Source organism: Anoplolepis gracilipes, chromosome 10 (assembly GCF_047496725.1).
Source record: "Anoplolepis gracilipes chromosome 10, ASM4749672v1, whole genome shotgun sequence".
NCBI lineage: Eukaryota > Metazoa > Arthropoda > Insecta > Hymenoptera > Formicidae > Anoplolepis > Anoplolepis gracilipes.
The window spans coordinates 9,966,902-10,038,990 of NC_132979.1; the positions used below are offsets into that span (position 1 = coordinate 9,966,902).

The following is a 72,089-nucleotide window of genomic DNA, read 5'->3' on the forward strand; positions in this document are numbered from 1 at the left end:
GGTGCTGAGTGCGAGGCGAGATGAAGTTCCAGTAGTGAGGGCGGAGGAGGTTCCCATTTCGGCGGCGAGAAACGCTGGACCGGCGACGGATAGAGGAAATTCTTCTTCGACCGGATCTTCCCAAGGTCAATCCAGGCAGAATGGGCTACTACCTGGAAACATGATTAATTGGCTAACAATTCAAATTCCGGAATTCGGAGGAATCGAAGACGAAAATGTCATTATCTGGATCAAGAGGGTAGAGAAGGTGTCAATAATCCATGGCGCTACTGATGGGGTGACACTTCCGGCAGCTTTCAGTCGACTGGTGAAATCGGTTCGACGGTGGTATGAGGTCCAGACAGGAGCAGCAGTGGAGGGAGTCCTGGATAGGACTTCGCCAGGAGCTGACGGAGAATGTTCGAGAGGTTCCATTCTACAAAGCCATGCAGAAGGTCGAGGCCAGGAAGTGGATCCAAGGCAAGGAAACTTTGGACCAATACGCCATTGAAAAAGAGGCGTTAATGCATCGCCTCGACTTATCAACCAAGGACACCATCAATCTGGTGATCGGCAGGATCACCCAGAGCTCCCTGAGGGCGGTGGCGCTCTCCATAAAGGTTGAGACTTTGGAGGGGTTCCTGGAAACTATGAGGCGAGTAACTGAAGGAGTTTCAGATACGGAGAAGAAGCGTCTCGTCACAAATGGTACGAGCGCGGGAACGGCAAAGGATGTATGCAGAAATTGTGGCAAATAGGGGCACACACACCAGGAATGCAGAGGAGAGACGTCCTGTTTCTACTGCAAGGAGAAAGGACATCGTTGGTACGACTGCCCCGTCCTCAGGAAGAAAAGCTCGTAGAGGACGCCTTCAGCAGCATCTACGGCGGCAGCGGCGAGCGTCTCCGCAGAGTCGTCGTCCTTGAGCACAGTGGCGGCTGTTAACGAAGTAGAGCCTAAATGAGAGATAACAAATCCGTTCGTTAAAATAGATAATTTAGACGGAAGACAAGAAAATGCGATTTAATTGCGTTAATCGATAGAGACCCGGTATCATTTGTTAAATTTAGCGTGTGCAGGGAGTTTTTGAAGCCGTTTAATTATAAACTAGTACCGGCCGAAAGAAAACTAAAAAATTTGAGCGATAGGTCGCTAAACATAATAAGCATTATGATAGTTGAAGTCGCGTTGAATTGCATGAAAAATTTAAAGTTTTCCGTTAATTTGTATATATTAAAAGAAAATAATTTTGAAAGTGACCTGATACTTGGTCGCGATTTTTTAAATAAAGAAAAACTTACTTTGGTATATAAACCGGCGGGTGAAGGTGAGAAGGTCAACTTGTTTACATGTTTGCCGTATTGTATTGAAAATAATCTAACAAACAACCTGGAACAAATAATAGAGACGGTTAAAATTGATTAAATAAATAATAATATTATATAAAATATTATATAAAACAATAAAAAGGTCAAAAAACAACTTTAAGAATTATTATTTGAAATAGAAATTAAAAATATTTTGCCGGTGGAAAATGAGTATACCAGTACAGGTTCATCTTCGAGATCCTTCCATATATGCATATGCACCACGACGTTTTGCGTATATTGAGGGCGTCGAGATTCGAAAAATCGTCGATGATTTGTTACAACAGGGAATAATTCAGCCAAGCATTTCTCCTTATTGCGCGAGGGTAGTCCCTGTAAAAAAGAAAAATAGTCTGTGTAGATTTGCGACCGTTAAATAGTAGAATTGAGAAGCAGAAATACCCTTTTCCTTTAATTGAAGATTGCTTGTTGCAATTAGGTAATATGAGAATATTTTACACGTTATTTGACTTAAAAAATAGCTTTCATCAGATTAAAGTTCATAGCGATTCAACCAAATATTTTTCATTCGCGACGCCCGATGGGCAATATAAATACAAGTACTTACTCTTTGGCTATTCAGAAGCACCAGCCGAATTTCAAAAAAAGCTGAAACAGATTTTCAACCCATTGATACGGCAGAATAAAATTATAGTCTACATGGACGATGTTTTAATTCCCACAGAAACAGTCGAGCAAAATTTTGAAATTTTAAGAGAAGTACTCACTATTTTGAAACAGTATAAATTCAAATTAAACTATCATAAATGTCAATTCTTGAAAAGTACGGTAGAGTTTTTAGGATATACAATTTCAGAAAACGGGATAACTCTAAGTCAAAGACACACAGAAGCAATCAAAAATTTTAAACAACCGAGAAATATATTGGAAATTCAGTGATTTTTAGGCTTGACGAATTATTTCAGAAAGTTCATTAAAGATTACACGCTGAAAGCCAGACCATTGCAAAGTTTGTTAAAGAAAACAGTGGAGTTCAGTTTTGATAAAAATTGTATAGAAGCGTTATTCGAATTGTTAAAAAAGGAACTTACCACTGCCCCAGTGCTTAAGTTGTATAATCCGGCGGCGGAAACGGAACTGCACACCGACGCGTGTAGTTTAGGCCTCGGAGCGATACTTTTGCAGAAACAGAAGGATAATAAATGGGCTCCCGTGACGTATTTTAATCAGACTACGAATGAGGCTAAAACAAAGTATCATTCGTTCGAATTAGAAATGTTGACGATTGTAAAAGCGGTAGAGCGATTTCATTTATATTTGTATGGAATACAGTTCAAAATTGTTACTGATTGTAATGCATTAATGCATGCAGTAAATCGTGCGAATTTAAATCCAAGAATAGCAAGGTGAACACTCACCCTGCAGAATTACCATTTTAGTATTGCTCATCGTGTTAAAGCATTTAATTTATCTCTATTGTCATGTTCAAGCGATTGCTTGTGAGCTATTTATATTTTTGTTTTCTTATTTTTGAATATAGATACAAGGGCATGTTTGCTTGGATTTTAACGTCGATATTGTTCGAAAAATCGTTCGTTTGTCACAGTTTGTCTGAGGCTTCCGTAATATCAACATATATTTATAGAACGACTTGTAACGACTTGTAATTTTGCCAGTTTTTGAGTAATATATACTGTTAATTATCTTGCATCCAGAATAACTTATTAGTTTCCTTAACATATTTTTTGGTCTTTCGAGCCGGATGCAAGAGATCGATAGGAATTATATAAAGACAACAACGAAATAAAATCTTTTGAAAACATAACAGTAGTTGACCTCAGACGAATCGGCATTTTATAATAACGGTCATTTCGAGTGTCTTTCGTGCTACACGTGAAAAGCAATAAAACAAACAATTTTAGTTAACGTTCGCGCTGTAAGCTTAATATACTATCAATAAATACGAATATTTGGTGATTCTTGGTGGAATAAGTGCAACTATTGCGATAGTGCGATGCTGTTTGTGCCGGCGGAAGGAACCGGAAAGTCGGCCGGTTCAGCATTCGGCGTCGGTCAAATAATTAGCGGTGGTCAAATACCCGGTCGCGATATCGCGCGTTTAAAATCGGCGAAACTAAAACGATCGCAAATAAAAGGTCAATCAACGAGATTGCTTAGGTATATCAACGAGGCGATAGTAGAAGACGTGTCAGTGTTTGAACTTCGACAACGAATGCAAAAATTTGCGGAAATATGGGATCAGTTTAACGTGATTCAAGAAGAAATAAAAGAAATAGAAGTGGATGCAGCTGATAAACACGAAGAGGAACGGCAAGAGTTTGAAGATAAATACTTCGAGATATCTTCGCAACTTGAAGCAATGATAAATGAGAAGACGACCGCGACCGGAGAAGGTAGCACGATCGGAAGTAGCAGACAAACCAACCAACGGAGGTCAAACGCCTATTAGTCATATAAACAACAACGATCATTTAAAATTGCCGAGAGTCAATTTGCCAATATTCTCGGGCGCGATCGAAGAATGGTTCACGTTTCGGAACATGTTCTTAATGATAGACAAAAACGAATCGCTGTCTACTACACAAAAGATGCAGTATTTAATGTCTTCTTTGGAAGGCGAAGCAAGAGACATTGTCAGTTCGTTGGAAGCATCGGAAGAAAGTTACGAAGAAGCATGGACATTGCTCAAAAAAAGATACGATGACCCTAAATTAATAATTCAGAAGCACATTAAAGCGTTGTTTGATTTGCCAAGTTTAATTAAGCAGGATCACGCGGCGTTGCATCAGCTGTTGGACGGGGCGTTAAAACATTTAAGGGCGTTAAGGGCATTGAAGAGACCGACGGATCAGTGGGACGACATCATCGTGCATTTGATCGCGTCAAGAATCGACCACAAGACGAACGAGGCTTGGCAGATCGCGTCGAAGGAAGAGAAGAATCCCACATTTAAGCAGTTTTTTTACTTTTTGTCACGTCATTGCAGAGCATTGGAGGCGGCGTTCTGCCGTCGACCTCGGGATTGCAGCGGACAAGAGTCAAATAGCAGCGAGTTACGGGCGCGTATATTTCGGCATCCGACAATTTGTGTGCTTATTGTGGGGCGAAGGGTCACGCTATTTACAAGTGCAGTGATTATTTGCAGCTACAGGTTAAAGATAGAGTGAAGGAAGCGAAGTCGCGCGGTCTCTGTCTGAACTGTTTGGGAAGCACGTCGCATCGAGTGGCGCGTTGCGGGTCGGGATCGTGCCGGCGGTGTCGCAAACGACACAATACGTTGTTGCATTCGGGTGCATCGGTGCACAAACCGTTGAATCGACGAGCGAAAGAGAGGCGGTTCCGATGACGGGGACGAGTCATGCCTTACTCGTTCAGAGCCGGCGAGTGATGCTCGCTACGGCAGTCGCCAAGATTTTAGACGTTCAGGGCAACGAGAGACAGTATCGGGCATTGTTGGATAGTGGATCACAATCGTGTTTTATCACAAGTAGATATGCCGAAGCATTGGGTCTGAAGTTGTGCGCAACATCTCGGTCTGCGGGCTGGGAGCAATTTCTGCGCAGATCAACAATTATGTGGAAATAACTTTGCGATCAGGAATCAACGATTTTGAAGTTCAATTGAATTGTTTGGTGATCGAAAGAATTACGCAGCATAAAACGATCAGCAGGATTGACGTGGAATGTTTGCAGATTCCGAGCGGTATACAGTTAGCGGATCCCGATTTACGCAAGGTCGACGGCGTAGATCTGTTGTTGGAGGCCGAGATATTCTTTGAGCTCCTGTGCATAGGAAGGATCAGAATTTCAAGGAATCAGCCTATATGGCAGAAGACGGTTTTCGAGTGGATCGTGTCGGGCGGTTGCGCGGTCAACGGGCGCCAGCGCCGCAATGAAGTGTGTCATTTGACAGCGGACGAACGGTTGGGTGCGAGTATCGCGCGATTTTGGCAAGTGGAACATGACGAGCGTCAGGTCACGAGGTCACCAGTGGAACGTTATTGTGAGAGACATTTTGCGCGAACATACGAGCGCGACGCGGATGGCCGATTCGTCGTGGCATTCCCGGTGAAAAGTGAAGGGCTGCGGAAGCTGGACGAATCAAGGGAGATCGCCATCCAATGTTTCAAAAATCTAGAGAGAAAATTGCAAAAGAAGCCAGAGTTAAAAGTCGAGTATGCTAAATTCATTAATGAGTATTTGAATTTGCAGCACATGAGAGAGATTAAGCAGGACGACCCGGCATGGAATGTTAAGCCGCAATACTATATGCCTCATCACTGCATATTGAAAGAATCGAGCAACACGACAAAATTGAGAGTGGTATTTGATGCTTCGAGCAAGAGCAGCACAGGAACGTCTCTTAATGACATATTGATGGTCGGCCCTATATTGCAGCAAGATTTATTCACGATATTGGTGCGGTTCAGAAAATTCAGGTACGCGTTGACAGCGGATATTGCAAAAATGTATAGGCAGGTTCTAGTACGTGGCGATCAAACCTCTCTTCAACGCATCGTTTGGCACAGCAAACCTGACGAGGAAATAAAGACATATGAGCTGTTGACCTTGACATACGGGACTTCTCCGGCGTCATTCTTGGCCACTAAGGTGATAGAGCAACTGGCGGCATTGGAGGAGGACCAGTTTCCGGTAAGCGCAGGAATTGCAATAGCACGCAAGGATTTCTACATGGACGATCTGTTGACTGGGTCGGACTTTATGGATGGAGCATTGATGATCAGGGATCAGACGGCGGCGCTGTTGTCGAGAGGTGGATTTGTGCTGCGGGAATGGTCATCCAATAATGTGGAGTTGTTGCGGAACTTGCCTGGAGAATCCATAAGCAATAGCTTGAGAGAATTAGATGGATACGATTGTTCCAAGACGTTGGGGATCAAATGGAACCACGCAACCGATCAATTCCGTTACTCAATCAAAATGGAGGCTCATGCATCAACCACTAAGAGGACAGTCCTGTCAAGCATAGCTCAGATATTTGATCCACTCGGGCTGTTGGCGCCGGTCATCCTAAATGCCAAACTGTTGATACAGAAATTATGGAGATTGCGATTGGGTTGGGATGAGAGACTGCCCACGGAGATCGTCAACAAATGGCTCAGGTATGCCAGAGAAATGAAACAGTTGGACGGATTTAATATACAGTGCAAAATCAACGGAGATGGACCGAGCGCGGATTTTCAGCTGCATGGATTTTGTGATGCTAGTGAGCGGGCGTACGGAGCTTGTATCTTTATGAGAACAAGCGATAGCATGAGCACAGTGCAGACAAGTTTAATTTGTTCTAGATCAAGAGTCGCTCCGCTCAAGACGTTGTCGGTTCCGAGACTCGAGTTATGTGGGGCTCAGTTGCTGGCGCGACTCATGCAAAAGGTGAAGACCTCATTAGAAATGAGCATTAGCAAGGTATATTACTGGACGGACTCTTCTATAGTGCTACACTGGATTAGAGCGACGAACAAAATGTTGTCGGTATTCGTTGCACACAGAGTCGGAGACATTCAAGAGCTGACATCAGTAGAACATTGGTGTCATGTAAAATCAGAGGACAACGCGGCGGATATCCTGTTGAGAGGATGCAATCCCGAAGATCTGCAGGATTCGACCTTATGGTGGAACGGACCTGCATGGCTGCGAGAGCGAGAGGACATGCAGTACGATCGTGAGCTCGAGAACATCGAGGACTGGCAAGACGTAAATTCTCAACATGTCGCTTTGTTGGTTGTCGAGAAAAAAATCGATAATGAGATAATAATGAAATTCTCTAATTTACAGAAATTAATAAGAGTGATCGGAACCTGTAGGAAATTTGCACGTCTATGCAAGGGTCAACGAGAGCCAAAGGATTCGGAGACGTTATCAACGGAGGAGCTGGAGCAAACAAGAAGATGCATCGTTAAAATAGAGCAGGCACGAGTGTACGAGAGAGAGCTGAGTGCTTTGCGCAAGGGCGAAATAATACCGAGGAACAGCGATTTAAGGCACCTCAGTCCTTGGTTGGACGAAGGTGGGCTGCTTCGCGTGGGAAGACTGAGGAATGCAGAGATACAGTACGAAATTAAGCACCCGTGGATACTGCCGTCCTATTCACGATTGACGGAGCTGATAATTGAGCACGAGCACAAAAAAAATTTACTGGAGCAGACGCTACGCTGGCCGCTATTCGACAACGATATTGGCCTGTCAGAGCTCGTGGCACGGTCCGCAAGTTGCTGCGTGGTTGTGTTGTATGTTTCAGAGCCAGACCTCGTCTTTCGCAGCAGGTGATGGGAGATCTGTCTAGCTCGAGGGTGACACCGGCTCGACCATCTAGCAGGGTCGGCGTGGATTTCTGTGGGCCAATTTACATCAGAGAAAGCGAGCGGAGGAACGCGAAGCGTATTAAGTCATATGTCGCGATATTCGTGTATATGACCGTTAAAGCCGTGCATTTGGAAGTAGTTTCAGACATGTCTACTAACGCGTTTCTCGGAGCATTCAAGCGGTTTATTAGTCGAAGAGGCAGACCCGCCGACGTATATTCCAATAACGGTACTAATTTCGTGGGCGCGAATCGCGAGTTGGAAGAGCTAAAAAAGTTATTTGCGTCGGAAGTAGCGAAAAATAAAATAATCGATAACACGGCATTAAAAGGAATGAGATGGCATTTTATATCGGCTCACGCACCACATTTCGGCGGATTGTGGGACTTGACCGTAAAATCTTTCAAAAGGCATTTTTATAAAATAACAGCGCAAACGTATACGACATTGGAAGAAACAATCACGTTAGTAAATCAGGTAGAGGCGATTTTAAATTCAAGGCCTTTGACAGCGATATCATCAGATTCTAACGATTTCAGTTATTTGACACCGGGACACTTTCTTATAGGCGCGAGTTTGACCGCTTATCCAGAGCCTAGTTTAAACCATTTAAAAATTAACCGACTGTCGAGATGGCAAATGTTAGAGCAAATGAGGCAGCATTTTTGGAGGCGTTGGTCTGTAGAGTATTTATCTAACTTACAAGTTCGTAATAAATGGACAATAAACAGCGAACCGTCAATCAAGGTCGGACAGTTAGTTGTTTGCAAAGAAGAAGGTTTACCGCCATTAAAATGAGCCTTAGGTAGAATACGAGAGATATGTCCGGGAAGCGATAATATTGTGCGAGTCGTAATTGTTCAGACCGCCTCTGGGTGTTACAAAAGACCTGCGGCTAAAATATGTGTCTTGCCAATAAAAATTAGATGATATTGTGATTTTATTCTTGTAATATATTTATTGTATTTTGTATGCAATGTAGATTTAACGATTTAGAAGAAAGTTGACAAGCACGGCTAGTCAAGGCGCGCGGCATGTTAAAGCATTTAATTTATCTGTATTGTCATGCTCAAGCGATTGCTTGTGAGCTATTTATATTTTTGTTTTCTTATTTTTGAATATAGATACAAGAGCATGTTTGCCTGGATTTTAACGTCGATACTGTTCGAAAAATCGTTCGTTTGTCACAGTTTGTCTGAGGCTTCCGTAACATCAACATATATTTATAGAATGACTTGTAACGACTTGTAATTTTGCCAGTTTTTGAGTAATATATACTGTTAATTATCTTGCATCCAGAACAACTTATTAGTTTCCTTAACACATCGAGCAGGGAAACAGATGTGCCACGTAGATGCACTGAGTCGCAGCGTAGCGTATGTAAATGCCCTCCCATTGGAAAGACAGCTGGAATTTAGACAGCTGGCAGATCCCAGAATACTAGAAATAAGTAGGAAATTAGAGTTTGCGGACAACGATAAATTTCAGCTAATAGAAGGATTAGTCTATAAGAAAATTGATAGCGAAGTAAAATTTGTTGTACCTGACTCTATGATTATAACTTTACTGCGTGTGCATTACGATGAGATGGCCCATTGCGGGGCAGAAAAAACACTGAAAGGTATAAGTCAAAATTATCGGTTTCCGCACATGAGAAGGAGAATTTATGAGTATATCGAGAATTGTTTTACGTGCCTAATGTCGAATAATTCACCAAATCGGTTAAAAAGAGAAACGTATTTATATCCGTTGCCTAAAACGCCTTTGGAAACTTTACACATAGATCATTTCGGACCGCTTCAGGAATCTGAAGATAAATATAAGCACATATTAATAGTTGTAGATGCTTATACTCGGTTTACGTGGCTATTTCCGACTAAGTTAACGGGATCAAAAGAAGTGATAAAACATTTAAAATCGATAATAAATACCTTTGGAAAACCTCTAAATATAGTATCCGATAGAAGAACGGCTTTTACATCCAAAGAATTTGAAGAATTTGTTAACCTTAATGGAATTCACCATAGGCAGGTGGCAGTCGCTGCACCTTGGGCAAATGATATTGCAGAAAAGGCTAATAGGTTTCGGAGAAGTTCGTTAATTAAGACAATAGATTCTCCTTCAGAGTGGAAAGAGTACTTAGGAAAGTTACAGTATGTAATTAATAAAACACCATTCAGCGATAAATTGTACACCATCTAAATTGCTACTAGGATATGAGCAGCGGGCTCATGATGATTCTTTGTTTGCGCAGTTTACACAATCCTTGACCAATGTGGATAAAAATCTAGAAAAAGAAAGAGAAACAAATAAAGATTCAGCGGAGAATGCGACCAACTTATTGCGTCATAACAAACAATACAAAGATAAGCATAGTAAGAGTCCGACAAAGTATAAAGAAGGAGACTATGTATTGATAAGAAATAGAATAGTTAAACAAGGCGTTAACTCGAAATTAAAACCGAATTATAAAGGGCCTTACCTTATAACCAAAAGTCTCGGAAATGACAGATATGTTGTCCGTGATATACCTGGTCATAATCAGGACGCGAAACCAATGACCACGGTATTGTCGTCCGACAAAATTAAGTACTGGATCAAGCTCTTAAATTAGATATCAAATTAGATATAAGATTAAATGTAAATTAGTAAGTAAGATTGTATAAAATTAGTAAAGTAAGTGTTGTAGATAAGAATACGCCATAACCACATACCTGTAACAGCAGTCACGAGTGATACAGCAAAATGCGGTAAACTGACCACACACCGCACCATTTGGAAAATTCCGCAAAAACTTCGAGACGAAGTTATAGGCCAGGAGGGCCGAGATGTAAGGTACCAAATAGCGACGTCATACGCGTCATTTTACGTAGTAGCGGCGCGCGCAACCGAAACCATGAGCGCATGCCTTATTTCAAATATACCGGATAAGCTTAAAAAAAGGGGAAAAGCGAGAGTATAAAAATATAGGATCGATCGAGATCAAGTAATGTTCAAGTATGTTTAGATGTATTTGAATTTGCTTCGCCGCGACAATGGCACTAAATGAGTGTACATATATTGCAGTGACGTCTGCAAACATTGCTAATTTGGTTTTAAGAAATTCAGGTATATTATTTAAATAAATGTTAAATAATATAGATCCAAGAACAGAGCCTTGCGGTACTCCTGCCTTAATAATGTTTACGTTGGATTAACTGTTATTGATTGTTACTTTAAATTTTCTATTATTTATATAAAATTGTACTAACTTGATCAAATAAATGAGGTATTTTTGTTTTATCATTTTATATAAGAGTCCATCTAACCATACTTTATCAAAAGCTTTTTCAATATCTAATAATAGCATAATTGTGACTTTATCTTTGTTATAATTCACACGAATGTCGTTAACAATTCTTACAATTTGTTAGACTGTGTTATGTTTTTTCTTAAAACCAAATTGTGTTTCTTTAGTAAGTTTGTTAGTTTCTGCATGTTTAGGTAACCTAATGAGAATTATTTTCTTAGTTAATTTACTTAATGTGGCTAATAGACTTATTGGCCTATAACTAATTGGTAATGTTTTATTCTTTCCTGTTTTGTGTATTGGAATAATGTATGTGGTTTTCCATATTTGTGGAAAATAGGATAATTTAATAATTGCATTAATGATGTATGTTAGTTGTACTAATGATTTTCTCGACAAATTTTTTAATATTATATTTTGAATTTTATGCGATCCAGGAGCTTTGTGTGGATTTAGATATTTAATCTGTTCTTTAATTTCCCTAGGAGACGTTATATGTTTAGTCCACTGATTGTCTTGTTGTTCTGTACTATTATTTAGGTATGTTTTAATTTTTGTAACGATTACATTTTGTTCAGCAGTATTACCTGTATTAATAATGTGTACTTTTGCGTAATGTTCTGCTAACATGTTAGCTTTTTGTCTGTTTGTTATAGCTGTACTATAACTATGTGTTGTTTTTTAGAGTAGGAATAGCTTCATAATTCTTCTTAAGAGTCTCAGTCATTTTCCAAATAGAATTATCTTTTATGTTTAACTTTAGAAGTTTGTTGCTGCAGATTTCATTTTTATATCTTATTATATCATTTTTTATTTTACGTGATAGGCCATTAAGGAGTTTTTTATGAGTTTTTAGTCTTGTATACTGCCATTTTTTCCTGATTTTGTTTTTATATTTTATTTGTGTAATGATATTATCCGATAATTGTGTCGCATGATTCTTTCTAATTTTGATCTTTACTGTTTGCTGCTGCGCTTTTTGAATCACAGCAGTAAATTTATTTACCTCTAGATCTAATTCTTCCTTATTTATTTTGTTATATTTTTTTAAACGCATTAAAACTAATTCTTAATTTCACATATTTTTCATTTAATGGTTTAATTTACCGCCAAACTTTTGGTATCCCTATGGATTCCCCCCTTTTACCTATTATATCGGACATTGTCCTTCAGGATTTGGAGGAGAGAGCAATACAGTTGTTACAGTTCACTCCACCTTTCTATTGCAGATATGCAGACGATATAATTTTAGCAGCTCCTTGTGACCTTGTAGATCACACTCTTACCACGTTTAATTCGCTATATCCGAGACTCCAATTTACTCTAGAAATTGAATCGAACAAAAAGCTGAATTTTCTCGATACAACACTTATAGTTGGTAATGGCTCAATAATGTTTGATTTCAAAAACAAACTTGCCCATGCAGATATTTGAACTATTACTCTCAACATCCGAGCTGTCAAAAAAGAGGCACTATTATAGGACTGATTGACAGAGTGTTCACCTTATCTAACCCGCTATTCCAAAAAACATATCATACATTGTAGATACATTGCTAAAGAATGGATACCCATTAAAACTCATATTTGACACCATTAATGATTGCTTAAAATTTTTGTTTCATAAAGAAAATAATATTCTTAATAATAATGAATATAAAGAGGAAAAAATTCTTTTTTCACGATTCTTTTTTTATCCCATTTAACGGATAAATTTAATAATATCATTAGAGACACCGGCACCACAGTCTCTTATTTAAGTTTTAACAAACTTAATAAATATATCACAAAGTACACAAAGTACACAAGGATAAGATATTGTAACGACAAAGAGATCGAAGTCGTCACGACACATATATGCGTAAACATAGCATGCACACATGCATGTATATATACGACATACACACGTATACACATATGCGTGCGTTTATACGTATACGTACACAAGTCGAACATGAAAGTCACCGCGGACTATGCGGCGTACAACAAGGGTATCCGTAGCCACTGTGATCCAAAATTGTATAGATCTCGCGGCGTCTCTTATTGCGACTCGTTTGATGTAACGCGCGCCAATATTGCGGGCGAATCAGCGAGCGAGGATCACGACTATACCGGTAGATTTCTCTTCCTATGGGCATATCCGCGACATAGAACAGTTAACATATTCTTAAGCGAGCGAGTTATACGAGTGATATTAATTGGAAAGAGTGATATTAATTCAATAAAGAAATACATATTACACCAGATACGAAGACGCAGTGTGTGAATTTCCTTCCTACACACACTAGTATTACGGAACATTTTGGTGCCTCCTGTGAGGTCAAAAGCCTCCACGTGATATTCAGCCGATTGAGACGTCATCTCGAGAACAAGCCGAGGAAGGGTATTGAGACAGCAGACCAAAGTCAGTACAGATTTACAACTACATCAAGTAAGTCGTTCGATCCTAATACTAAGATGGCAGACAGAGTTAAAATCCTTATCCAAAAGAGAACATTCTTGAAATCTCAGATTACCGCCTTGACGAATTTGATCGACAAAAACAGAATAGATAATGTTACGTTGAAATTAGCGTTGAAGCGCCGCTCGCTTGACCGATTTATATCATGCGTACGAAGAATTTAATGATGAACTTATAATATTAGATTCGAATGACGGGCATCAGGCCGAATTTGTAGGTATATAAGAACGCTTTTATGCTCTCACGACTAAAATCGAGACCATCGTAAACGCGACGAATGCACCGCGTGCGAGTACATGTGCATCGGACGACGAATCTCGATCTAATAATACCGAAACTACGACATTGACAAAAAAACGACGGATAAAACTATCGGAAGCGCCGTTGCCGACATTCGACGGCAAGTTTGAAAATTGGTTGTCTTTTAAAAATGCATTCCGTAACATGATAGATTCACAAGCGGATTTGTCAGACGTTGACAAACTACATTATCTAAAATCAGCGTTAGTCGGAGACGCCGCCAATAAAATCAAAATACTAATGGTCGACGGAACAAATTATTCTCATGCGTGGGAATTGTTAGTGCGGTCATATGAAGTCAAACGAATTTTAATATCTCGGCACTTGTCAATCATAAATCTAGCAGCGCTAGATAAAGAAACATCGAAAGGTTTATCTAGGCTCGCGGATGACATGCAACAACATATCGTGTCCTTAAGCGCATTAGGTGTCTCTGTCGGAAATGAAATGATTATTTACATTCTAGAGAGCAAATTGCCAAAGGGAACGTTAGAAAGATGGAAAGCGACACTCGATAGAGACGAGTTCCCGAAACTCGACCAATTATATGAATTTTTATATAGAACCGCGGTATGCGCGTCAAAGCGAGAAAGAGCGAAGACAATAGAATCGCAAAAAATGACAGGCGAACGGTTGACTAAAAGAAAGCCTGTATACGTCACGAACAAAGCTTTTGCGCTGAGCGCGTCACGCAATTGTAGCATGCAAAACGAGAAGACATCCTCTCTATTTATGCGATAAATTCAAACTGCCGGTAGCCAAACGCATCAAAGTAGTTAGGAACGCGAAAATTTGTTACAACTGCCTCTGATCCCATCGAGAACGCCCTTGCAAATTTTCGAATTGCACAATTTGCCAAAAAAGACATAACACGTTATTGAATCTATCAGAACACATGAGCTCAAATAAATCAAGCGCAATGGATTCTGAAGGGGTTCAAACTGCATGACTAATCGCCCCAACCAGCAACCACCCTCACTTCCATATCACATAGAACAACACCGCAATTATTGACGAGCGCAATGGTTTATGTCCGCGACTGTAAAAATAACGTCATAAAATGCCGAGCATTGCTAGATACGTGCGCGACCACTAATTTTATTTCCGAAGGCCTCGTCAAACGGTTACATTTATCCGTGATAACACGATCGACACCAATCAATGCAATTAATGCAACCAGCACTAGATCAAGAGGCGTGGTACAGTTTACAGTCGATATATGACGATTTTAATAACGTGTTTAACAATACCAGTTATCACGGATCTTACTCCGCCTGAAATCTTCCCACGGAATTCTGTCAACATACCATCGAACATTAGGTTAGCGGATCTTAAATTCCATTTACCACGTCCCGTAGAATTATTAATCGGGTCTGAAACAATGCTATCATTATTCTCCATCGGTCAGATTAATTTGTCGCGCGAAGGATACGATTTGTACCTACAAAAAACGCGTCTAGGCTGGGTGGTAGCCGGCGGTGTGAAATCACGAGCGTCTTTAAATTCTGAAAAATGCCATTTAACAAAACTAGAGACTCAAGTAGAAAGGTTTTGGACGGTCGAGGAAATAACAACAGATACACCGATTTCGGGAAAGGGGGACAACAGCGAGATGCATTTCTCGAAAACCGTTACTCGCGACAATCGCGGACGTAACACGGTTCGGTTACCGTTCGACAAAACACACAAGCGGCTCGGGGAATCGCGAAACATCGCACTCAAAAGACTGTTAGCATTGGAACGGAAACTCAGCACAAACATCCCATTAAAAGATGAATATACTCGGGTAATAAACGAATATCTGAAATTAAACTACCTCTTGATAGTAAAATCTCCCGAGGGTGACGGATATTATATGCCTCATCACGTGGTAATTAAGGATTCGAGCAATACTACCAAGGTACGAATAGTATTCGACGCGTCCGCAAAAACTAGTAATGGCGTATCACTAAACGACGTGCTGTTAGTAGGACCCACAATTCAAGATAAATTATTCTTACATTTGATTCGATTTCGCGTATATCGATACATACTCACCGCCGACATTGAAAAAATGTATTTACAGATATCTTTACACGAAGACGATAGGCAGTATCAGCGAATTCTCTGGCGTGTTGGTGACAAAGTCGAAACGCTTTAGTTCAATACGCTCACATTCGGCGTCTCGTCCTCACCTTTTCTCGCGACTTGTATCATACGACAATTAGCCGATGATGAATCTAAGGCATGTTCTAGAGCGGTTAGGATTCTTAAGACGCATTTATACGTAGACGATTTACTGACCGGGACCGATAGCATTAATGAAGCTCGAGCGATTAGAAATGAATTGATAGCACTTTTGCATCGTGGGCATCGGGGGCATTAATATCAAGCAATGAACTTCCAACGAGGAACGGATCGTTAATGACCTCGCAACCGATACGTTACATGCGAATCTTGCGTTTGGCGAAGATCACTCCCTAAAAACCTTGGGTATTACTTGGTGCGCGCGAACGGACGAAATAAAGTATACCGTACGAGTTATTAAGATCGCGGAAAGAATAACGAAGAGAAATATATTAGCCGAAATCGCGAAAATTTTCGATCCATTGGGATTGTTGGGGCCCATCATATTATACGCGAAGAAATTAATGCAAGACATATAGATGTTAGTTAAATCAGTTATAGATGTTAGTTAAAATATGATGAATCAGTGCCTCAGGATATACACACGGCATGGTTGAATTTAGCGCAATAGTTCGAGTTTATAAATCAGATTTCATTCGATCGCAGGATATTAGCCGCGAAATATGAAGACATTCAGTTACACGGATTTTGCGATGCGAGTAATACCGGATACAGCGCGTATATTTATGTACGTTCGTCCGCAAGGAATAAAGGAAACGTAAGCGTTAAATTATTGTGTGTGAAGTCACACGTATCGCACCATTAAAGAGTATCACCATACCACGTCTTGAGCTCTGCGGCGCGTTATTATTAGCACAATTATACAATGAAGTAATCCGAGCCTTGGACACCGCGCCTGTCAAAACAATATTTTGGTGCGATTCAATGGTCGTATTACACTGGATAAAAACGTCACCCCATCTACTAAATACCTTTATCGCAAATCGCGTCACGGAAATTCAAAAATTAACCAATCTAGTCAAATGGCGACATGTCAGGACAAACGATAATCCCGCGGACGCAATAGGTCAATTGCCACGTGCGTTTTTACAGAATAAAATATGGTTTACCGGGCCTAAGTGGTTATCCGAGAACGAGGACGAATGGCCCGACGAATTTGTACAATCAATTGAAGTACCCGAATTAAAGAAAAACGTTTGTTTGACGATAGTGTCTAAAGATACCGATATATTAAAAAACTGTTCTTCTTATTCCAAATTAACGAGAATCGTTGCGTATTATCGGCGTTTTCGATCGGCCAATGAACACACAGGTGTGTTATGTACAAAGGAAATCGATGAAGCCGGGAAATAAATCTTGAAGGTTATACAAGCGACGCGATTTGTAGACGAAATAAAAAAACTTAAGAGCGCGGAACCCAACATTCGAGGAAAAATCGTCGGTTAAAGCCCGTTCCTGGATGATGACGGATTACTTCGCGTTGGGGGGCGTCTTCAGAAATCGAACTTGACGTATCATTCGCGAAACGCACGAGAAATATTATCACACCGGCATCCAAGCCACACTACAATATTCAACAGAGATTTTGGATAATCGATGGGCGTAACCAAGTGCGAAAAATCATACGCACTTGCATGCGATACGCCCGGTTCAATGCTAGCACGATCGAATACAAAATGGGAAATCTCCCAGCAGCTCGCGTATGTGAATCAACAACGTTCGCAAATACCGGCATAGATTTTTGCGGTCCATTTTATATTAAAGAAAGGAAATACCGTAATCGAACACGAATAAAGGTTTACGTATACGTATTTATATGTATGACAGTAAAGGCAGTTCACCTCGAATTAGTTAGCGATTTGTTATCAGAGGGATTTCTCGCGGCGCTGCGACGATTTACCGCAGCACGTATATTCAGATAACGGAACCAATTTTGTCAGTGCTAACAATTATTTAAAGGATTTATACGCGTGTCTCAATTCCGAGAAACACAAAGATATAATAAATAAGTTCGCGATCGATCATCGCATCACATGGCACTTCATATCACCGGCAGCTCCTCATTTTGGAGGCTTGTGGGAATCTACGGTAAAATTATTTAAACATCATTTTAAGCGAGTCGTAGGAGAATCTTTATTTACGTTCGAAGACCTGAATACGTTCGTTGTCGAAGTCGAAGGCATCTTAAATTCCCGACTAATTACAACAATATCCTCCGATCCGAACGATGTTTGCTTGTACTGACTCCTGCACATTATTTAATCGGCAAACCATTAACGGCTCTCCCCTAGGGCGACCTGACATCTGTTCCAGCCAATAGGTTGTCTACGTGGCAACATATATCCAAAATGCGACAGGACTTTTGCCGTGAGAGCCGCTACCGTCAAGACCACAAATGGCGAAGTAAAAAGAACAATCAGAAGTCTCTGTCATCTACCAATCGAGCAATAACATGCGAATGGGATACGCACATTTATACGAATGCGATACGTGTTTTATGTAACCGACAAATTGGTGAATTTATTGTACAAATAGTCATAAGTTCATAATTACAAAAACCGTCAAAATAGTAACCTATATCACATAACAAAACTAATAGGAGCGCACGAATCAAAATGCGACCCAAGATCAAGGTCTTGAGACGTTGTCGCATATCGACTCAGGGCAGCGGCCCCTAGGCGTTGTCGTAGGACAAGGACATGTCATAGCCCCATTACAATCATCCGATTTAATGCGTAATCGTTATATTAATCATAGTTGATCGATTCCTCTCAACGGGGGGAGGATGTAACGACAGAAAGATCGAAGTCGTGCACAACACATATATGCGTAAACATAGCATGCACACATGCATGTATATATACGACATATACACGTATACACATATGCGTGCGTTTATACATATACGTACACAAGTCGAACATGAAAGTCACCGCCGACTATGCGGCGTACAACAAGAGTATCCGTAGCCACTGTGATCCGAAATTGTGAAATATAGATCTCGCGGCGTTTTGTCTCTTATCGCGACTCGTTTGATGTAACGCGCGCCAATAGCGGACCAATATTACGGGCGAATCAGCGAACGAGGATCACGACTGTACCGGAAGATTTCTCTTCCCATGGGTATTATCGTCCGCGACCCAGAACAGTTAATATATTCTTAAGCGAGCGAGTTATACGAGTGATATTAATTGGAAAGAATAACATTAATTCAATAAAGAAATACATATTACACCAGATACGAAAACGCAGTGTGTGAATTTCTTTCCTACGCACACTAGTATTACGGAACAGATACCAAAGTTTTCTAATATCCACGTGGTTTATAAAATTAAATGTAATGGCTGTGATGCATCTTATGTAGGGCAGACCTGCAGGAAGCTTAATACCAGAATTAAGGAACATAGACAACACAGTCGGAATACCAATACTAAATCCGTCATAACTGACCATAAGACTAATTTTAACCACGATTTTAATTGGAACAAGACTGAAATCTTAGATATAGAACTCCATTATAATAAGCGACTGGTTTCTGAAATGCTCCATATTAAAAAACAATATAACAGCCTCAATTTGCAGACAGATACCGAATATCTACCCAATATCTATAATAACATTATTAAGAAACTCTCTGCCTCGCCACGCCGTTGATGATAGATATAAATATCGCGTGTACAGTTGAGCAGCGACATTTGTTTGCCGGTTCTCATTATTTGTGTACGAGCAGGACTACTGTCACCTAGGCCTTATATTAGTTACTCTTTATGTAAGTTGTATTTCAATTATATTCAATTTCATTTATTTATTACATTATTTTATTTAAATGCTTTCAAGTTAATTGATTTTTAATTATATTCAATTCTATTAATTTATTAGTTTCAATTTCAATTTTTAATGTTCTAACTTTTGAATTTCGATGTTTAACTTGCAAATTACTGTTGCTTCTAAATTAAATTTTATATCTCGTATGTAGATTAGCGCTTAGTTTTACCGATTCCAACTTTTACAGATTTTTACATCAATAAAGTTATTTGGCGCGTCATTCTTTTACCATCTATTTCGAGATGATTACTGCACGTTATCACAATATTAAACACCGCGCATACCGTCGGAATGAGACGAAGTTTTTTGATCCTTAGTTTTTATAATTATTTAAAGACTTTTATACTTCTGACTACTCTGCGTTAAAAATAATTCAACTATGTATTTTATTTAATTTGCGTTGACTTTCCGCCTTTTTGCTGCGCTGAAGAGGGCCTGCAAAATTAGGCCGAAACGTTCGCATTAATCTAATTAATTGTACTTCACTAATGCTGTACGAATATTTGATTTAAAAATTTTTGTTGCGCCAGTTTAATTATTATTTTGTTCTTATATATTGTAGCTCATTTATGTAATAATAAATTATTTAGTTAATTCTAATTACATTGTTTATATTCGGCTCTTTTACGCCTCTAGTATTATTTCATTATTTATTTGACTACTGAGTCATTTACTAATTATTATTATTTATTTTATTATTAATTTTTATGTGCGAATCAATAATTGTTCTAAATTTATTCCAGTCAGTATTTTTATAATCGTACGTTTTATGTGTTAAATCTGTCAGAGTAAAACATATAGGATTATGATTTGAATCTAGTTAGTTCATGAAGTGTGTGAATATCTGTGCAGTTGTTGACGTGTTTATTTATTGCTATATCTATTGTAGTGGGAGTGCCACCGTTATTTGGAATATGTGGGGTGCATTTGGATACATAACTATGATATTGTTATTTTATATATTTTATGTATTTGTTTAGAGTTATTTTGTTTCTATTATTTCTATGACAGTTCCATTTCTTATTCCTAGCATTTAAGTCACCTACCACCAAAACTTTGTTAGTCACACTAAGCTTTACATTTAGGTCCCTATTTGTGAACTTATTTAATGGTCTATTGTAAGCAGCAATAATATGTATATTATTTTCTAATCTTATGCATATATGTTTTACTGAAATTTCTGGGCTCAGAGTTATTTCCTGAAACGGTATGTCTTGTCTAATTAGTATAGCTACTCCTCCTGCTCTATTTTGTCTATCCTTTCAAATACAATTATAACCTTTAACTTTTAATTTATCTTTTTCATTTATTTTAGTTTCGCTAATCAACATTATGCCAATTTTACATCTGTTTAAAAATTCTATCAAGCCTGCTATCTCTCGAATGCCATTAGCGTTCCAGCTACATATTACTATACTAGTCATTTTTCTGTTCTGATTCTAATGTAAAATTATAGAACATCTCGAATTTCTCTACATGTGACGTACATTTTGTTAGTTTATAATTAAGTTTTCTAATATCACTAAGCATTCCTTTAACATTAATATGATTGTTTAACATTTTCAATTCACTTACTAATACGGTAAAGTGTGAATGTATCTGTTTGCTATTTACTTCTTCCTGAGTTTCAACTGTTTGTTTATGTAACCTATTCATTTGAGTCCAGGGATTGGTTATTTCCGTTTCTTTGATTGATGTCCTTCTGGTCAGCCTGGGGAAGACTTTCTCATCCATGGCGTTTATGATGTTTTCTTTTGTTGACTGTTTATTTGGCGTTAGCGATTTTGTAATCCATTCAAGTTTTTCAATATATTTTTCGCAGATAGTAGCATTAGCTGGATGATCTTTGCCACAATTTACACATTTTGCTGGAGTGGTTACGGGTTTTTTACATTCTCTTGTTAGATGCTCCTCCGCACATTTGAGACATTTAGGTGTGATATAACAATTTGTTGTTGCGTGTCCCTATTCCTGACAACGATGACATTGCGTTATCTTTTTTCTTATTATATACTTAATATTTCTCTCATTTAATTTTAGTATGACATAAGTATTTAATTTGATGCGTTAATATCTTAACATTTATAATACTCATCATTGTCATCATATATAGTGGATTGTGCGTACCTCTCATTTCATTAGAGTTATTTACTTGAATTTCCTGTTCTTTCAGCTCATTTTTTATGTCCTCGATGTCGATGTTTTTGGGTAATCCTCTTATGACAAATACTTTGACTTTCTTGTCCTTTAGTGTAAATGTGTGATACTGGGTTTTGTTTGTATCTAGGGCATTAATTAATTGTTGATAATCTTCTTGAATTGTAGTGTGGATGGCAGTACGATTAGTTTGATATTTTATATAGAATTTGCTGGAAATTATGTCTTCTATTTTGTTTGTAAAATCCCTATGTGATTTTACTTCTCCATGTATAATTATTGGTGGAGGCTTTTGTTTACCGCTTAAATTTGTAATGGTGCTTGATTTTCCGGGATTGTCTTCTACGTAGTGGTCATGTATATTATCATCGTAGTCATCGCATTCCATTTCTGTGTTCTTTGTTTCTCTTAACGCATCAAAACGATTTTTTTATTTCGATAGAGTATGATTTGTTTTGTTTTGCCATTTTTGCTTTTACCTGTTGTAATTCCATTACCTTCCTTTTTTTACTCGTATGATTTGTTATCTCGAACAAATCATTGAAGCTGTTCTTAGCGCCATGTGCTTTATTCACTTGCTGCTGTAGGTTAGTTTCGTTGCATGCCGCACTAGGCGGCGATGTAAGGTTACCTTCCTTTCTCTGTGTTTTATGTCCTTTTATTCCAAGTGTGATAATTTTATTTATTTCCTCAATGTTCTCGGTCTTGAGTTTTCTTATGATTTACTTAGGATTACACTCAATTTGCTTTATCTAATATGGCGATCTCTCTTACACGACGTGTCACTCTGACGAGGTACATGGGTTGGATGAGAACTGGTGCTTTACAACGTGATATGACCGTTAACGGTAGTAATATTTCTGGTTGATATAAATATATCAGAGCATCCACAAGAAAATAGCTATTAGGTTTGTTTTTTTACGTAAAATGTACTTTGCTTAACTTATCATTTAAACACGCAAAATTAGGAAAATATGTTACATATATGTTTATAGAATCTTTGCTCTTCTTAATAATATAATTATAAATACTGTATTTATATAAATATATCATAGCTAATTATGGTTTAGGAGAGGTATGTCTAATTGATATCAAATAGATGTACTACTTTGCATAGAGTATATATATATATATATATATACTCTATGCAGAGTAGTACATCTATTTGATATCAATTAGACATATTTCTCCTAAACCATAATTAGCTGTGATAATGATGCTAGATGGATCACCGGTTGTAGGATGTCTAGTAAACATAACGCTAGCTGTTTCCTCATCGATCATTTTCTGAATGCAAATACCCATAGATACTTTTATAGGTAGTCCATTCTGCCGTCTGTATATGCAATCATCATCAAAAAAATAAATCTGCTCCTCTTTCTCTCATTCTCTGGGCAGGATAGAAAAGTAAATTACCCGTACTCGACGTTTTGATACGAGAATAAACTTGCCCAACGCATTTGATAATGTCATTTGCATCCTTCACACCTAAATACGTCGAGTTTTGACCAGCGGCCGAAGTTCCCTCGCTGTCTTCTCCAACAGTGCTCGATCTTACGGCGTACAGGTTGCATATATCATTTTCATTTACAGACCTTTCTAATTCCTCTAAGCCCTTTAATATTGCTTGTTTAATTTGTTCTTCAACCGGAGTAATTTAAATAATGGACACTGTCCTGAGAAACAAAGAAGATTTACAGCCACAATACACTTTTAAAAGTAGAAACATTAGACGCATACTTTTCACAATAAGTTTTAAGATCCTCCTTCTTTTTGCCACGACTGATATCTTTTATATCATTGATCAAATCCTGCAATTGTTTGTGATGTTGCAATTGCCGCTCTAGAACGAGGCTCGTTACACAGAAACCTTGGGGTACTATAAACTAGAAAAGAAAATAAAAGTTTATATTTCATTATGATGAATTTGTCGTTTTTCAAGTGCATTATAAATATATACTCGTACATCATCAGTGATAATAGATATCAGAACTGCAAGGGAATATGCCTTTCCTCCGATAATGTTCTCATTTTGACATTGTTTATCAGCAAAATGTAAAATATATTTATTCTTTTGTTCAAATGTGTTAGGTTGTGTCAAATATTGAACTTTGATTACTGAGTTCTTGATTTGCTTCGATCTAGTATATGGACAGCATACAATAATTAATCCAGTACCTATACATTCGGACAATTTCTTAAACAAGATAGATTTAAGATTGTTCTTTCGGGAAATGTAAGTCTCAATTTGGCACAGTTACAGGACTTCTGAATCATTACGTTAACATACCTCTGCTTCCATTTAGTTCTACATGCAGATTACGGATTGTATACAGAATTGATCATCGTAATAGGTAATTGCATCGCCTACTGTGTAATTGATGATTGCGTCATAATTTTTTCCAGCCGTTAAAACAGTCGCATAAATATTAATAATGTTGCATTATATATATCACACAAGATATAAAAATATATTTAATTATAATATAAATATATATATATATAAAAATATATTTTCTGTAAGAGTTAGTTTGTAAGGTACTGGTTGATAATTATAGAAACAATAAATTTGAATCTCGAGGACCAAAAAAGTCAGACATAGTTGAGCCTGATACTCTGACTATTTATAGGAAGTTGAACAACACTTTAGCTATAGGCGCCTCTGTGATAGGGAGTAAGAAACAGAAGATATCGCTGAAGGATGATGTTGTGACTAGGTGGACTCTGAACGAACAGGAAAGTAAGAGGATATCGATATCTGATTCCATCGCTCTGAAATTAGCTAAAATAGGATTGCATTTGGAATCGTTTTTTGGATCCGCTCGAGATATGGAATGAGCGGCTGTCGGCGAGCAAATTTTCCTTTTGCAAGCATGACCCATCACTACTATTAACAAATGGACAAACTTCGAGCTAATGCACGAATTAGACTCGGAGGTTCCTTCCGATGTCGACTTAATAACTTTTTTTGCCAACATCGAAGAAGTGCTTCCACATTCCATTAGTCCTTTGTCGAACTCTACCACTGTAAAAGTACTAAATTTGGCAAATGCCTCTATATATAATCTTGATTGCACGTTTTTTCATATGATTAATATGAGAGATGCAATAAATTACTCCAACGTAAGTATTTGCATCTATCGCATTTGTGAGATGAGTAAACTGATTGATAATTCTTTTTTTTTAAGTGTGTTTTACGAGAGTTTGACAAAGAGATAACACTATCGAATAAAATGACAGACCTAGCCATATCCGGACGCATAGTAATTACGCCCGAAATACACCGGTCCGCGGTAGAAAAATACGGTATCACAAGTAGATGGCGGAAAATGTATTTGATATATGAAATGTTTAAAACAGCATGGATGAGTGATGCGATAATAAAAGTAGCAACCGACACATTTAAGAAATTTGTTTGGAACGCCAACGAATTTGATACATCTCGTAATTTGTACAATGTCCTAGATAAGAAATATAAAGAAATCTTTTTAGTAAGTTATCTCATCAAATTTAAAAAAATAATAAATGTCTTCATTGAGAAGAAATGTTGAATTTAATATATTTTAAATTGTTAACGGATTACAAAAAGTATCTTTATTATTATTAAAATATTTATATATTTCAGTTAGCACAGTGCCACAACACAGCAACTATGACGAGCATCTCTTACCACATAATAGCGATGTCGCTTCTAACAAAGGGTAGTGACAATATTACATCCGATCATCTTGCGGATATCGCTGTTTTGCTAAGTTCGTGTACCAATGTCATTAGCACCAAAGTACTTATAATCCTAGGTAAAATAACATCGTATATAAAAAAAATCGGCAAAGCGGAAGAGTTTAGTAAAATTGAATCCGCGAAAGCTATAGATTGGTTAAAATCGAATTGTTTTCCGGCTGCAGAAGAACTGCATGCCTTCTTTGACAAGCACGGTCACAAGGACATTAACGAATTAGATTTAATCTCCGAACCTTGGATATTTAAGTCCGATTATATTATTAGCACGATTCAGGTATGAAATACATATTTCAAAGGAATATCGCATCGAAAAATGATTAAGAAATATTTTAATAAAGTTTCTGTGTATATGTATAATATATATTCCATCCACATTGTTTTCAGAAACAAGCAATGTCTGTCGAAAAGAATTATGAGAGCAAAATGCTTAATATACAGGAAACTATCGCAGCTTTGAGGACGCCAATGTCATCGTTCATCAAATGGCTTCTGCAACAAGTGACACCTCTTTGCCAAAAGCGGTTACACGCAGAGAAATGTCAAAAACATACTTGTATCTACTGTACATACATTGAGATTAGCATACAAACGTCTCTGTGCCTTAATGGTTGCAGAAAGTTGAATACCTGATGAAAATCTTATATTTTTTTTACGCACGAAGAGATCGGGCAACTTTTGAACGATCACAATTTGTCACTCGTGCAAAAATGAGTCTAAATTTAATCGTTTACTTATTATTATGCTCGTAAAATATTATATTACAATACTCATTATTGCATGAGTTTATTTGAAATCTTTCAGAACACTACGTAGAAGAAAGATTTATCAGCAAGCAGCAAAATTAAAATTTCCAGAATTCAGTAGTGGCATGCCTATACCAGTACAGGTATGTATAATTATTTCCATTGTATGTGTTATCTAGATTGAATAATTCGTCAATCTATTTTCTTGTATTTATGTTTGTTATTAATATTTCTAAGATTATAATATTTACAATATCTGTCATTGCAGAAGACGCTCGACACCTCACTTTATGAAGGATGTACAAAGATTGAAGGTACTTCAATTTGTAACGGTTCTGTGGAAGGCAGAGCGTGCGTGATAACAGATCTGTCCGAGGCGAAAAATATACAAGATGGAGATATTTTGATCACATATTGCACCGACATTGCTTGGAGTCCATACTTATTAGGTGGAATCGTAACAGAATTGGGCGGTCTTATAAGTCATAGTGCCGTCGTGGCGAGAGAATACGGCCTTCCTTGTATTGTTGATGCTAAAAACGCAACTCAAATTTTTCAGACAGGTTTGTACATATTTCTATGTCACACAGTGAACTCTATGCTATACTGGAATGTTTACTCGAATGGGAAAAAAGCGCTAATTGTGAGCAAGAGGAAAAATAAGTACTATATGTACATTTCTATCTTTCCTATTTTTGGCATTTCTGTCCAATAGTAGAAAAATGTGCTATATGTGCATAGATAAAAAATAAGAAAAATAGAAAATCGTTGATCAAACAGAAAACAATTAGAGGGAGCGTCCCGTTTGACCACGTCACGATTGACCACAGCCACTTATATCAACCGATGCCTAGGGTCATCAGCAACGATTAACCAATCAGAGAGCCTCATTTTAAACTGGCCAATCGGCAACGTGGTCAATCTCTCTCTCTCTCTCTCTCTCTCTCTCTCTCTCTCGTGAAACTTTGCACTTTTTTTGGAGAGAAAATAATTAATTGGTATATTATTCAAGCTCTCCATAAATTAATAATACTTAAGAAAAAACAAGGCCATGAGAGCTTATTGACATTATTAACTATACAATAAAAATAAGAATAAAAGAACAAACTGAAAGAACAACAGATTGGTAAAAATAAACATAATTATATTAAATGTAAATCAAGTAACATGAAAAATTATAATTGTATAACAAAAAATGATGATAGAGTGTATAGAAGAGAGCGTGCGGACGTTTTGACTCCTTTTTTGAATCGTCTTCAGCGCAATATTAGCAATAAAATAAAAATTATAAATGAACAGAAAAGAAGTGACATATGTAACTCGCAAATTAAGGATATTATTATTTGTTCGGTCGGGTCTTAACTTAATTAATCGGTGTGCGTTGAGTTAATTACAGAAACATATTTTCGAGAACAGTCAAAGAAGCCAGTGGATCGTAAGCGGCGTTGGTAATTTCATGATTCGATTAATACAACGTTAAACAGTTTTTCAACTTTGAAATTAATGGGCTTAAAGCCGAAAACTGAGACGGTTGATTGTCTGCAAAAATAACACGCGAGCAATGTAGGTTCCAAAAAAAGGTTGTCAAATATTAAAACAGTAAAATAGTAATTGAACAAGTGTAAAAGCTTACATCGCTAAGCGGGACATCTCCGCACAACAGCCCGTCGCTATCAAATCCACACAGAAAATTATTGTATTTTATTTTTTTATATTTATGTATTGACTATTCTTCACGACGTTCGGAAAACGAATGACGAAAATAACAGTTGTTATGTATTATGTTTATTTATTATTTTTCCATGCATGACCCTCAAATCGGTGGAAGCTTGTTTATTACTTCAGTATATATATCTGGAAGGAGCTCATAATGAAGTATTTATTCATCTATGATAAGCTTTTTTTCTGTATTTGCTGGAATTAATTTATATATATGCTCGTATTTTAGCAAAATTTAAAACATTGGACAAAATATATATACATATATATGACTCTCTCTCTCTCTCTCTCTCTATATATATATATATATACATAGTAGTAAAATATTAGTAAAGATATGAACGCTTCTGTCAAATTTTTTCCTAAACGCAATTGTGACATATATCAAATTAAAATTCACTATATGACTATAGTTAATAATTAATTATCTTTTAATAAACGACATAAAACTATATCGCAACGATAAATCTTTATCCAAACACGATCATTATTGCAAATAAAAATTAAAGCAATCAGAATAAAAGTTATTCTAAATTATCAGTAAATTACGATCTTATTATTATTATTAATTCTTACGATGAATAATATAGTTATTTCTCTAACAATATATATATATATATATATATATATATATATATATATATATATATATATATATATTGTTAGAGAAATAAGTATATTATTATTATATATATATATATATAAATAAGTATATTATTATTATATATATATATATATATTGTTAAAGAAATAAGTATATTATTCATCGTAAGAATTAATAATAAGATCATAATTTAATGATAATTTAGAATAACTTTTATTCTGATTGCTTTAATTTTTATTTGCAATAAAGATCGTGTTTGGATAAAGATTTATCGTTGCGATATAGTTTTATGTCGTTTATTAAAAGATAATTAATTATTAACTATAGTCATATAGTGAATTTTAATTTGATATATGTCACAATCGCGTTTAGGAAAAAATTTAACAGAAGCGTTCATATCTTTACTAATATTTTACTACTAATTGTAAGTACGAACAATTAACAAGGCGAACAATATAATAAGGTCTTTTATATTCCGCCAAGAATCAAACAATGTTAATTCATCGCTAAAATATTTTATTACGACACACACATGCACGCACGCACGCACGCACGCACGCACGCACGCACGCACGCACGCACGCACGCACGCACGCACGCACGCACGCACGCACGCACGCACGCACGCACGCACGCACGCACGCACGCACGCACGCACGCACGCACGCACGCACGCACGCACGCACGCACGCACGCACATACATACAGTGTTGTGCTTAGATAATTTAAAATAATGTAGATATAGATAAGATAAAATATATGTCTGTATTTGAGGTAAGATAAAGATAATCTTAATTTATATATATCTCGATGAAAGATAAATTAGTTAAGTGTTTTATCTAGATAACTTTAAGATAATATTCAAAATTACAATTTATATAAAAATAATACACTTCAGAAAACTATAAAAAATATAAGCATATATTTCAGTATTAATACATTAAAGGTTTAGAGTTAAATTACAAGTTTTTATTTTTTAGAAATAATAGTTTTTTGAACAATATCGTCGGATAAACGATTTCTTCGAGGTACAAATATCTATTGCCCGTAACTGAAAAGACGCTTCACTAGCGCGGATGATGATGGTAATGTTGTGTTATACTTTAAGAAAATGTTTTTCACATTTGGATATTGATTAAGAAAATCTAAATCCTTGGATTTAGATATATGAGATATATGATTGAACGCAGAATGAGAAAAATGGCACTGATTACATTACCTTAGATATTTTGTAAAAAATACTATTTTTTTAATCTGAGATACAGATAAAGATGTCATATACTTTAATTATACATATAGATAAAAGATAAAATAAACAATAAAGACATCTAGATAATTTTAGTTAGATAACAGAAAACACTGTGTATATATATATATATATATATATATATATATATATATGTTTCCATAATATTAAATTATACAAATGATCAATGAAGTAAAGATTTGTTTTCTAGAAATAAAATTATATTTCATGAATTTTTATATAATTACCATAATTTTTGTTAATTATACTATGACATGATCACTATATAAAAAAAGTTAATTTAATATAAGATAATAATTATGATATTTTAATAATTTAATTTAAGATAATATATATGATGTTATAACTCACAAATAATCTCATGACCATCTTGGATAAGCACACAGGCTTCTCTTCTAATAGAAGTCTGTGTCCTGAGGTGGTGTAACAGTACAGTTCAATGTGGCGACATACATAAACCAAAAATAAATATTAGAATAGGTTATAATCTTTTAATATTTTTATATAATTAGTTATAAGTTTTATTTTAAGTGATCATTTTCATCTAATATCGGTTCCGCTGGTGGTATCATGATTATATCTTCTTCATCAGAAGATTCTGCTATCTCTGCTATTTGTATATTTTCCATCATATCATTTTCATTGTAGAACGCCATATTGATTACTTACTTACGTTTCTTTTATCCTTTCACGGAAAAAATTACTGTGGTTGCCACAACAACATTCTCTATGGTTGGAAAAGAAATGTATGTAAGTTCAAGTTATATTGCTAGTACATTAAGTACAACTGTTAAGATATGCCCATCTATACGTTCCCATGATTATAATTTTTATGATAAATAACATTCGGTTAGAATATTCTCATATTTGGTTGCCTCAACTGAAGGATTATTGCTCTCTTTGCAATATAATCTGTAGAACAAAAGAGTATGGTTGAGAGATGTATAGGATATAGGTTGCACAGCACCAAGTGTAAAAGTTCAGTTCATCGCCATTGCGTCTTACCGTCAAATGTCGAATAAAAGTGTGTGTGTTATTTGTGTATACAGTCGGACCTCTTATCCTACGACCCTCTTATGCTACGAAACCTCTTATCCTACGACAAAAAATCCTCTCATGCTACGACCGCGAAAGGGGAATTATACCCCCACTCTCAAATTTTTGTCGTAGGATCAGAGGTTTAAGGGGAAGATTCCGGACCGAAAATATCGTAGGATAAGAGGTCCGACTGTATTGTGGATCCTTCTTGTGCATATTATGAATAAAGCTTGCGAGATTTATCTTTAAAGCATAGGATTTGAAGACGCTATTCCAATTTTCAGAGATAAGTAACATTCAAAATAAAACAATTGCAAGTTACAATTTATAACCTAGTTAGCAATAATATGTAAACAGATTGTCAGCAAAAAGTTTTTTAGAGATTTTATTAGCATTAGCAATCATGTTCATCTTAAACTCGTGTTCTGTCAACAGAGTCTATCGACATATCCTTACTTAATCTAATTTAACGAAAGATTGTAGCTGTTTATTTTTTCAGGCTATTCTACACTTTATGCTACGTAAATTTTTATTTTTCTGTCAATTTGCTGTTAAGTACATATAGTACTGGATAAACAGTATTGTAAACAGATTCTATAATATTTCTGATAATATTCTATCATTATCTGATGTAACAGATTTTGCATTAAATTTGTAACTTATTATCGAAATTTATCAGCAAATTCATTGTAAAATCTGTTTAACAGACTTATCTGTTTGGAAAAATTTTTTGTTTATAACGTAGCATAACACAAAATTCTTCTTTAAAAAAATTATTAAACCAACATTTTCTTGTGTATATATATATATAAATTTTGCTTACAGAATACACTTTTATTCTTCAAAAGTACATATCATGTTGCTTTTCTTAAATATATAATTCTCCATTTTATTTATCTAAAAAACATGACGTTATATATATATTTTTAAGAATAGAAACATTTAATAAGCAAAAATATATAAGAAAAGATTAGTTTAATTTTAAGAAGATAAATTAGTTAAAATTTTATGTGGCATATATTATAATGCTTAATTTTTTTCCACTTCTAATAACATGTGTTCTATTTATATATTTTTGTATATATTGCAGAATTGCTATCCTTGCCACAATCCTCCGGACAACGAGCGTTCTCGTTGAACCGACCGGGCGTCCCCCGGCTTCCGGCACCTTGTCCGACCATCCTCCGGACAACGAGCGTTCTCGTTGACCCGACCGGGCGTCCCCGGCCTCCGGCACCTTGTCCGACCATCCTCCGGACAACGAGCGTTCTCGTTGAAGCGACCGGGCGTCCCCGGCCTCCGGCACTTTGTCCTACCATCCTCCGGAAAACGAGCGTTCTCGTTGAACCGACAGGGCGTCCCCGGCCTCCGACCCTGGGCGCGAGATTGAAACCGTCCGTTTCCGGACGACAACACGCAAACCACCCGTCTCCGGGCGAATAACGCAGAGCCAACGTTGACGATCCACCTGTATATACTGCCCTGTATATATTTTCCCCCGCAAACTGTAAATATCCACGCTTTAAATGAACAATAAACTCGACTAAAGCACGACATACGGAAAAGAGGAGTCTATCACCCGCCGTGCCCGTCCTTCTTCCGAATCCTGGAACCGACGAGCTTATCCGAGACGTCGGGAAAGGCGTGACGTTACATGTTTTACTAACAAAAATGAAATGCGTTTAAAGACAAAGCGGAAAAATAAAGGCTGATAAATCGTTGATTTCTCAAATTGTGAAAATATTCCAGATATTTCAGATATAATGTGTGACGTGGCCGTCACGACGGACGTCCCCGTTAAAAAATACCGCGAAGCTCAAACCGAGTATACGCGTCGGTCGAGTAATCGAGAGCCCTACCGCGATTCCCAAAGAGGCGAACGATTTCAATTATCCGAATTTAAATTTGAACGTTATAATTGTATATTTTCCGGTCATAAATCACGGTGACAACGAGGGATTATGACGAGGAGTATTACAAAGGAGACAAAAGCTCAGGAATGCCGTAAACACAAGCGCGGCAACAACAAGGATCGGCCACCCTCACGGACGCCCGGAGAATTGGCCCGGCAAGGCAGGGCCGACCGACAGCTGAGGGCGAGAATGCGCCCCAACAGCGGATGGGAAATTTATGGCGACGCTCATAGAAAGGCTACGACCGGACCCGAGGGGACATAACCGGACTGCGCCGATCACCCATGCTGCCGAGAGGGAGAATCTCGCGAGGAAGCCGTAAGAGCACTCGCGGTGCGCAGCCCATCCGCCGAAGGCCCGGGCGCCCAAGCACGTGATACGTCCGTGCGTGTAACCAAATTTTGAGCGCGCAAAGTCCATTCTCCGCTAACGATGAGAGCGGTAGGGCGGCAGGAATAAATACGCATTCCTGAGAGTTTAGAGAGAGATTCGACTCAACCAAGATTCAGTCGAGTACGATCCCGCGAAGCGACTAGAGTGAGCGACTATACTAGGTGCGACACGCAAGAACGACGATTGTGGGCCACGTCGGAGAAAGTTCATCGGTGAGGCTGTCCAACATTTTTGGCGCATATTTGTTACGCGGATTACGCCAACCCCGACACGATCCGCGTAGTTGACCCCTCTGACTCGGACGCGCCATAACGGGCTGTTAGTGATTTCGTTTGGTGTTTTAGTCTTTGCGTATCGGAATTGGAGAGCGACCGCTGTCAAGGAGCTCGAGAGGATCGTAAGGCGCTGACTTACCCGGCGTTATCGTTCGTCTCTTCGCAAACCAATTAACGTTTGTCCAAGATCTACCTCGTTGTCGAACCCATACGGTTTTAGTGAGTTGTCGCCGGGTGGAATCGCCGGATTCCCCCGAGAGTGCTGTCGTGTGCCTGCGCAAGAAAAATTGTGAGATCCCAGAGTTCGTATTAGCGGGTACAAAAGTGCGTGTCACCGTCTCCTTGGTGGAGGAGCGGCGCCGCCGGCACAAGTAGAGGCCTCGCGGGGTTCGGGAAACGACTAATTTCCTCCCCTCCTCCCCCGCCAACGTAGGGTGAGCACCACAGAATTCTTGTGAGCGGACCACGCGATTCGCATACACCGAAAAGGACCTCGATTCTCGACCATCAATCTCGTTGCGGATTTCACCCAGCGGCTTATTACCGCCAAGGCGATCGGCTGTCGGAAACCAGAACTGTCGACGGTGTATCCTTCTCAACCATCAGGATACGTCATTCCGTGAGCTTGCGAGTACGCTCTAGTAACGGCGCGAGATTGTAGCTGCCGCGCTTTCGGCCTCGCATTGTTTTATCCCCCGACTCGCGACATTCGCGTCGATATCGTGAGCAATTGTCGTGTCCTAGAGTTTTGTTCTGTCACCCGTTTATCGGCGTTTCCGCTCGAAGTTGTTGAAGTCGATTGCTCCGTTTGTACCGCCGATATCGAGCGAGCATCATTGTTGTACTTTTTTAGACCCGCGACTTTCCGGGTCGTCCGATTGAATAAATTTGTCATTAAGTTTTATTATATTAACTACGTGTTCTTTTTTTTCGAGCCAGGGGTTTCCCCTACTCGCAGCTTAATAAGCCTTTGCACTTCCTTCGGGAACCGTCCCTTTCATAACGACCCTCCCCTCTACCGTTAGGTGAGCTGGCCCGTCGTGACGGGCAAAGAAATATCCGGCTAATCTTTGGCGATTTTCGCGCCTTTTTGCGACTTGGCGCGTGAAAGACCGCGCCTGGCGCCCAGGGTATTTTTCGTGTATCGTCTCCTGCCTGTCACGTCACCCCGCTTTCATCCCTTTCGCCTCCCTTTTTCTGAACGGCGATTTACCGGCCACTCCGCTCTCCTGTTCGCCGCCTGTCCCTTCCTACCCGACGGGAAAAATCGTCGCAACTGATCTGAAGAAATACAAGAAATAATGTAAATTTACTCATAAATTTTCAGCTTCCTTTTCAGATTTATGAAAACTTTATCAGCCTTCATTTTTCTGCTTTGTCTTTAAACGCATTTCATTTTTGTTAGTAAAACAAGAACGCAAGTCATTAGATAATGAAATAAAGATATAACAATGTGTTAATGGAATATCTGGAATATTTTCACAATTAGCATTTTTAAGTAGAGGAATCATCTCCCGAGATGAAATCAAATTGACACAGCGATGATTGAAAACGGCCTTCTAATTTTCTTTATCTGAATATTTGCTGAATATTCTCCATCTGAATATAAAGTTTGATTTATTAAAAAGTCAATTATATAGAAAATCTAAAAATTTTTATAAGAAATTCTGAGAATGTTTTTCACCAGAGTAACTAAAGTGGACGTTACATGTAACGTACGAAAAAAAAGACAGAGATAAAAAAAATCAGAAGGCCGTTTTCACTCATCGCTGTGTCAATTTGATTTGATCTCAGCAGATAATTCCTCTACATAAAAATGCTAATTTAATATGGTTTGTACCTGAGATCCTTATTTTTGCGTATGAACGTTTATCATATGTTCTCTGAGATTTTCATCACTTTCAAAATCTTGACCACATATAGAGCATCTAATGGGCTGCGGTGGACGGTTATTCGTTATTCTCCGGTGCATTGAATAACCAAGCGCAGAAAAATATTACTTTCCGCATTCACATAGCAATACTGGTCGTTTTATGAAGACTTTTGGTTTGAAGTCGTGGTATAATCCCATGTGATACTTGTGACTCCGGTTTGAAGCATAAGAGTGTTCACAGCCAGGACATACATAATTTTTAAACTTATTATAACATAGAACGGAGTCCAAAACTAATAAATCTTCATGTCCGACATTGTGTCCATTTAAATGTAATCGAAAATAAGGGTAGTACTCAAATAAATCTGTACAAATTGGACAATAGTACATCTCCATGTCTAGGAAGATACCGTCCAATATATTTGTAATAGTGCCTTTTTGTTCTATTGTCTGTTTTTAATTCAGAGGCAGTATGTGCGGGCAGCGACGCAAAAAAATTTATTGAGTTTACATAATGCGAGACTACGAGTTTTTTAAACAATAATTTATAAAACATTTATATATGATACTCTTAACGTTATGTGACACTTTAACATGTTTTAAAGTATATTTAGCAAAAATATTACATACCTCTCTCTCTCATAAGTGCTTCAGGTCTTGATGTTTCTTGTGACGAGCCTGCAACTATTAGAAAAATAATTTTTATTTATATTATTTTAGATAGATAATATATTATAATCTACAAGGGTTTGAATAATTCAAACAGAAAACAGAATTTAAATGCAGAAATTTGATTTTTTAACATATTGTAACGATGCACCTTTTCCGACGTCTCGGACTAGCTCGTCCGGTTCCGAAAGGGTTCGGGAAAAGGGGAAGACTCCAATTGACGAGACGGGTTTTCGTATAACAGCGGTTTATTTACAGGGAGTATTTACATGTGGTTGGGTCGTGTGCTTTATACATGTGTAGTTGTGTATGTGTGGTGTGTGTATGTGAGTGCAAGCGGAACGGGGTCGGCAAGCGGTATGTGTGCTTACAGGCTAGGCGGCGCGAGGTTGCGAGCGGGTCGCAGCACATGCAAATTCCTACGAGCTACCCGGATGCGCAACGGTTCGCGGTGCCGCGCGACTATATACAAACCGGGCGAGTCGCCTTAGGGTACAATTATCACGGCGTAGTTATTATAAACTATTGTTTATAATAACCACGGCAAGCGGGCCGCTGGGGCGGCGATCTGGCGCGCTGCTGTCGACCGCCGGGAACATCCGACAGGAGAAGAGAACATCCTTCTCCCGGATCGACCGTTGGCTGGGATCGCGACCGCCGAGAACACCCGGCAGAAGGAGAGCACACCCTCCTCGCGGATCGCGTGGTCGAGAACAGAGTCGGTCACCGGGAACACCCTTCTCCCGGATCGACGGTCAGGAACTTGGAGAGAGGATCGAGTCTAGCTGTTGGCTTCGCTTCGGACCTTAGCTCTGAGGCTCTTGCCCGGCCGGATTCAGGATCAGGACAGGTGTCTGGTCGTTGGTCGGTCGGGCTTATATACTCGGGAGTCTTCCCTCTCTTCATTCGAGAAAGAGGGGGATCCCAGTTGCGTGCGCGATAGTTCGCGCGGTGGGGCGCCCATTTGCGCCGGGTCGCAAAATCGGAGTGGGTGTTCGGCTCCACGACCACTAGTGACGGTATGCCGTCACAATATAATTTATAAAACATTTATATATGATACTCTACACGTTATGTGACACTTTAACGTGTTTTAAACATATAATTGTTTATTATAAATATAATTTTTTTAACGATGTTTGAAACAAAGTCAAACACATATTAAAAACAAAACAGTTTTTACCAACCTGCAGAATATCTCGAACATATTTACAGGTGTAATTCAGTTGGATTTGAAGACAAACAGTAAGGGCATATCGGTTCCGTACATTGTGGCTCTGTTGGCATGTCCGACGGTACTGAAAATAAAACAATGTTTTAAAAATTATATCGCTCTAGATGGTATATTAACTGTTATAATTATAAGAGTTTGTATAAATTGTATCAAAAACATTATATGATATTGTTACGTCCAGGCCCGTAGAAAGGATGGGTCAGAGGAAGGGCGTAACAGGAACTGTTCTGATGTCAAAAGTCTTATCGACGAGTGACTCGGTCGAGCGAGCTGCAGGTTAGCAAACAGGTAAACGACAGGTGTCGTTATTACTCTGTTATGCGAACACTCTCTCTCGGTGGTCCTTTTTTGGTAAGTGAATCGAATCTCTTTTACGCGGGACGGGACCTGGTGTGATCTTTCGCGTGGAGGGAGTGAGGGAGTTAAATAAGTTTACCGATCATTTAATTTTTAAATTAACATTTATTCAATTGATCCCTACCATTATACATATAACTTTATTGATATCCGCCTTAATATTATTTGTATGAGTGTGTGTGGATCGCGGGTGTTATATAAGTACGGAGGTCATCAACCAAAGAAAAGAAAGGGAACGAGTGCGATTCTAAAGATTTTATTCTGGTTGGTATTTGTACAATAGTTTATAATAAGAAAAAAAATAATAATAAAGATTTACGAACAGTGTTATGTATGTTACGGCGCGATTTCGCACACGGTCGTGTTGTCCGATCTATGGTCTCGGTTGGCTCGCGAGAATCGGCGGGTCGGCGCGATTTTAGGCATTTTAAATAAAGAATAAGGTTGAATAAAGGGGAAAGGAGACGATGAGAGAAAAAAAAACAAAAGAGAAGGAAATTAAACTTACTATTTGGGCAGATTGGTTGCGTTTTAACTGCTGATGTAGTTGTGGCTCCAGTTGTGGTCTTACTCGGCGGGTGGTCTTGTTGAGCACTGACTCTAATAGGTTTTAAAACGGAACTCCCGTAGTGTAGACGAATTGCTTGAGTCAGCGAACGACCGAAAAATCTGTGCCGAATGAATCTGATGTTGTACTGTCAACTGATTTTAAATTTTGGAATGATCGTAATGCGCGAGTCTTCCCTTTTTATATTAAATCTTGAGGGCGTGTTAACAATTTGGGCGGGAGTATTTTTGAGATTTTGACGTGTAAAAGCTGTCGTTCGGTGAGATCTTTCTCCTCCTTATTTTTTTATTGTTGCTGATTGGTGGGCTCTGTACGGCCTCTTAGGAAATTTGGAAATTTTTCATTTGGTTATCTTCTGGGATTATGCGGCTGTTTTTATCCATTATTTATTTAGGGGATCTCGCTTTCGGTCCTTTTCGGTCATTTCTTTGAACATCGATTTCAATGTTTAAAACATTTTTTTTGTTTCGCGGCCCTCTTATGACTGGTCGGGCAATTATTGCTTTATCTTTATAGGAGGTAAAGACGTGGAGCCGACAGTGCGTAGCGGCGTTATTTGTTTCTTTCTTAAGATTATGCAGTTGTGTTTGTCGATTTATTCATTTAGAGGATCTCACTATCGGTCCTTTCCGGTCGTTTCTTTTGACATCGTTTTCAATGTTTTAAAATATTTTTCGTCGCGCGATCCCTTTTATAATTAGTCGGGCGATTATTGCTTCATTTTCGTGCGAGGAAAAACGTGGAGCCGACAGTGCGTAGCGGCATTATTTGTTTCTTTCTTAAGAGTATGCAGCTGTGTTTGTCTGTTTCGTTGTTTAGAGGATTTCGTTATTGATCCCTTCCGGTATTTGTTTAGATATCGTTTTTAGTAGGTCTAAACATTATTTGATAATAACGGTTCTTTTTTATTACGCGACCCGTTTTTTGTGACTGATCGGACGATTATTGTTCATTTCGTGGGAGGAAGAACGTGGAACCGACAGGACGTAACAATATTTTAAATATGGTTTAGAGTAATATATGTTTTAATAGTGGACAAATAACAGATTTATTTACATGCAGACTAAATGAAAGTATTTTTATCATTAAATAAACGTTTATGAAAATGCCACAAAATGACAACGTGTTTTAAACGTATAATTGTTTATTGTAAATATAATTTTTTTAGCGTTTTTTAACGACTCTTTTTAAGTTTAAAAATCTCAAACTATAATTTATAAAATATTTGTATGAAGTATCATATTTTACTCTAAATTATATTTAAAATATAATGTTTTTGATACAAATTAAATGTTATATGACGCTTTAAACAAGTTTTAAAGTATATTTAACAAAAATATAACATACCTTTCTCTCCCATAGTTTCTTCAGGTCTTGATGTTCCTTGTGACGAGCCTGCAACTATTAGAAAAATAATTTTTGTTATTTATATTATTTTAGATAGATAATATATTATAATCTACAAGGGTTTGAATAATTCAAACAGAAAACAGAATTTAAAGCACGGATTGGCCGATCTTTATTAATTTATATCTCATTAATTATTGAGAATTTAGCAAAATGATATAAGATTTTTTTCTTTAGATTAACGCTCTATCTACCCACGAGAGTTGATCCGCCAATTCGGGGACACCCTGTATATATACAAAGTGTCCGGTAATAATCGCTTCACCTTTCTAGGGCTATATATAATATTGTTCGCCGAGCGTTTTTAATTAATAGTTTAATAATTATTGCGCAAATCGCAAAATGGTAGAGGACTTTTATGTTCAGTTTGACCTGCTCTATCTGCCCTTGAGCTATGGGGCAGTCGCGACCGGACACCCTGAATAAATTATACATAATATACAGGGTGTCCCAAAACAACCTTCCGTCCGTAAAATGACGTATTCCTGAAAATTTTGGTAGAGAAGAAAATGTCTTATAATTACGTCAGGAATAGGTGTTCCTTAAAATAATATTACTTTAATGACCAAAAGTTGTTCCAAGTCGCCGGCCGTCGGACGCTGCGATCAACTGATTGCTACACGCGATGTGTGTATGTTTAAGTGTGTGCGTAAAAGGAAGAAACAGAGTGAGTGAAAGAAAGAGAAAGAGAGAAATAACCGCCTCTGCGATGGCGACGCTCCTTCGATTGTCATCGACATTGTCGTCAACGACTTCAGACTGATCGATATATTGATTTTCCGGCTCAGCTGAGAGACACATCGCGTGTAGCAATCAGCTGATCGCAGCGTCCAACGTTATTTTAAGGAACACTTATTCCTGACGTAATTATAAGACATTTTCTTCTTTACCTATGCTTTAAAATTTTATTTAAAGCATAATTTTATGCTATAAGATAAAATAGTTAGCGACTCATGCGGCGGTAATCACCCGTCGGACGGTCAGCTGCGCCCGCGCTCGCGGTGCGTCGCGCCGCTCCTTCCTGCCTTCTATACTCGACGCGTGATTTGCTAACTATTTTTGCTTATAACACAAAAACTACGCTTCAAATCAAATTTTGGTAAAGGAAAAATTGTCTTAGAATTGTATCAGAAATACGTCATTTTACGGACGGAAGGTTGTTCTGGGACACCCTGTATATATGTATGTATAAATATATGTATACATATATGTATGTATATATATATATATATATATTATTTTTATAAACAATTATACGTAATACTTTCTTTGCATAATTAAAAAATTAATATGCGAATATACAAAATATCCCGTTTTTTTCTATTTTACTCTCTTTCAGTTTTTCCTCCTTCACTCTCATTCTCAATATCTCTTTTTCTCTCTCTCTCTCTCTCTCTCTCTCTCTCTCTCTCTCTCTCTCTCTCTCTCTCTCTCTCTCTCTCTCTCTCTCTCTCTCTCTCTCTCTCTCTCTCTATCTCTCTCTCTCTCTCTCTCTCTCTCTCTCTCTCTCTCTCTCTCTCTCTCTCTCTCTCTCTCTCTTTTCCTTTTCTTTCTGTCCTACTTCTATTTCTTTCTTCGTTTATTTTTCTACTTTCTCTCTTTCTCTTTCTCTGAGAATATAATAGAATTTCATAGAAATATTTTATATAACATAATGTACATATACATGTACATATACATATTCATATATATGTATACATATATATACATAATTATACATATATATACACTGCCGGCCAAAAGTTTAGATACACTTGCCACTTTTGAAATTTGTACTAAATATCAACTCTACATCATCAACGTAGCTCTTTTTTGTTACTAAATAATATGTTATAGCCCCAGAAAAGGCTACAGATTTAATGAATATATATATATATACATATAATTATATTAATGCCGGAATGCATCGCAAGCGAAGCGATAATCGCGCGAGCCGCTAACGCAGCGAGCCACGCGCGCCCGAGACCGAGCGCGAACGCGAAACCGGAAAGCGCTCTCGGAGACGCACGGGAAAGATGTCACCGAATTGCTAAAAGTACAAGCGAGGAAATTCGACTTTGAACTTCCTCGCCTGCACTAAAACGCGAATTCAGCAACATAACCATATTTGGTCATGTTGCTAAGGGACCCCCTTCCGAAAAACCATGCAGTTCGGAGGGAAGCTCAGTACCCGCCGCGATGAAGCGACGGGCAGTCGTTGATCAGATCCTAAAGAGGAATAATCGTCACGGACAGTTATTAAATAGAACGAGATACACGAATAACTAAGAGATATACGCGCGCCTGAGATAAGCCGACGCGTATCAGACTACCTGTACAACAGAGTATACGAGAGATACCGCTCTTTCCCTTTAACCGATAATACACACGAGTGTAAATACGTACGCTGGGAGCAGTGACAAAATACCAACCCATTGAGTCTATTTAATTGTTATTTATTATAATAAAACGAAGAAAGCAAACAATTAAAAATATTATTAAAATAAAAGGAGGCCACTGCCCGCCGTATCCCCGGCCTTCCCTGAACGAATCCCGAAAAATCCTGTGCCCCCCTCCTGGAGGCACAACAAATAGTTTAGAACATATTATGTCTAATTCTATAAATCAACTTGATTTTAAGTAAATACTTTTAGAGAAAAACTACAAGAATGTGTTTTATGTACAAATGTAGACTTTTGTCTTAATAAGAACTTTTATAACAACTTTGGATCTTCTGTTTGTTTTTTTGCCCTCTAGTTTTTTTGTATTTTGTTTAAGTTGATAAAGAAAAAATTAAATTTTTCACAAGTTCCATACGTGATATTGAGACGTCTTAACAACACTTGCACAGTAAACTCAAATTTTCAAGTAATCTTATTCTAATCTTACAAAAAATGGCAAAACGTAAAGAAATATCTATCGAGACTCGTAGTGCCATACTGACTTTACATAATGAAGGCATATCATACCGAGAAATTTCAAAAAAAACAAGAGTGTCTTTGAAAGGAGTTCAAACAACGATTAAGAGAATTAAGGACACTGGCACTCATCGCGATCATATTCGCACAAGACGCCCGAAAGTGACCTCTTCTCAAGAAGATAAGCACATAGTAGTTACTAGCAAAAGAAATAGAAGATTAACAGCATTAGAAATATGTGCAGATATCAATAAAACCCGAGAAAATTCAGTATCACTTACTACTGTGAAAAGACGTTTAAGAGGTGCTGGCTTAAAAGGCTATGTTGCAGTGAAAAAACCTTCACTGCGTCCAATAAATAAGAAAAAACGTTATGAGTGGGCTTTACAACATCGAAATTGGTCACTGGAACAATGGAAAAATGTTCTCTGGACTGACAAATCTAAGTTTGAAGTCTTTGGTTCTCGTTGTCGAATCTTTGTCAGAAGAAGCAGCTCAGAGAAGATGATACCTCAGTGTGTAATACCTACAATGAAGCATGGAGGTGGTTCTATTTTGGTGTGGGGTTGTTTTTCTAGCCAAGGAACTGGAGATTTCATTAAAATAGAGGGAATCATGAAGAAGAACTATAAAAAAATTTTTGTTCAAAATGCGATTCCCCCCGGTCTTAGAACAATCGGTCGGGGTTTCATATTTCAACAAGATAATGATCCGAAACACACTTCTCGACTTTGTAAAGAATATTTAAAAAAGAAAGAAGTTGATGGGACTATTGTTAATATGTTTTGGCCACCACAATCTCCAAATTTAAACCCTATCGAACTTCTCTGGGAAGAACTTGAAAAATCTGTACATCCTGCCCATCATCCGTTGCTGAGCTATGGAAACAATTACAACATGCGTGGACATCTCTAGAACAAAATACTATAAATAAACTGATTGAAAGAATGCCACGTCTTGTAGAAATGGTCATCAAAATCAAAGGGGCATTTTTCGACGAAAAAAGTGTTTAATACTTTTATATCAGAAATATTTAAAAAGTTGAATTATTTTTGTTTTATTTAAGTTTATTATGTATTATTTAAGTTTTTATAACATAAAATAATTATTTAAATATAAAGCTATTTAATAAAAAAATGTTTTCTTATAATTTCTGATTTTTTAATACTGTATCCAAACTTTTGGCCGGCACAGTGTATATATATATATATATATATATTTATTATTATAAGCTGATGAAGCTGTGACATGCTTCATTCGCTTTAGCAGCTGTCAAAACAGTCAAAACTGCAAATTTTGACAATTGCTTTGTGTTCAATAGTTTAATAATTTCAAAGTTTTTTAATGTATCCTCAAGGTTATGCTTAAAGGAATATGGAATAATCCATTCCTAAAGAGCATTTTTCATCACAGGATGCACTATTAAATAAATAAATATATAAAAAATGTTGTATTATAAAATATTGATATAAAATTATATCTGTTTGTAATTACTGTAAATATGTATAGAATACAAAATTTATTTAAAATAATTATAATTACACTGTAGAATCTATACGTCCAGCATTCTTATTGAAACATTTCTGTATATAAATAATTTTTAACCTAACCAATCTATTTTGTCTTTCTTGTCTTAAATAAATTTGTAATGATTCCCAAGATCTAACTCGTGAAAATGCAACATAAAGTTGTCCATGACTAAACACATCTTTTTTTAAATTGACTGCAATTTTATCAAATGTTTGTCCTTGTGACTTATTTATTGTCATAGCAAAAACAATTTTAATTGAAAATTCTTGTTTTAAATACAAATAGGTAAACATCTTTACAATATAAAGTTATACGACTTAAAAAGATTATTTCTCCTCTTTTATCACCAGTCATAATTTTACACTTCAACAAATTATTTCCTAATTCTAAAATTAATAATCTTATTCCATTACACAAACCTTCACTGATATTCAGATTTCTAATTAGCATGATAATCGTATATTTTCTTAAACGGAGTTCGTAAGGTGGAAGACTTGTTGGATTTAAAGAATTTAAATAGTCTGTTAAAATAGCTTCATTAATATCATTATTATCATCAGTAGTTTCAGTAGTATCTATACTTGTGTATACCCTTTCTGTTGATTCATCAAGTAAATTCACAATTTGTTTATTTAGTTCGTCCATATCAACATTTCGTGATGAAAGTATGGCACGTTTTGCTGCAAGTATATACTGACTGTTTTTGATTATTTCTTCATATGTATCTTTTACTATATTTGCATTTAAATTTGCTACACATTTTAGTGGAATTTCAACATTATTAGATTGATTTAGAGTTTGGTAATGGTACTCTAAACTTTTTTTAAATAATCAGCTTCTTTGGATTGAACTTTTATATTCGATGTTGAGTCATTAAACAGAGGCAAACCTAAAGTTTTATGTGCTGTTCTTCCATTTGGAAGTAATGTTGCAGCGATACCAGTGAAAGCCATTGCATTAACAACTTTGCCTTGAGATTTGAGTAAATAGTATAATGTTGTGTAAACGAAAGTTTTACCTGAACCTCCTGGACCGTCAATGTATAAGCATTTTTTTCGTTGACTGTCAGTTTTCTCTAAAAGAGTTAAGACATAATCAGTAACATTTTTTTGACCATAATTTAACTGACTGTACTGTTGCTGACCGTATAAAGCTTCTCTTTGTAATTGTTTCGCATCTTCTTCTTCATATTTTATCTTTATTTGTTCCATTTTTGGAAATTGAAAAAGTTCCCAACCTTCTTTCTGAAGTAATTGATCGATTTGAGCATAAGCTTTTTTTATTCCAGTGACTCGTCCAAATCGTCATATGTAATCTTCGGACATTGCAACTTGAAATTCATCCCATAATTCTTTTGGATGCAATGGTTGGCAATGCATTAGTATTCGAACAAAAAGTGACCTAAGTTGTCTTGGTATCATCCGTATAGAAGCTTCGTTTATTGCACGTTTCCATTCGTCATCTTCAATTAAACCCAAAGCCAAACATGCAGAAGTAAATGTTTGATGCAATACCATTGACTGTTTTTAAATCATTATAACTTGTTGCTCCTTTAACATTCAATAAAAGGATACGTAAATAGAATAATTTGATTTCAGTTTGACTAACTGAGTACATGCGTCCGATGCAATTAAATTTACACTGACGTTTTTCCCAACGACTAATTTGATATTAACTTCGCGCGCGCCAATGCGATTTTCTTATTTTGTTATTTTACGGCATATAATTTATATATTATTGCAAAACTGAAACTTACCTATTTTAATATATTATTATATTTTAATCTATTGTTATGTATATCAAAATAGTATATCCATGTATATCAAAATCTACATAAATCTAGTTACACGTTTTCCATTGATTTGTCTAATATTATCGTGCCAATCTTGCGTACCATGTGGATAGTACATTGGATAAGCCCAAGGTTCAACGTTTGAATCCATTGTACTAACATATTTTAAAGTTTTATCTTGTTTGTTTCTAAATGTAACATAACAATCAGGAATATTTCCATCTGCAGTAGTTGAAAAAATTGCAACAACTTCATTGGTTCTTTGAATATTGGCTTAGTTTACATCGAGCACTTGATACGCGTACCAAGTACTATACTAACCAATCATAGCCAGTCTTCTAAAGAATGGAATGGCTGTGATTGGCCAATAGTATTTAGTACGCGTATCAAAATATGTCAGTGTAAACTAAGCCATTATGTCTTCCGCGATCAATACCTATTTTTTACTATTATAACTCTCTCTCTCTCTCTCTCTCTCTCTCTCTCTCTCTCTCTCTCTCTCTCTCTCTCTCTCTCTCTCTCTCTCTCTCTCTCTCTCTCTCTCTCTCTCTCTCTCTCTCTCTCTCTCTCTCTCTCTCTCTCTCTCTCTCTCTCTCTCTCCTCTAACCCATTACATATAGCTCTCTTACATATGCGCAAATTATTTCCTTACATCACAAGACCTCCTCCCTCCTCACACCATCACTCCTACATACATACAATTATGTTCAAAAAATCTCCCCACACGCACCTGGCCTTTCACGACCTCACATTCTACAACCCTACTGCCTATCCCGCTCCATCCCTTTCCTCTTGCTACCCCCTCCTCTCTAGCACTTTATCCTTTCCCTCTTCCTCTCAGCCATCTTCTTCTTCTTTCTTCTCTTCTCTCCTCCCTCCTTCCTTCTGCTCCTTCCGCCCCTTCTCTCTTGTCCCTTTCTCTTCTTCTCCTTCTTACTCTCCCTCGCTACTTCCGGTTCCTTGGTACTCTTCATCCCCCTCTCCTTCCTCCACGCTCCACTCCTTTGTTTTCCCCTTTCTCTGCCTATTCAAAAATTCACACTTAACCTTCACCTGTCACCACCTTCATTTCTCCCCATTTTATCCCCTTTCATTCCTTCATTTCTGTCCTCATCTGTCTTGATTTTTCCATCTCTCTTTGCACTTCTTTCTTCTTCCTTTACCCTACTCTGTTCCTCCTGTCCTTCCAATAACAATATCACAAATATTAATGTAAGACGCAACCGTCCAGCTTGACAGCTGTCAGAGATCTCTCTCAAAATGTCTGCCGTTTGACAACCGAATCTCCCGATATCCCGGAGACGATCTTCTTTTGCCATAACAGCTGTGCAGCGCGGCGCAGGAACGCCAAGCAGGGACGTAACACTACTCCCCTTCTTTAAAAATTGTCGTCCCGACAATTGTTCCAAAAATGGATTGCCCGTTATCCAAATGTTGACTCCAGGGAACCTCAACGACTTCCTGTTCTACCCTGAGCTGTTGCTGCAAGTTACCGAGCGTCGCTGTTTCCAACCTCAATCAACTTCCTTAGGATACAGCCGTCAAACCCTGCGATGAGAATATCGTGCCATCGTCGACTCCAGGGAATCCAAACAGTTTCTTTGCTCTACCTTGAGCTCCTGCTACAGGTTTCCGAGCACCGTTATTCCTGATCCCAATCGACTTCGATCATTCTTCATCTTGCACTCTTCTATTTCCCGCTCTGGTTGCAATATCTTCGGACAAGAGGGGTTAGATTAGGTAACTACCCGTCATCCTTAAAGGACTCTTCTAGTCCCTACTTCGGCATTTGTCCCCCAACCCACGGGAAAACCACGGTTTAAAAACCGTGAGTGAGGCAGTCTTCATAACAAAATTGTTGTATGTTCAACGATCTTTTGATCTTCTTCTTAAAATCTCTTGTAATCATAAAATATATCTGTAAAGAGAAACAATCCAACGAATATCTTAAATTTTATATAAAATTGTCGGGTTCCAAGTTTCTAATAAATATCCTGTCTCCTAAAATAGAGAGCCAATCTATCTGTATGCACTACTTTTTTAAAAGTCTTACACTTAGACTCCTTCACCAATCTTTTGTTTAATATTGAAACGTCGGAACCTGTATCAATTTTTAAAATACATTTTCTTTTATTTACACTCCCTTTATAACAAAAAAGACTCTCGAAAATACCTTTACTTAACTTAATAAATTTTTTAACAATTAAATTATTTTCGCTAATTTCCGGGGCACAATAATTTACAGTCGGAGCCTGCCCCGTAAAGTTCGACTATTCCTTGTTTTCCTTAGAAGATTTTACTGGACATTCCGATCGAAAATGATCTAATGAATCACAATTCCAACATTCTCCTCGCTGATCTCGTCTATCTCTCTGATATCTTTTTTTATTAAATTGTTCATTTTTATCAAAATTCTTATTATTTTTATTGTCATTATTATTATTTTTATTTCCATCTTTATCATTATTATCATTTCTATTTTTATTATAAAATTTATTATTATAATAATTTTGTTTTCCATTATTAAATTTATTAAATTTATTCCTGTTTTCATTTCGATTCTTTGGGAAACTATTTTCTTGAATAACCTTTACGGCCATAGCCCTCTCTACAGCCGATTTCAGGGAAGAAATGTTTTCTAATTGAAGAGGTTGTTTTACAAATCCATCCGATAGCGCGGTAATAAATTGGGTACATGCAATTTTATCTCTCACTTCATGAGAGCATTCGGGATATGCCAAACGCGACAATCTTTCTAAATCTGAAGCCAAAGTAGGCAAATCTTCTGACAATTTTTGTTTTCGATTTGTAAACTGTGTATAATATGTCTGAGCCAAATGTCCTCCAAAACGCAATTCTAATTTTGACTTTAATTCCCCAAACGAAAGACTCTCAATTTCAGAAACACCTTCCAAAACAGAACGCGCTTTACCTCTTAAATTTAAAGCTAAAGCAACTGTTTTTACCGCATCATTCCAACCATTTGCCCGCGCTATCAAATCAAATTGTATGATATTCTCGTAAAGGAACACTTCCATCAAAAATGTCCGGTTTTAATTTGTAACCAAATTCATTAAATATTTCTCAATTTTCAATTGATTCCCTTAATATTTCTCTATTTTGAAAATGACTTAGTTGGGTTTGACGATAAGACATTCGATGGATCTCCTCATCTCATTGTTGCAGGAGCGCCTCAAAATCAGCTCTCTGTTGTCGTTGTTCCTGACGCAGCTGATGAATTTTTTGTAATGTAGCCTGTAACGCAGTATTTTCTGCTGCCCTAATAGGCGTAGCGGCTCGGATCCTTTTCCGAGAAACAGCTGCGGTTGACGGTCCAGCAACTTCTATATTTTCTATTCTTTCCCCGGATGCCATCACTTTTGTAAAATTACATTCTCCGTCCGCAAGATTTGATCCAAACTATCCCGGACGAGCCCCCAAAATGTTACGTCTGCGGGATCGATATATATATCGAACGCGACGCGACGCAACTGACATTCGCGGACCGCACTCATAAATAAATATATATTTTTAAATTAAAAGGGATAACTTTAATAGTGAATACAAAAACTTCAGAAACACCAATAACAATATCACAAATATTAATGTAAGACGCGACCGTCCAGCTTGACAGCTGTCAGAGATCTCTCTCAAAATGTCTGCCGTTTAATAACCGAATCTCCCGATATCCCGGAGACGATCTTCTTTTGCCATAACGAGCGGCCGTGCAGCGCGGCACGGAAACGCCAAGCAGGGACGTAACAATATATATATATATGTGTGTTTATCATTATAAAACATTTGTACTGCTTTTATAATTGGCACATATTTCTAATAAGATACAAAATATTACAAATCTCATTCCTTTCATAAGGGAATATCTCGGGATTAAAATTTTTTTGAGCTGCAATACTGTTTAAATAATAAGATTTGTTCCTCTTAATATTTTTTGTCTATTAGACATTGATGACTTGGAAAAAATATTTATCTTATTATGTAAATCCTTAATGTATTCTGGTGGTTCTATCATATTTTCAAACAATGGTCTTTTGAACAGTCTTTTAGCTTCTAGTAGCGGCTCGTCATTCACCATTTTGTCATCCAAGCGTGGAAACCAAGAGAGTACAAATAACCTGTATTGACGACATTCACAGAAACTTCCACCATTAAGATGACTGGGTGCTGTCTCATTTTCCATAAGAGATAAAAATTTAAGATTTGGTACACTACTATGAAGATTCTTAATGAAAGGATGTAAGTTTTTAATAAAGTTCTTATTCAACCAGAGAAGCTCAAGATTTGACATGTATGGGAACACAATAATATCATCTATTTTATTGTGATCCAAGTTGAGAGATCTTAAATTGTCAAATTCTGATAGAAACTGTAAATTCCTATTAAACACATTGTGACAAATATCTAAATGTTTTATAAAGAAACCATAATCCTGTATAATGCCATAAGGCATGGTAAACAGATCTTCATATGCAAGTGACAAAGAATCAGTTTGTTTTGCAAATGAATCAGAAGATGAATCTGAAGTTGATTGTCTACAATATTTATCCACAAATATATATGTTTCTAGACAAGTCATGGCATGTTCTTCCTCCTTTTTTGCTTTAAAAGGATGTTTTATCTCATTGTTAGCGCTTAACGCTCTGTATTATGCGTTCATCAAGCCAAATTAATATTCGATCGTTCACAGAATTTTCGTTTATCTTGTTTTCGAATCTTCCTGGAAAGGATAAGCGAAGGGGGGGAGGAGAGAGAGAATGGTAGGGGGAAGCGCATAAGAACTGGGATAGAGGAATGTTGCGTCCGTCGAAGTGAAGAACCGTTTCTAGCACTTCGCGAAAAGAGAGCCGCGGGCCGGAATTTTCGCACGAGTAATCGTAGGAATTATATCCGGCGGCGTAAGATTCGAAGATTTGAGGTCTATTGCAATGAGGGCTCCCTTAATTGCGAAAAACTGCCATTTCGTGACGAAGGTTTTCGATTTCACGTGTTAGATCGGCGTTTGTATGCGGTTTTCCAATTCCAGTGTCGTGTTCGCTCAAGGTATTGAGTCGTCTGCTAACCTCCATTTCTTTGTTTAAGTGGCTGTCCTTGATTTTTTCAAGATCGCGTTCGGTACCCTCCTTTTCTCGCCGGAAGGTTTCCCATTGGTCCTCCAACATTTTCCCATTGTTCTTGCAGCTGTGTTTCATATATAAAAAGGGATTATTGTGAAAAAACGCTCATTGAATGATAGGAGGAGCGGTCTACGACTAGAAATGGATGCGTATGAGTAGCACGCCTAGTAACCGCGTAGCGGTGGGACGGCCTTCTCGCCGCGCGCGCTTTACTCGCGCGGATTTGCCGATCTTTTTTAATTAATTTATCGATAATTATTTTGAAAATCGAAAAATGGTAAAGAACTTTTCTACTCAGTTTGACCTGCTCTACCTGTATATGAATGGTGAGGCGGTTATTACCTGACATCCTGTATATATATATGAAACATACATATTAAGAGCATTTTTTTCATAATAATCACTTTTTATATTATACTCATGCTGCAGCTATACATATAAATAATAACTTGTATATTAAAAATACTATGTATATATAATAATTGGAATTAATTTTAAATTATATTTTCTATTTGGAAAGCATTATTATGCATAATACTCACATTACTAGGCATATGCCTTATTTAAATAATTTAAATAAATGGCTTTAACACAGAGCCTTTTTGTAAATTTTGTTATAAATGGCATAAGACACATGTGAATATTATTTTATACAAATGTGTTTATATATATTTATACAGTTATTATGTTTGTATCAATGCATTTTTATAAATAACATTTGAGAAGAATAAACCTGTTATACAAAAAAAACAGCTCTCTCTCTGTCTCTATCTCTGAGTGAATGAAGACATGTGAAACATCGCTCCATAGAAATGTTAACTTTTAAGTGGTTAAATAAGCAGGCAGTGACCAAGTGACCAAAAGTTATTAAAATCATAGTTACACGGACTGGGATTAACCATGAGTGCAAGAGCTACATTTTTCTGTCTGAAGTATCGAGGTCTCAACAGGTAGACATTAAGGGGATACCGAACTCATTTTTTTTATTTACCGAACCAATTATTTTGTGGACACCGAAATGTTTTTATTAGTTGCACAGAATAAAAAATCCTTTTCCACGATTAAAGTACACATAGAAACAATGCACGAACATTTCGATTTTTACGTAAAAAACGAAAAAAATTAAAAAATTAAAATTTTGTTATCGACTGTTGACGTCACCTCATAACAACATTTATTTAATATAAAAGTTTAGCAGCTTATATGTACAAAGTAAGAAATGTTCTGGCTAGGAATTGCATAAAAGAATATAAATAAACTTTTAAAAATGAATTTAAAAGTCTAGTATAACGAATTTCGGTATGCAAAAATTTTCGTGCACTTACACGTGCGAGATCGAGACAAAAGGAAAATAGAGCCGTAGATTAGTTGCCTCATCTCGCGACGGCGCTACGATCTGATTCTTGTCGCGTGTAGAGTATTATACGTCAGCATCCATATGTGTGTGTGTGTGTGTGTGTGTGTGTGTGCCTGTGCGTGCGTGCGTGCGTGCGTGCGTGCGTGCGTGCGTGCGTGCGTGCGTCCGTGCGTGCGTACGTGCGTGTGTGTGTACATATACTGATATACATAGCATAAAAGTATAGACCGAGCAATTAGTGATGTTAGTTTTGCGCCGCTGTCCGCTAGCTGAGCGCGGAGTGGGAGTACACATACTAAGAGCGAGCCATATATGTGTGTCACTCGGCGCTTGGCCAGCTTCGGACAGTAGAAGAGTGCAGACATACATATCTGCTGTCTCTTTTTCTTAGTACAGTAGAATAGTACCTAAAATGAAGCAAATTCTGCAAAAAATGTTATCTGAAATGTTATTGCTGAATCTTGTAGGAAAGGTATTTAGAAGTAAAATACCGATGTTTCCCACTCGAGATTTCTTGGGCGTTATCCTGCAAAAAATGTCATCCGAAATGTTATTGCTGAATCTTGTAGGAAAGGTATTTAGAAGTAAAATACCGATGTTTCCCACTCGAGATTTCTTGGGCGTTAGTTGCAAACAAAGGATAAAGGTGACGAAAACAGTTTATCGCCCGTAGAACTTATGCCCATTAAATTTAAGCAAAATGACCTGAATGTAAGTTGTAGGTATTGAAAAGACCTAAAAAATGAGCCGTGTCACGTTAAGATTGGTTAATTTGTTTAATTGCAAAAAATTAAAAACCTCCAAAAAAATCTTTTTTTAATTATTTTTTATTCTTACACATTTGAGCCTAGAATTCTGAAAATGTGATAAAAGATGTTTCTCGTCATGCTGATAATGCATGAATTTTTTCGGCCCGAAATGTTTTTAAATTTTCGCAAAAATCTGTTATTTAAAAAAGCGTCTTCGTAAAATCTAATTATTACAGCTTTGGGGGATCGTAAAGCAAGCCACAGGGGTGCATTTTATTCTTCGAGAGTTATACTATCATGTACGTTTTGCAACGAAGCGATTTTCAACATTTAAATTGTTCAAAAATAGGTCTAAAAAGTGAGTACGATTTTTTCGTATAAACAAATGCAATATTTACCGCAAATCGCATTGAATCGAAATGACACTTAATGCATTCGATAGTTGGCTTTTTACGCGAATTAAAAAAAAACGTTGCTATAAGTACCATAGAAGCCGAGAAAACTTTTTTTTTTAAATCACAGCGGCTCTGTTTTTTAACATGAAGAGCTGAAACTTTTCGGATGTTTAGAGAGAGAGAGTTGAAAAAACTAATGCAGCATTTTCGATTTAACTTGTTCGAACAGTTTTTTTTTATACGAGCTACGAAGTCGCGGTGAGCGATTGCCGGAGCTCGGGCGACGGAGTGGGGAAAACGACAGCTCCGCTGCTACGCGTGAACTGAAATTTTACGCGAAGATTTCAAATCGACGCTCACGCTAAAATACACTTTTTCTCCGGTTCTAGAACACTGTTATGTCCAGACTCGAAAAAAAAGAAAAGAAAGAGATAATGAAAGGACAGAACTTACCCTTGTCGAAACGCGTAAAACTTTAACGCTCTCGACTCGAACGAACTGTACAAGGCCGGACCTGGTCAAAGACCTCGAGGGTCTCTTTTACTAGGTCAGTAGGCCGTTCGTTCGGTGGTCCCTTTTTGGTAAAGGAAGTTAATCCCTGTTACGCGGGACGGGACCTTGTGTGATCTGGGAATCAGGGAATGTGTTAGAAAGGATTAATAAATTTGATTAGAATTTTTAATATTTTAAATTTTTAGTCATTTATTAAGTAAAAATCAAATATATATATATATGTATAAGATTCAAAAAATTGGTATTTTAATTAAATTAATTAATCTTATTAATTACTTAAGTGTGTGTGTGCGTGTGTGTTCGCGAGTGTTACATTAGTTCGGAGGGACGTCAGTCAGGTAAATTGGAAATGGAAAAATAAAAAGATTTGTTACTTGACTGGTATTTATACAATAGTATTTAAATTCTAAGGGAAGGGGCAGAAAAAGAATTATGCTTCCTCGAATCGTGGAAGGAGGGAATTTCTTCCAGAGAGCCTCTATCGGAACGGCGAGGGGATATCTAAGACCGGGGAGGAACCATGAGATAACGGATCCCGGCGGGTTGGTTGCAAGGATGGAGTGCAATGTTGTCAAACCAACAGGACTAGGCCCGATTGTATACGAGCCTTTTGAGAGGGGATGTCGGATCCTTGGGAGATTATTTATTAAATATTGGATAGGATCTTGAGGCGGAGAACAAGGAGGTTGTTGGTGTTTAGAATTTTCGGCGTGACTCGCGTTTTCTTTCTCGAGGTCTACGACGACCTCGGCAATGTCACGAAGGGCCTCCCAAATTTCATCTGATTCCTCTTGAGAATCAGGTGAATTGCGGGGGGAAGATGGGGGTGAATCTCCCAGGATGATGGTAGAAGCTGCTGAGGGTGAACATGGAGGGGGTTCGGAAGTAGAGCGAGTTTTGTTAGAAGGCCCCGGTAAATCGAGAGACGATGGGGAGGGTTGCTCGTGCGAGGATGATATTACTGGATGTGAAAGGGGAGGGGGGTCGATGGGGATGCGAGGAGAAGGGTCAGATGAGAAGGGTGGTTTCAGCTCTCTTGAATGAGGAAGGGGGATGGGACTCTGCGTGTGTGTGTGATGACTGTTCGCGGAAAATTTGACCCTTTAATTCTATCTTAAGATTAGAAATATTGTTCTTAAAATTATAATTTGCTGTCGCCTGAGCCAAAATTCTTCGGGCACGTCGGTTCTTACAGTTGCGGAGACGTTTCGCTTTAGCCTTTAGGCGTTTCGGATGAACGGGCTCCACTATGAACCCACGCAAATGTTTCAGAAAACTTATCGTTTATTTTCGGCGAGACAGTTCTAATTAGTACAATTTATAATGTTCTTAATATAATTTAAGTCAGGAAATTATATTATTTAAAATGCATAATATAGAAAGGAGAGAGGAGGGAGAAGGAGAAAGAAGCGGAGAGAAAAGAAGGAAAGAAAGGAAATAAATAAAATAAAAAAAAAGGAATAGCACAAAAGGAAAGAGGTAATGAATAAATTGTAATAAATAATTAAAGGACCAGAGAAAAAATGGAATTCCGGAGAAATTTGCTTCCGTAGAGAAAATTGAAGGAATTTGCAGGTTCTACCTAATTATATTTTGTACCAGTACACGAGATACCGGTGCCGCAAAATACACAGGTACTTGCAAGAAAATAGAAAGGCTACGTGAAAATGAAGAGGATGGGAAATAAACATAAACAACGAAAAGGGGAGTTAATTATAGTGACAAAGGTAAAATGAGAAGTATCTGGTCAAACAGTAATAATAAAATGAAGAACAACAAAAATAAAGAACTGTCTCACTATAATTACTATAACCGAATTTTAAATGGGGGAGGTGAAATCAACAGAATAGGTTATTCGGTACTCACTACTTATTGCGTACGCTGTTGGTTTTAAAAGGACCTCGGCAGTGGATTTAGCGGCGTCGGGTTGAATTTCACAGGTGCCCCTGGTTAGCGATAGAATTTTTCATGTTGAATGGCACAATTACTTACAATGTTCAACACTCTTTATTGTTTTAAACTTTTAATTCGCACGCAACCACTTACAATGTTTGACGTCTTTTATTGTTTAAATTTTTAATTCGTACTACACAGAGAGTCTGTGTTAAATATTAGGCGAACCACTCGTCGCGGAATCGGAAGTATTAATATTCCAACTTGTTAACACCCGAAGGGTTAAACGTTGAGATCGAGGATCGATTCCGCGTCTCGAAGCCGAGGTAGAAGAAAATAGTTCGTACCGTACGAGTAATAGTGATGGAGATGATGATGAATATATTGATACTGATTCTGATACCGAAAAGAACTGAAAAACCTGATGTCGCGGCGCATTGCTTCCGCATTATATACTAGGATTCGTACCTCCTCTCCATTGGACAATTGGACGAATTAGAATTTTAATTAACGCCCTCTTATGCTTAGGGGGTATTTCCTTCGACTTCGAGTCTCAAAAATTTCTTTTTTATTGGTTCAAGAGATTTTTCCATTTGGCCAATGAGGAGTTTGATACCGTCAGAGTCACTTATCGCTATTTAGAAATTTATAATAAACAGCTGTCACTTTAGGTGGTCAGGCGAGTTCTCTTATCAAATGCTTTTTAGGTTTCGTCGCCGTTTCAAATTTATGATTGCAGTTCTAAACAACTGCCTCGAGTTACGGCGACTCTGTTTTATTTAAAATTCTTTTGAAATTTAGAGAGCCGTTCGAATGTTTATTCTTTATTTGATTTCTAAGACTTCTTGGGTTGTCTTATTTATAGTTGGTCTCGCCTTACGGAGGTTTGTTAAAATTTTTATTATCCACGTAACGTAATATTCGTGGAGTGCGACTAAAGTGACAGCTCTCACGGTTTGATATTTCCCGGAGAGAGTTTTTAAAATCATTATCTCTGATTGTTTATACATTCCTCTCGAAAAGAAAGAATCGTGAAGTCTACCGGACGTAACAACACGTAGAAGGATAATTTTTTTTTAAATCGATATACCACATCAAGAGAAACACGATCTCGTATCGAAAGCCGTAAATAATGACTACTTTCACCGCTATTTTCGCTACTGCAAAAAATTATTTTATTTATTGCTAAATTCAAGTAATAATTAAAAAAAAATTCGTTTACTCTTGTTTTTTTATCTGTACGCTTGGAAATATGAATCTTTGAATCGAACTTTTCAATACAATTTTATACATACAGTTAATTACTTTCCATATGTATATATTACAAAATACCTAGCGGTGAAAGTAGTCATTATTTACGGCTTTCGATGCGAGATCGTGTTTCTCTCGATGCGGTATATCGATTTAAAAAAAAATTATCCTTCTACGTGTTCTAGAACCAGAGAAAAAGTGTATTTTAGCATGAGCGTCGATTTGAAATCTTTGCGTAAAATTTCAGTTCACGCGTAGCAGCGGAGCTGTCGTTTTCCCCACTCCGCCGCCCGAGCTCCGGCAATCGCTCACCGCGACTTCGTAGCTCGTATAAAAAAAAGCTGTTCGAACAAGTTAAATCGAAAGTGCTGCATTAGTTTTTTCAACTCTCTCTCTCTAAACATCCGAAAAGTTTCAGCTCTTCATGTTAAAAAACAGAGCCGCTGTGATTTAAAAAAAAAAGTTTTCTTGGCTTCTATGGTACTTATAGCAACGTTTTTTTTTAATTCGCGTAAAAAGCCAACTATCGAATGCATTAAGTGTCATTTCGATTCAATGCGATTTGCGGTAAATATTGCATTTGTTTATACGAAAAAATCGTACTCACTTTTTAGATCTATTTTTGAACAATTTAAATGTTGAAAATCGCTTCGTTGCAAAACGTACATGATAGTATAACTCTCAAAGAATAAAATGCACCCCTGTGGCTTGCTCTACGATCCCCCAAAGCTGTAATAATTAGATTTTACGAAGACGCTTTTTTAGATAACAGATTTTTGCGAAAATTTAAAAACATTTCGGGCCGAAAAAATTCATGCATTATCAGCATGACGAGAAACATCTTTTATCATATTTTCAGAATTCTAGGCTCAAATGTGTAAGAATAAAAAATAATTAAAAAAAAAGTTTTTTTTGGAGGTTTTTAATTTTTTGCAATTAAACAAATTAACCAATCTTAACGTGACGCGGCTCATTTTTTAGGTCTTTTCAATACCTACAACTTACATTCAGGTCGTTTTGCTTAAATTTAATGGGCATAAGTTCTACGGGCGAAAAACTGTTTTCGTCACCTTTATCCTTGGTTTGCAACTAACACCTAAGAAATCTCCCAAGAGTGGGAAACATCGGTATTTTACTTCTAAATACCTTTTCTACAAGATTCAGCAATAACATTTCGGATAACATTTTTTGTTGGTTCAACTGACAATTCTACTGTACTATCTCTCGAGTACCATAGCTGATGCCGAACTATGGCTCGAGCGCGAGATCGAGACTCGTTAGCGACTTGTCGATTTGACTCTATTAGATCTCATGTACAAATTATTAATTATATAAACGAATTAAAAATAAATAAAATCTCCTAATTATAATTACCCTTATAATTTATTCTAAATATGAAAAAATGCAAAAGCATTATTAAGAAAATTATTAATAGAAAAAAAATTATTAAGAGAATTATTATAATAGCAAAAGAATTATTAAGAGAATTAAGAGATAAAGAATAGAAAAATTATAAAAATCCACTACTTGGCCAACGTGTACGTTTTTTTTTAAATGTTCATGTATGCTAGTAATATTGAAGTGGATATTTTAATAAATTCTTATATCTAATTCTAATAATATCTTTCAATTAATTAATAAATAATATTATATCAATTTATTAAATAAACAACGTACATGTTGCTCAACGGAAACCGCGAGAAGGTGGTGGTTTCTTCCGTCAAGAGGAAATGTAAAGAAATGTTTCTTTTTATATTATGTTAGATATTATAAAATTATATATAATAATTTTAATATAATATTAAAGAAAATCATTTTTTTTACATTTCCAAAAAATTTAGATAGAAGAGAAGACAGGATAGTAGAAAAGATAGATAAAATAGATAAAAGATAAATATTAAATATAAAAATATAAAGAACATGCGAAAAACTGAATAAAAAAAGAACGTAGTAAAAAAGAACAGAAAAATATCTATTTTTTTATTTTACTCAATATAATATTCAAACTAATACGAATTTTCGGAAAAAAAATTTCCGCAAATTCAGCTAAACTATTTTGGCAATTACCACTAATTATTGAAATTAGCAGAGCCAAAACGTAATACATATATAAATTTAAATTTAAATTTGTATTTAAATTTATATTACAGTTTGTTTATTAAGTTTATATTATCATATATATTTATCACGAATTACACATAAGTGTCATCATATGATAAAAATATATATCATATATATTTATCACGAATTATATATAAGTGTAATCATATGATAAAAATATATATCTTTCATAGATATATTTTATACAGTGAACATTCAAAACTGTTATAGCCCTAGAAAAGGCTATATATTTAATTAATGAATATATATATATATATATATAATTATATTGATGCAGGAATGCATCGCGACCGAAACGATAATCGTGCGAGCCGCTGACGCAGCGAGCCACGCGCGCCCGAGACCGAGCGCGAACGCGAAATCAGAAAGCGCTCTCGGAGACGCATCGAAAAGGTGTCGCCGAATTGCTAAAAGTAAAAGCGAGGAAATTCGACTTTGAACTTCCTCGCCTGCACTAAAACGCGAATTCAGCAATATAACCATATTTGGTCATGTTGCTAAGGGATCCCCTCCGAAAAACCATGCAGTTCGAAGGGAAGAACAGCACCCGCCGCGATGAAGCGACGGGCAGTCGTTGATCAGATCCTAAAGAGTAGTAATCGTCACGGGCAGTCGTAAAAAAGATTCCAACGAGTAATAATCATCGCGGGAAGTTATTAAATAGAACGAGATACATGAATAACTAAGAGATATACGCGCGCCGCAGATAAGTCGACGCGTATCAGACTATCTGTACGACCGAGTATACGAGAGATACCGCTCTCTCACTTTAACCGATAATAAATGCAAGCGACATAACGTCCGCAGAGAGCAGTGACAAAATACCAAACCATTGATTTCTTTTAAACTGTTATTTATTATAATAAAACGAAAAAAATAAGCAATTAAAAACATTAAAATAAACAGAGGCCACTGCCCGCCGTGTCCCTGGCCTTCCCTGAACGAATCCCGAAAAATCCTGTGCCCCCCTCCCGGAGGCACAACAATCTGGTGGCAGCGGTGGAATCTCAGGGATTTTCCTTTGGTGGAGCTCACGGAGCTGGCACTCGACCGTCGTGCAAGTCCTGCAATAAAATAAAAAGTGCATAAACAGGCAGGCACGTCAGAAAGTTAGCAAACACTGACGGACACCAAGAAGCCAAGGAAAAATCACGTGCAGAGCAAACGACTACGGACTACGAGATGAACAGAGTATCGCAGGATTGGAGCAAGGACGTGAGCCGCCAAGCCGCCCGACCTACGACAATTCCATCGACGACGCATCGCCGCCGGAACGCGATCGCCAGCCTTATCAGCCGCCGAGCGAAGGACGCAGCGTCAGCGAAACCAAGCGAGACAGCGAGCGAATATGCGAGCAATACTATTACTGTAAGTCCGAACCAAACTAATTTTAATTAAATTTGCGTGAATGTTGGAAGGAAGAAACGTACCGAAACCGATAGCAAATAAGTCATGGTTGCTTAGCGAACGAGCAAATCGAGTTATAAAAAATTGCGAATTAAGTCCCGCGAGTGTAGCAGTAGAAGCGCTCCGCGACATACGCGATAGTGTCCGACGGAACCTCGAAACTCGATACTCGAGCGATAGCGACACAGAGCTACCGAGCAATGTTATAACAGAACGCGAATTTCCATTTACGAGTTTCGACGCGAGTCTTGTTGAAAATAATCCGACTGACCCCACTGACGATTTACACGACTCAACCAGACGAACGAGACCATATCTTAGTCGAACTCCAAGCCAGGTATCACTCTGGCGAGAATTTTCATTGACATCTTACGAGAGCGAGATTTTTTATCCCGAAGAAATCTACGCACGAACGCGCGAGATGGCAGAAGCTCAAAATCCCCGCGCGTCTACTTCTGCAAACGTGTCTAATGACGCGGGATCTAGACGATGAGATCGCACGAGATTGCGACGAACAATTAATCAACCGAGTCAACTGCGAGAAGAATCGACGAACGACTCTACATCCGCAATGTTAAGAGAAATGCGCTACGTAATACAATTCTTAACGGAGCAAGTAGCTCAACTACAGCAACGCGATCAAAATACAAGTCGTCGAGAAGAACTTTCCGAAAGCATATATTACGGACGGACCGATCACAACATTAGAAACCGACGTAGTATGGCACCAAATTTCCTGACGTTAAAGGAAGCGAGACAAATGATTCCGGAATTTGACGGAATGTCGCGACACAAGTTGCAAGATTTCTTAAATTCATGCACATACGCGATATAAAATACAAATCCGGCAGACGAAGAATCTCTTATGCAGGCGATATTATATACAAAGTTACGCGGAAGAGCGCGACAAGATTTCGAAACGCGCGATATACTTCGATGAATTTCGGACGCAACTCGAAGCGTGTTATCAGACAAAACAAAGCACGACACACTTGCAAATCGAATTTAATTCATTAAAACAAAAATCAAGCGAAACCTACGCGTTTGGATAGCGTGTCGATCTAGTAGCTATGAAACTATATCATTCTATGACCGAAGGAAAAGAGCATACTCTAGAACAAAAACGCACGATTCAGCAAATTATCAGAGACCAAGCTTTAATTAATTATCAAATCGGACTACGCGACGACTTGAAAGTACTTGTACGGTCACAACGCTTCTCGACATTGCAAGAGGCGATAAACGGCGCGAGCTCGGAAGAAAAACTTATCAAGCCGATGGGAGCGAGAACAAACAGTTACCAAAATAAAAATAAACTCGACTCGAATTACTCGCGACCGCCTCGAGATACTAATACGACCTGTTTTAAATGCGGCAAAATAGGACATTATGGACGAGATTGTCGAACGAATAGATACGCTCTACCGAAACCCGATAAATCACGCGTCAATGTGGTAGAAAAATTTTGCAAATATTGTAAAAAGCGCGGACATAATCGCGACGAATGTTGGTCTTTAAACGGCCGACCGCAAGGAAAGCCACAGAATCGAAAAAACCCGAATAACATGAATAAATCGAGCGATATTCAGAATAATTCAAAGAGAACTCGTTATAAGTCGCGAGGAAAGAGTTCCGACTCCGAGCGTATTAACGAGGAAGAAGAAAAAAGCGATAGCAAGGCAAAGCGCGCGCTGGAATATCAGGTGACACACGTACGACAGACGCGAGATAAACAGGGACTCGACGTCGTAACGATGCCCATACGCGAAACGAAGACAGGGCGCATAAACATGCTATACGATTCTGGTGCGACTATATCGCTAATAAAAGTAAAGCATTTAAAAGGAGAAACATTGATATACAATAAAAAATTAGCGTTAATAGGAATAACCGGACACAAAGTATATACAATAGGAAAGATGCATGCGACTATTAATCTAACAGGACAAGACATTAAACATGCAATTTACGTAGTAAAAGACGACTTCCCCATGGAATACGACGGGATTACAAAAATAAAGAGTTAAAAATCGGTACGGATGTACTCAAGATGCGACCATATAATAAAATTATCTTGAAACCGCGCAGTAAAACCATCGTGCAAGTCACGACTAATCGAAACGAAATGGGAATAGTACGCGCGAAAGAAACAGCCCCTGGAATATATATAGGAAGATGTCTGGTAGAACCGAAAAACTTTCTCTGCCCAATCAGCGTTATCAACACGACAGACGAGACTATTGAGATACGTACACCTGTTGTAACTATAGACGACATCGATAAAGATAACCCGCACGGTATCTATACAATAGCCGTAGGGACGGACGATAAAAATACCCCACGTAACGAGCGCATCTGACAATTGTTTCGAACACAGCATCTCAACTCTGAAGAACGACAGGCACTCTCAAGGATATGTGATGAATATAGCGACATATTTCACCTGAATAGAGAACCACTGTCGTGCACTGCGACGGTAGCGCACGAGATAAATACACGTGTAGACGCCTCAACGGTAAATGTAAGACTGTATCGCCTTCCGGTAAAACATAAGACGGAAGTAAATAAACAAGTGCAACAAATGTTGGAAGACGGAATAATTCGTACCAGCGCGAGTCAATGGAATGCTCCGCTATTAGTAGTACCAAAAAAGACCGACGTATCAGGTAAACCGAAACTTCGAATAGTTATAGACTTTCGAAAGATCAACGACTTGACGATCGGCGATTCCTTCCCTCTGCCTAATTATAGATATACTGGACCAGCTTGGAAACGCAAAGTACTTCACAACATTAGATCTAGCATCTGGATATCATCAAATACCAATGGCCGAAAAGGACAAGCCTAAAACTGCTTTTTCAACTCCGTATGGACATTACGAGTTCAACCGAATGCCCTTTGGATTAAAAAACGCACTGGCGACATTTCAGAGATTAATGAACTCTGTATTGACAGGAATACAAGGACTCAAATGCCTGGTCTATCTAGACGACATCGTCATTTACGGAGCAAGCCTCGAAGATCATAACAAGCGACTTAAAGAAGTACTGCAACGACTTCGAACTAATAATTTAAAATTGCAGCCGGATAAATGCGAATTCCTACGCAAAGAAGTAATGTACCTGGGCCATATAATATCAGAACATGGAATATCTCCCGTCTAAACTAACAGCGGTAAGAGATTTCCCGACGCCAAAAAAGGTGAAAGATATCCAATCCTTTATAGGTCTAGCCGGTTACTATCGAAGATTCATAGAAGATTTTTCAAAAATAGCTAAACCATTAACGAAACTAACAAAGAAAACCGAAAAATTTGTGTAGACCGCAGAGCAACAAAATGCCTTCGAAGTACTTAAAAATAAATTAATAACGGCACCCGTGTTAAAATATCCAGATTTCGCTGAACAATTTAATATAACTACCGACGCATCCGACTATGCGATCGGAGCAGTATTATCGCAAGGAAAGATAGGCAGCGACCGATCGATAACCTACGCCAGCCGAGTACTGAACCGCGCGGAACAAAACTATAGTACTACCGAAAAGGAACTGTAAACTATTGTATGGGCTGTAAAACATTTCAGACCCTACGTGTACGGAACACAATTTAAGGTCATTACAGATCACAAACCTCTAATATGGTTATTTAACGTGAACGATCTAGGATCACGATTAATTCAATGGCAAATAAAATTAAAAGAGTACGACTATGAGATAATACATAAGGCTGAACGTGCGAACGCGAACGCGAACGCCGATGCACTAAGCCGCAACGTAACGCGAGACGATGACAAGCAAGAGAAAGAAAAGATTCTCACCGCCGAAGACGAAGAGATGGACGATATCAGCAGCGAAGAAAGAGATAAAGAAGAGGACGAGAAAGATAGCAACGATGCGACACGTGCCTATAGCGCAGAAGAAAAGAAACAAATATTATATGAATATCATGACGCACCCACAGGAGGACACCAAGGTATCGAGAGGATGATAAACAGAATTCGCCTCACGCACAATTGGACCGGGTTAACGAAAGACGTCGAACGGTACATTAAAAAATGTAACACTTGCCAAAAAAATAAATTATCGCGACGATTTAAAGCACCTCTCGTTATCACCGATACATCGAGTAAACCGTTCGAAAAATGTGCATTAGACATAGTCGGTCCATTAACGATAACTAATACCGGAAATAAATACTTACTAACTTTTTAAGATAGTTTGACAAAATTTAGTAAAGCAATATCGATACCAAATCAAGAAGCAAACACCGTGAGTAAAGAATTTAGCACGAAAATAATTTTAGAATAAGGAATACCGGAAAAAATTTTAACCGATCAAGGCACGAATTTTTTAAGCGAGATATTTAAAAATACGTGTAAATTAAAAATAAATAAAATTCAGACGACCGCGTATCATCCTAAAAGTAACGGCGTGTTAGAACGATCGCACAGAACACTAACAGAATATCTACGACATTATATTAATAATGATCAGACTGACTGGGACGAATGGATTCCGTTCGCAATGTTCACCTACAACACTACGCCACATACAGCTACAGGATACACGCCCTTCGAGTTAGTATACGGACACCAAGCCGAAATACCGACAGCATTAACGAAACCACCGCAACCGACATACAACTATGACAATTACGCGCAAGAGCTAAAAGAAAGACTACGCGCCACGAACCAGGTTGCAAAAGATAATCTCACAGAGAAAAAATTGAAATCGAAGGAACACTACGATTGAACCGCAAAGGAAACAAAGTTTAAAATCGGCAATAAAGTACTCATATACGACGAAACGCTACGACGTGGACGATCGAAAAAACTTGAATCCCTATGGATCGGACCGTACATAATAATTGAAAAGCATTCAGATAACAATTACACGGTAAAGAAAGGAAGGAAAAGCACCCGCTTACACGTAACAAGCTTAAGCCATATATAGAAAACTAGTACTCACCTTCTTTGAGGATCCGTGTCCTAGTCCTTTTCCTCCTCCCCCCGGCGACAAGCCAATTCATGAAAATCGAACTGGTCATGGACCTGCCGCAGCTCCACGCGGACGGGATGCATTGGATCCAGGGCAGGTACCACTACCCGCACAAACCTCACGCCAGGTACAGAAAAAGTAACGCGGAGGGACAAAGTGCCCCCCGCGACCCGGGAACTCCAGAGAACGGCGCGTCGCGCCCGCACTACGGGGTCCACCGGAAACAGTAGACCCACAACCGGTAGGCAAGCCCGAAAACAATCACGGCAGATATTGGGATGAATACCATCCCGATATCCATCACACTCACGGCAAACGGGCAGGCTCCACTGAAGCAAAAAACGCTGCATATTAACGATCTGCTCTATATAAAAGTCGCTAAGAGACTAAACCAACGACATTATAATATTACCGGTGTATCTCTTGCTGGATTAGCGCGAACCCCGCGAAGTCAGAGAAGGCGAGCGACACTCAAGAGATAAAATATAATAAAAAAATATATGAAATATAATATGATATTACAGGACATTCGCCTGCTGGATCAGCAAAGGTCACACGAAAGACGACGAAATGAATCTCTCATACCAGATACAAGAATTTAAACATAATCCAGGGTTATTCTTTGAAGAAATCGGACAAATCCACTACGCAAAAGAAAACTGGAAACTAGTAATAAAATTAGATTTATCAAACTTAGACGAAAGATACGAACAAATAACCGAATATTTAAAACAAACCGAAAAATTATGCGAAACTATGAAATTTCACACTCATTATCTTCGAAATACATGCGTAAACCTAAACATTCTAACAAAAAAAGAAGCAAAATATTTAAAAAATGTCATAATACAAATTAAAACGATATATAAAAAACAGACAAATAAACGACGAGGACTCATAGACTAAGGAATAGGTTCCTTAGCAAAGTCTTTATTTGGCACAATGGACGTTAACGACGAAAAACGAATTAACGAATAACTTAACATATTAGAAAATGGTCAACAGACAATACAACATGCCATACAAAATCAAATTAAAATAATAAATACGACTATCGGGCATATCGATAAAATTGAAAATACAATACAACGTAACGAATACCTCTTACAGAAACGAGTAAATGAATATATAGAACGCAGCGAAATAAACGAACACTTTACCATAATTACCGCAGTAATAGCAGAATTAATACGCGACGCGGATAACATTATAGAATATCTAATATATACAAAAAACGGAGCAATGCATCCGAGATTAATACTGATAGATAGCATAATAACACACTTAAAAGAAGCAACACAGCAGTTGCCACAAGGAATGTACTTCCCTTTTCAAGTACACACCGAAGATTGGCTTACTATAAGAAAAATACGCGAAAATAAGCGCATTCAGCGATAAAGCAATTATTTATACCATTCTAATCTTCCCATTAATTGCGCAACCGAGCTATACCATAATGAATGTAATTGCGTTACCTGTATTCAGTTATAAATATGTATTCGCAGTAACAGAAATTAGCAATAAAATAATTGCGGTAGACAAAGAAAAGCTAACATACGTTATAGTAACAGAAAAAGATTTAAAAGATTGTATTAACATTAACTCACAATACACATGTGAGCATGCGACACCGACATATAGAGTAAATTTAAATACACCATGCGAAATACAAATTTATACACAGCAGCGTCAACGTAACAACTGTAAGACGAAATACATTATATCAATGCGTACCACATGGATCGCATTACAACAGCCACAAACATGGCTCTACTCGACTGCTACAGAACAACAATTAACAATACAATACGACAAACGACAAGAATACAAAACAGTGATTAAAAACACTGGAAAAATTACACTGAAAGGAAAATGCAAATTAATAACTCCAGACATGACTATACAGACGAAACAAACAATCTATGAAACGGATATAGAAACGTACCTACCTGAATATAACTTGACACTGGTACGAGAACGCAACATGATAACACACGATAATGACACGATACAAGACATAGGTCAACACCGAATGGAACTGACAAAATTAAAATTATAACTAAAAGAAATAGACAACGATTTAAAAAGTAACGAACAAAATTTCTTCGCGAAAAAACAATTCGTTTATCCAATGGCGACAAGCGGAACAATCACGATAACAATAATAATAATATTAATTGTACTTTACATAGTCATAAAAAACAAAAATAAAAGAAGAAAGCGACCATTAATTAGGATATACGACGAGGAGCGATCCGAACCGATCGATCGACTCCCGAAATCAATATTAAAACGTAGCCTAAGCACGCAATTTTAGATAAGAAAAACGATTATATTTAAATATTGTAAACGCGAAAACAAACAAAATTGTAAACTAGGATAAAAAAATAATATAAAAGAGAACATATAGTATATATATATTGGGAAACTTGAAACTTAAGAAAAAGAGAAAAATTCTTTAAAACAGAAAACGTCGTATCTCCGTTTTCTTTTCCAACGGGGGAGGGGTGTTATAGCCCCAGAAAAGGCTATATATTTAATTAATGAATATATATATATACATATAATTATATTGATGCAGGAATGCATCGCGACCAAAGCGATAATCGTGCGAGCCGTTGACGCAGCGAGCCACGCGCGCCCGAGACCGAGCGCGAACGCGAAACCGGAAAGCGCTCTCGGAGAGGCACGGGAAAGGTGTCGCCGAATTGTTAAAAGTAAAAGCGAGAAAATTCGACTTTGAACTTCCTCGCCTGCACTAAAACGCGACTTCAGCAACATAACCATATTTGGTCATGTTGCTAAGGGATCCCCTCCGAAGAACCATGCAGTTTGAAGGGAAGAACAGCACCCGCCGCGATGAAGCGACGGGCAGTCGTTGATCAGATCCTAAAGAGTAGTAATCGTCACGGGCAGTCGTAAAAAAAATCCTAACGAGTAATAATCGTCGCGGGCAGTTATTAAATAGAACGAGATACACGAATAACTAAGAGATATACGAATAACTAAGAGATATACGCGCGCCGCAGATAAGTCGACGCGTATCAGACTACCTGTACGACCGAGTATACGAGAGATACCGCTCTCTCACTTTAACCGATAATAAACGCGAGCGACATAACGTCCACAGAGAGCAGTGACAAAATACCAAACCATTGATTTCTTTTAAATTGTTATTTATTATAATAAAACGAAGAAAGTAAGCAATTAAAAACATTATTAAAATAAACAGAGGAGGCCACTGCCCGCCGTGTCCCCGGCCTTCCCTGAACAAATCCCGAAAAATCCTGTGCCCCCCTCCCGGAGGCACAACAAAACAAAATAGGGAATAATTTTACTAAAGAATGTCTTACGTATTTAAATAATGCCTTATTTAAAACTAAAATTTTTAAAATATAACTGTAAATATGCAATTGTACTAATACATATTTATGAATTTGTGTATATACAATTTTTATTTTTTTATATGAAAATAATTTTAAAGTTAACTTTCTGTTTTATTATTTTATTCTTCTCTCTTCTTGTTATCTTTTTAATTTTTGTTCAATCGGCATCCTTCTAATCTCGCGTTAGAAAAAACTACTATTAACATCGAACCTTCCTCATTTTCTAAGTTTAAATTTGACATTTTACAGACAAACAATAGGTGGTTTTACAACTTGTCGTCGACTCATATACCTAATAACATCAAATGTCTTTTACAGTTAGGTGGTAATTTCAGTCCACCACAAATTAATAAAACGAAGTTAGCGACCGATTTTATTATCAATTTTGAAAACAATCTTAAAAAATTTCCAACGGTTAATCGCACTACCATTAGAAGCAGGTCCACCAACCTTATTAACTCCTTACCTTCCTATCAATACCACCTTTCTCATATTCATAACGAGTTGTTAAAACTTAATGTCGTCACTGAAGAATTTCTGGAAGCCAACCCCTCCCTCATTATCACACGAGTTGATAAGGGCAATATTACTGTTGCCCTTGATAAAGATGATTATTTTAAGAAAGTTGAGGAACTTAGTAATGAAGACATTTGTCTTGTTTGTCCTGCATAAAGACCCCACGAACGGATTAATCTCCAAATTGCACGATCTACTTATGAAAAAATAAGGAGTACATTACTCTTCCAACATATCGAGCGTTATCGTCTAGCGAGGGCATTCTCCTTCGTGCATATGGCCTTCCAAAAATACATAAACAATATTGTCCGTTTAGGTTTATAGTGTCGGTGTGTGTTAGGTTCATGTAACGGTGCACCTTTCCCGACGTCTCGGACAAGCTCGTCGGTTCCAGGATTCGGGAGAAGGGGAAAAATTGATGAAAACGGGGTTGTCAGTAACAATTGTTTTATTAAGCCTAGTATTTACATGTGGTAGGGGTTGTGTGCTATTTACATGTGCGATGGTGTACGTGTGATGTGCGTGGGGGGGCGAGTGTGTAGGTATGCGCGAGCGCAAGCGGGCGTGTTCGGCAAGCGGTACGAGTGCAAGCGGTTAGCGGTGCGGTTGGTTACAGGTATAAGCGGTGCGCATTACAAGCGGGTTGCGAGTATCTACAAGCTAAGGCGGCGCGGGTTGCGGTCGGTTCGCGTTACAAGCAGGCCGCTGGGCGGCGGTCGGGCGCGTTTCGTCGTCGGTCACCGGGAACACCCGGCAGGAGAAGAGGACATCCTTCTCCCGGATCGACGGGTTGCCGAGGGTGTGGCCGCCAGGAACACCCGGCAGAAGGAGAGAACACCCTCCTTCTGGGCCGCGCGGTCGAGAGTGGAGTCGGTCACCGGGAACACCCGGCAGGAGAGGAGAACACTTCTCCCAGATCGCCAGGTGGTCGGGATCGCGGCCGCCGGGAACACCCTCCTTCCGGATCGCGTGGTCGAGAGCGGAGTCGGTCGCCGGGAACACCCGACAGGAGAAGAGAACACCCTTCTCCCGGATCGACGGTCAGGAACTCAAGGAGAGGCTTGAGTCTAGCTGCTGGCTTCGCTTCGGAGCTTAACTCTGAGGCTCTTGCCCGGCCGGACTCAGGATCAGAACAGGTATCTGGTCGTCGGTCGGTCGAACTTATATACCCGGGAGCCTTCCCTTTCTCTCGTATCATACGAGAGAGAAGGGGTTTCCAGTGGCGTGCACGATTGTCGCGCGGTAGGGCGCGTATAGGCGCCGGATTTCTAGAATTTTGGGGGCGGGCGTTCGGCCCCGAGACCGTTAGTAACGGCGTGCCAGAGTGTCCTCAGTCAATAGTCTTTTATAACATAGCACTCTTCTTGCATAATATCTTAAAAAAGAGTCTCCAACCTGCTCCAAGCTATATTGAAAAGTTTTGATTTGGTTAACATCTTGAAGAACATACATTTAGAGAACGACTACAAGTTAATCTCACTCGATGTAGTGTCTTTTTTTACCAACGTTCCGGTTGATTTAGCAATGGACAGTGTTTCTAAGAGGTGAAACTTCATTAATGAGTACACTGAAATCCCACAAGTAGAATTTTTAATCTGTGTCAGATTCATTCTTGACTCGACTTTTTTCATTTTTAATATCGTATTTTATAGACAAGTTTTTGGTACACCTATAGGTTCCCCCCTCTCCCCGATCATAGCTGATATTGTTATGCAAGCTATTGAGAAGAGAGCTTTAGACGCTTTGACTTTCATTCCACCGTTTTATTTCAGATATATCGATGACATAATCACAGCCTCCCCGTGCAATCTTATTAACAACGTTGTAGAGTTATTCAATTCAATACACCCTCGATTGCAGTTCACACTTGAAACTGAATACAATAATCGTCTCAATTTTCTTGAGATTACTATCATTTCCAAGAAAGGAAAAAAACTAATTTTTAACTGGTATCATAAACCTACTTTTTCGGGGAGATACTTAAATTATTTTTTGCAACATCCTGAATGCCAAAAAAGAGTAACAATTTTTAATCTTATTGACAGGGCCTTTCTACTCTCTCATCCTTTATTTTATCAAAAAAACATCATGACAATTATTGAAATTTTACTCTTGAATGAATACCCTTTAGAATTTATTTTCAAGAACATCAACCTTAGACTTAACCATTTGATAGATTATCCTAGCAGCAATGGAGATCATTCATTGACTAAAGACAAACCTACATCTTCATTTTTTACGGTTCCTTTTATACCTTTCTTTACAGACAAATTAAAAAACATATTGAGGGATACGGGCACCACGTTGGCATATCGTAGTATTAACAAATTAAACTCGATCATTAAGGCTCATAAGGACGCTATACAGAAAGGTTCGAATAAAGGTTGTTTATAAGATTGATTGTGCTAATTGCAATGCATCTTATGTAGGACAAACAAGCAGAAAGTTAAATACTAGGATTAAAGAACATAAGAAAAATATAATTAGTAGTTCAACTAATAAGTCGGTCATCACCGAGCATAGACTAAACCATAATCATAAT

At 37.7% G+C, this 72,089-nt stretch overlaps 2 protein-coding genes and 1 pseudogene across 2 annotated transcripts; 1 reads left to right on the forward strand and 2 right to left on the reverse strand.

The window, feature by feature from the left end:
• Nucleotides 1–22,970: 22,970 nt before the first annotated feature.
• Nucleotides 22,971–24,111, reverse strand: LOC140670371 (uncharacterized phosphotransferase YvkC-like). Its single transcript, XM_072900926.1, has 4 exons — nt 24,100–24,111; nt 23,550–23,695; nt 23,261–23,362; nt 22,971–23,145 (listed from the first exon to the last, which is right to left on the reverse strand). Exons 1-4 carry the CDS (start codon nt 24,109–24,111, stop codon nt 22,971–22,973), a joined length of 435 nt encoding a protein of 144 aa, XP_072757027.1.
• Nucleotides 24,112–24,121: 10 nt separating this feature from the next.
• Nucleotides 24,122–27,732, forward strand: LOC140670373 (rifampicin phosphotransferase-like; annotated as a pseudogene).
• Nucleotides 27,733–49,745: 22,013 nt separating this feature from the next.
• Nucleotides 49,746–51,006, reverse strand: LOC140670374 (uncharacterized). The gene is made up of 2 exons (XM_072900927.1): nt 50,832–51,006; nt 49,746–50,485 (listed from the first exon to the last, which is right to left on the reverse strand). The coding sequence occupies exons 1-2, from the start codon at nt 51,004–51,006 to the stop codon at nt 49,746–49,748; spliced, it is 915 nt and encodes a 304-aa protein (XP_072757028.1).
• Between the last annotated feature and the right edge of the window lie 21,083 nt (nt 51,007–72,089).

Excerpts from the sequence above, each read along its gene's own strand:
- LOC140670374 (XM_072900927.1), bottom strand. The coding sequence starts at position 51,006 with ATGTTGGAGGACCAATGGGAAACCTTCCGGCGAGAAAAGGAGGGTACC. Across the intron at positions 50,486-50,831 it reads TACAAACGCCGATCTAACAC|CGTTAAGCGCTAACAATGAG; the intron begins GTGAAATCGAAA and ends CATAATACAGAG.
- LOC140670371 (XM_072900926.1), bottom strand. Across the intron at positions 23,363-23,549 it reads CTTAAAACTTATTGTGAAAA|ATCGAGCACTGTTGGAGAAG; the intron begins GTATGCGTCTAA and ends GTACGCCGTAAG. Across the intron at positions 23,146-23,260 it reads GACATTATCAAATGCGTTGG|ACGGCAGAATGGACTACCTA; the intron begins GCAAGTTTATTC and ends TTGCATATACAG.